General features: G+C 32.6%; 3 protein-coding genes across 3 annotated transcripts; all 3 read left to right on the forward strand.

The window, feature by feature from the left end:
- Positions 1 to 7,952: 7,952 nt before the first annotated feature.
- On the forward strand, positions 7,953 to 10,631 carry LOC102621494 (pentatricopeptide repeat-containing protein At2g37230). The gene has a single exon (XM_006481433.4). The coding sequence runs from the start codon at positions 8,208 to 8,210 to the stop codon at positions 10,461 to 10,463; it is 2,256 nt and encodes a 751-aa protein (XP_006481496.1). The 5' UTR covers positions 7,953 to 8,207; the 3' UTR covers positions 10,464 to 10,631.
- A 2,253-nt stretch (positions 10,632 to 12,884) lies between these two features.
- LOC102621789 (RNA-binding protein CP29B, chloroplastic) lies at positions 12,885 to 15,257 on the forward strand. Its single transcript, XM_006481434.3, has 4 exons — positions 12,885 to 13,355; positions 13,516 to 13,617; positions 13,912 to 14,220; positions 14,796 to 15,257. Exons 1-4 carry the CDS (start codon positions 12,984 to 12,986, stop codon positions 14,859 to 14,861), a joined length of 849 nt encoding a protein of 282 aa, XP_006481497.1. The 5' UTR covers positions 12,885 to 12,983; the 3' UTR covers positions 14,862 to 15,257.
- A 3,839-nt stretch (positions 15,258 to 19,096) lies between these two features.
- On the forward strand, positions 19,097 to 22,788 carry LOC102622071 (protein CNGC15b-like). The gene is made up of 7 exons (XM_006481435.4): positions 19,097 to 19,240; positions 19,442 to 19,988; positions 20,362 to 20,574; positions 20,736 to 21,028; positions 21,164 to 21,275; positions 21,390 to 21,626; positions 21,733 to 22,788. Exons 1-7 carry the CDS (start codon positions 19,212 to 19,214, stop codon positions 22,432 to 22,434), a joined length of 2,133 nt encoding a protein of 710 aa, XP_006481498.1. The 5' UTR covers positions 19,097 to 19,211; the 3' UTR covers positions 22,435 to 22,788.
- Positions 22,789 to 57,814: the final 35,026 nt, after the last annotated feature.

Here is a 57,814-nt window from a genome sequence, read left to right on the forward strand (position 1 = left end):
CTCCTACTCCATTTTTATCAACTACAAATTGATTCTCAAAATTAAAATATCTACATGTTGTGAAAACCTGCTGAGCTATCATCTTTATTTCACAACAAAAGAAAAGTTGAGGCTGATGCAGGTGGAGAATTTTCTTTATAACTAGACGCGTTCGAGGCTTCCCTAGACATCGAACGTTCGAGCTTATGACCCTCATGGCTGCTGACGGAGCTGGTTACTAGCTCTCATTAATATGTCTTCCACCTTTACTACTACATCTTCTACTTTGACTTACCCTGCATCAACTAACTTTAACTAGTGTTTTGTTTGAGAGGGGCTAAAATGATTGCGAGCATTTAATTGTTTAAAAGGGCTCAACAATCTTTTCTTTTTGTTATTAGGTCTGGGCCACAAAAGTTCGCTGCTGGGCCTATGCTCCATTTCTCCGTTTTTTGAATTCTTGCTTGCAATTTCCATTTCCTTGTTTTGGGCTTCTCTGAAATTCATTAGGCCTATTATCCACTTCTTCCTCGTCTGTTTTTGCATAACCTTTGTCTGATGCTTTTGCATTGGCCTCTTCAATTTCAATTTCCCTCTAATTTTCACTTCATGCTCGTATGTTTTCGTTTCTAGAGAAGTTGTCATTGTCAGCTAGCTTATTCTGCTGCTGATTGATTTCTCTACCCATACTCTTGCCACTTTGACAACATATATCAGAGCATAAATTATGTATCATAGCTGTATATATATTGTAATTATGAGTATCAGTAATTTCCTTATTTAGATAGATCTAATTACTAGAAATTAGCCTAGATTTAATTGATGTAATAGCTGAAAATCAGCCTTGTAAATCTATACAATTTCTATATAATGAGAGGAACTCTCACAATGAGGGACATTTAATCCAATTGATATGGTATCAGAGCCATAATTCAAAATTTTAGAAAATCATCTTGTGAGTCTAAGATCTTGGTTTTGGGTAGATTTATGGTATTCTTGTTGAGTGTTATTTCTGGTATTTTTTTTATGAAATCTTAGGTTAGTTGATTTGCTTTACTTCTTGTTGCATTTGGTGAGTTGCATGTAACATGTTAACTAGCAACATGAAAAATTTTGGTGTGCGTTTCACGGGTAAGAATTATTCTACTTGGGAATTTCAGTTTCGATTATTTGTCATAGGAAAGAAACTTTGGGGTCACATCGATGGTAGTGATCCAACTCTTCCTGACCCTCCTAAATTAGCTCAGTGGCAAGTCAAAGATGCTAGAGTCATGACGTGGATTATGAGATCAGTTCATCAGTCACTCGTTCCCAATCTGAAGCCACATAAGACAATTAAAGACATGTGGGAGTATTTGAAAAAGATTTATAATCAGGACAATACAACCAAACGTTTTCAGTTAGAATACGAGATTGTTAGGTACTCTCAGGGTGATCTCTCTATTTAAGATTATTTCTCTAGATTTCAGAACTTATGGACAAAATATGTTTGACATGATTTATGTCCAAGTACCAATTGAATCTCTGGCTGATGTTCAAGAAGTGCATGAACAGAGCAAGCGAGATCAGTTTTTGATGAAACTATGTCCTGAATATGAGGCAGCCTGCTCCAATTTGATGAATCATGATCATTCTCCTTCTTTGGATGTGTGCTTTAAAGAATTACTTCGTGAAGAGCAATGTCTTGCAACACAACCTATTTTCCAGTAAAATAAAATGCATTGATAATGCAATTGCTTATGTTACAGCTCATGGGAGAAGCAATGAGAGTGACATGCGACAAGTTCAATGCTTTAACTACAAGGAATACGAACATATTGCTGTTAACTGTGCAAAAAAATTTTGCACCTATTGTAAGAAGCATGGGCATATTATCAAAGAATGTCCTACTCGTCCCCAAAATTGTCAAGCTAGTTAGGTCACTGTTGCTAATCAGGCTGTTGATGGTTTAACAACTGTTGATAAATCAGCTCTTACTCTAGAAATGGTTTAGTAGATGATTATTACAATCTTTTCAGCCTTAGGGCTTCAAGGTAAACGCACTCTACCATCTTTCTCTTGGCTTTTCAATTCTGGTGCATCCAATCATATGACCAATTCCAGCGATACTCTTAACAATGTTCAAAAATATTATGGAAACATTCAGATTGCTCATGGTAGTAAGTTACCTATTCATGCTATTGGGGACATTAATTCTTCAATTAAAGATGTTCTTGTATCTCCTCAGCTTTCTACTAATCTTATTTCAGTAGGATAATTGGTTGATAATAACTGTGATGTTCGATTTTCCCGTGATGGTTGTATTGTGCAGGATCAGGTGTCAAGGAAGATACTAGCAAAGGGGCTTAAAGTTGGACACTTGTTTCCTTTGCACTTTTTTGTTTCTAATTTCATTTCTTTGGCTAGTATTGCTGTAAACCAAAAGAGTGAAGTATGACACAAACGTATAGGCCATCCTAATTCTGTTGTCCTATCTCATTTAATAAATTCAGGTTTATTGGGAAATAAAGATAAATTTTCCTCTCAATTGTCTATTGATTGCTCTGCTTGTAAATTAGGTAAAAGCAAGTCTCTTTCTTTTCCTTCTCATGGTAGTCGTGCAGAAAATTGTTTTGATATAATTCATAGTGACGTGTGGGGCATTAGTCCTGTTATATCTCATGCCAATTATAAATACTTTGTCACATTCATTGATGGTTACAATAAGTATACTTGGATTTATTTTCTTCGTTCGAAATCTGAGGTATTTTCTATCTTTAAAACACTTGTAGCCTATATTAAGACTCAATTTTCTTCAAATATTAAAGTGCTCAGATCATATTCTGGTGGAGAATATATGTTCCATGAATTTCATGATTTTCTTCAGTAAAGGGGAATTGTTTCCTAACACTCTTGTCCTTATACGCCTCAACAAAATGGTGTTGCTGAATGTAAGAACCGTCATTTATTAGATGTTGTTCGAACTTTATTACTTGAATCTTTTGTTCCATCTAAATTCTGGGTTGAAGCCTTGAGTACAACAATTTATTTAATTAATCGCTTGCCTTCAAGCGTCTTGAACTTTGAATCTCCTTATTATCGTCTTTATCATAAGCATCCCAACTATCTTGCATGCATACTTTTGGCTGTTTGTTTTGTTTATTTGCCACCTCATGCACATCATAAGCTTTTTGCTTAATCTGTTAAATGTGTTTTTATGGGATATAGTGCTTCACACAAAGGTTATGTTTGTTGCAATTGATGTTCTAACAGATTTCGTATTTCTCGTTATGTTATTTTCTTTGAAAATTAATTCTTCTTTTCTACATAAGTTGAGTCTTCATTAGAGTTATTCGTTCTTCCTAGTTTTGATGAGGTAAATACTACTATTGAAATATTCAAGCCTGGATTTGTTTATACACGACAACCTCCAACTTTGCAGCCTCATGAGCTTGATTCGACATATGAGCCTGTTCAAACTGTTTCTTCCACGGACAATCAGCCCTCAAGCACTACTGTTCGCCGCTCTTCCAGAATCATCCAATCACCTAATCGGTATGTATTTCACATATCTCTTCATACTACTTTGACCAGTGTTTCTATTCCTTTATGTTATTCAGAAGCTGCTAAATATGATTGTTGGCGTAAAACTATGAACTTCAAGCTTTTGAGGACAATCACACATGGGATATTGTTCATTGTCCGACTAATGTTAAATCTATTGGTTGTAAATGGGTCAACTCAATCAAGCATAGTTCAGATGGTACTCTAGAGCGCTATAAGACACGACTAGTTACCCTTGGTAACAAACAAGAGTATGGAGCCAATTATAAAGAGACTTTTGCTCCGGTTGCGAAAATGACTACAGTCCGTACGGTTATTTCGATTGCTACCTCACAAGGCTGGCCACTTCATCAAATGGATGTTAAAAACTTTTTCTTCATAGTGATTTCAAAGAGGCGATTTACATGGTTTTACCATATGGCTTGTGTTCCTCCTCTTTTTTATATGTCTGTAAGTTGAAGCGATCGCTCTATAGGTTAAAGCAAGCTACCTGGGATTGGTTTGATAAATTCTTATCCACCTTGCTTCAATTCTCGTTTAAGCAAAGCCAATATGACTCATCATTGTTTCTTTGCAAGACATCTAATAATATTGTTCTTCTCTTACTTTATGTTGATGATATTGTTATTATTGGGACATATTCTGCCTTAATTGCTCAATTGCAACAACATCTTCAAGCCTCATTTCATATGAAGGATCTTGGTCCTCTTACTTATTTCTTCAGGGATTTCTTTAAATCAACATAAATACACACAAGATTTGCTTAAATTAGATGGTCTTCATGATGCCTCTCCCGTGGATACTCCACTAGAAGTCAACACAAAGTATCGTAGTGAGGAAGGTAAACTCATTTATGATCTTATTATCTATCGACAGTTGGTGGGAAGCTTGAATTATTTGACTATTACGAGGCCGGATATTCCTTTGTTGTCCAGCAAGTAAGCCAATTCATGCAACATCCCTGTCATTTACATTTAGCTGCTGTTCGTCATATCCTTCGATACCTTCGCGGGACTCCTAGCCGTGGATTGTTATTTTTTGCTGGTTTTTCTCCTCATCTTGTTGTCTATAATGACGCTGATTGGGCTAGATGTCCAGACACTCAACGATCTGTCATGGGTTGGTGCATGTTTTTTGGGAATTTCTTGATTTCTTGGACCAGTAAGAAGCAAGACCGTGTTTCTAAATCTTCAGCTGAATCTGAATACCGTGCTATGTCTGCTGCTTGTTCAAAGATTGTTTGGCTTCATGGACTTCTAGCCGATCTTGGTTTCTCTCAATCTAATCCTACTCCACTCCATGCTGATAACACTAGTGCTATTTATATTGCTTCAAACTCGGTTTTCCATGAGCGCACTAAGCATATTGAGGTGGATTATCATTATATTTGCGAAGCTTTGGACACTCGTATTATTTCTCTTCCTCATATTTCCACAGCTCTTCAGAGAGCTGATGTATTTACCAAGGCTATGACACGAAATCGTCATCAATTTCTTGTGAGCAAACTGATGCTTCTTGATTGACCAACATCAATTTGAGGGGGGATGACATCATATATCAAGGCATAAATTATGTATCATAGCTGTATATATATTGTAATTAGAAGTATTTGTAATTTCCTTGTTTAGATAGATCTAATTACTAGAAATTAGCCTAAATTTGGTTGATGTAATAGCTAAAAATCAGCCTTGTAAATCTCTATAGTTTCTATATAATGGAGGAACTCTCACAATGAGGGACATTCAATCCAATTGATACACCTGATTGTGAATTTTTCGATGTTTCAGTACATTGAATTAATGAATTATCACTAGCTACTAGCTCACGATTTGTACTCATTGATCCAACTCTGTCTCCCACCTCATTGCCCGTTTTGTTTTGGGATGACCTGTTCAGGCCTATTAGGCATTGTTGGGTCTGGTATGACTTTGGTGTATTGACTCCTTTATCTTCTGCTTTTGATTGAAAATGTTCCCAATTTCTCTTCTCCTTAGTTTGGTTCAGTTTCACCTTTTTTGCTTATGGTGGCTCTCATCTAAACTCCATATGATAGCTCCTCTTTTGGTTGTCCTTTGTATTTTAAACACTCTCTAAACTGATGACCGATATATGTGGAGCAGAAATAGAAATCAGGTAACCTTTTACATAAGACTGGCGTTGGTATTTTCCCCCCTCTTGTTGTAAGAACACTACATTTTTCAAAGATTGTGTTATATTGATGGATATTCTAACTCGGGCAAATTGACCTATGTATTCACTTGCTTCGTCTTTTTGCCAATCTTTTCTCTCAATTTTTGGATGATCTCTCGCCATACACATTATAGGTATATTGTGAATTGGTACCCAGAAAGAAGTATGCGTGAAGGACTATTTTTTAATGTCTCCTATGCCGATTAGTTCAGCCAATACCAGAAAAGCTTTGTCAAAGTTCCATGGACCCCCTATAAACACTCCTTTATTTTCCCCTTCAGTGGCGAACTTGAACAAGAACACATTATCCCCCATACTCTCAATCTTTACAATTCCTCTCCAACCCCCCCCCTGCCGTTTTCTTCATTCTTCCCATTAGTGTTACCGTATCTTCCCATTCTTCTTTTAAAACAATGGTTTGACACTTTCTAATTAATTCATTTGTATCTATATCTCCTTGAATATAGTACTTCGACAGTAAACTTCCACCAACCCGACTGAACTGTAATTCAATCAACTTTTGAAAGCCTTTATCCAAAAGCTATTATGGAAATAAAAGAAAGTTTAAGGAAAAGAATAGACAAAAGATGAAAAAACACCCAACTCGTGAGTGACTAAAAGCAAGCCATAGCGGCTTCAGTATACTTTCATTCTTGTATTTCTTTCAGAGAAAAAAGTACTGTAGAAGAAAAACAAAAAAAGACTCGAGCGTAGTTAGAACAACAATTAATAAAAATAAAGCAAATAATTAGTCACTACAATTTTCTAATAATCGAAAGAAAAACGGCTCCATAGAGTAAGGTCTAATTTATAAGTCTGGCCTAGTGAAATCATCTCAGCTTTCGTAGGTGAAGAGCTCATTTCAATTGATAAAAGTAAAGTAACATATTGTTTGGTACGATACACAACACAACAGAGTCACCGAATCTGAGTAGATAAATCTAAATCCAAATCTCAAATATTGAGATAAATGGTAATTAAGGGTAGGGATATTATTATTTTCCCACCAAAGATATTCCGACACATCATGTCAGTACCATGATTTGGTAAAACCATCAGTTTACCACTAAACGTTTAAACTATTAGCATTTTCCCACCATTCCGTTAAAACTTAGTTAATATGTAACGGAAAATTCATAAAAGGTCAATTTTACCCCTGGAGCGTAAAAGATAATTTTACTCTTTAAGAAGGAAGAACAACAAATGATGATTTAATTACAAAATTCATAAAAGATTAATTACATGGTCTTTTAAAAGGTCAATTTTATAAAATTCATAAAGGGCAAAACAAAAAGGGCAGTCAACTCCATTTGTTAGAACAGCTTCCATTGAGTCTCTGCACCTATCCCCCTTTTTCGCGATCTTCAACCAATTCTGCGCTTGAATATAATTACCAGGAGTAAGCGCAATAGCTTGTTTCCAATACTCGGCAGCTTGATTGAACCAAGCCTCCTTTAAGAAGGAAGAACAACAAATGATGATTTAATTACAAAATTCATAAAAAATTAATTACATGGTCTTTTAAAAGGTCAATTTTACAAAATTCATAAAGGGTAATTTTTGTCCTTTAAGAAGGAAGAACAACAAATGATGATTTAATTACAAAATTCATAAAAGGTTAATTACATGGTTTTTTACGCTCCAGGGGTAAAATTGACCTTTTATGAATTTTCCGTTACATATTAATTGAGTTTTAACGGAATGGTGGGAAAATGCTAACAGTTTAAACGTTTGGTGGTAAACTGATGGTTTTACCAAACCGTGGTACTGACATGATGTGTCAGAATAACTTTGGTGGGAAAATGATAATATCCCTTAAGGGTAAGGGATATTATCGTCCTGATATATGTTCTATACATATAAGATAATTGTACAAATAGCTAATTGTTCATATTTAGATTAACATTCATGTTTACAACTCTTCAATTTATTCAAAGAAACAGCATGCATCAAGATTACGTTTGCCGAAAAAGCAAATCATAAAACAGAGTGGTATATAAATTGAGTAAAAGTTCAATATATATACGCGTGTGTGTATATATATCTATATGTTTGTATGTATATATGTATATATGTATGTATATGCATATATGATGTCCTATTGAGACTTGATATTCTAATTTCTCAAATCCACATCTAATTTGTTTTAAATAATTCGAGGTATATTTATTATTTCCGTATAAAATTCATGATTCATTCAAATTTTATGATTTTATACCATAATTTTCACTTGTTATTAACATAAATTGGATTTTTGAAATTAAAGAGCCTAGTGTATACTACGTACTTGTACCCTATGGTACAACGCAATTGAAGCACGAATGGGGTTTTTCCTTTTCCCATGACTAAACCCTAGCTCTGCAATTGTTTACTCTCTCTCCCTTCCTCTCGTGTGGGTCTCTGTTAGTCTTTGTTTGCATGTAACTTCTTATAAACAAAAAATAAAAAACCCTCAAATTTCAGAATCACAAATACCCACTTTGCGAATTCAAGGAATGGCCTTGATCTCCCTCTCTAAACCCCACCAATTAAAGCCTAGGGTTCATCCAATCATATCCAGAATCGAAGCTCCGTATTCTCTCATTCTCCCCCATTTCTTCTGCTCAATCAATGACCAGCAGCAGACCCAAGACAGCCCCGCTCCGAACCCGGATCCGTTTCAAGCAGATGAAGAACCGAGCCAGAGGCAGAGGATCCCAAGAGGTAACCACCGATCCCCAGTAAAGTTAGAGGATACAATATGTAAACTGATGGCTGAGCGGGCATGGACGACCCGGTTACAGAACAAGATTCGGGCTTTAGTGCCCCAATTTGATCACAACCTTGTTTACAATGTACTTCACGGAGCAAAGAATTCGGAGCATGCGCTCCAGTTCTTCCGGTGGGTTGAGCGTGCCGGGTTGTTTAACCATGACCGAGAAACCCATTTGAAAATGATTGAAATCTTAGGCCGTGTTGGCAAGTTAAATCATGCTAGGTGTATTTTGTTGGATATGCCGAAAAAGGGTGTTCAATGGGATGAAGATATGTTTGAAGTCTTGATTGAAAGTTACGGTAAAAAGGGAATTGTTCAAGAGTCTGTCAAAATTTTTGATATAATGAAGCAATTGGGTGTTGAGAGGAGTGTTAAATCTTATGATGCTTTGTTTAAGTTGATCCTTAGGCGTGGTCGCTATATGATGGCCAAGAGGTACTTTAACAAGATGCTGAGTGAAGGGATTGAGCCTACTCGGCATACTTATAATGTTATGCTTTGGGGGTTCTTTTTGAGTTTGAAGCTTGAGACTGCCATAAGGTTTTTTGAGGATATGAAGAGTAGGGGGATCTCCCCGGATGTTGTTACATATAATACCATGATTAATGGATATAATCGGTTTAAGAAAATGGATGAGGCAGAGAAGTTGTTTGCGGAGATGAAGGAGAAGAATATTGAGCCTACCGTTATTAGTTATACTACTATGATAAAAGGGTATGTTGCTGTTGAGCGAGCTGATGATGCACTTAGGATATTTGATGAAATGAAGTCGTTTGATGTTAAGCCAAATGCAGTTACTTATACTGCTCTGTTGCCGGGGTTGTGTGATGCAGGAAAGATGGTTGAAGTGCAGAAGGTTTTGAGGGAGATGGTAGAGAGGTATATTCCTCCCAAGGATAATTCAGTATTTATGAAGCTCTTGGGTGTTCAGTGTAAGTCTGGGCACTTAAATGCTGCTGCGGATGTGCTTAAGGCAATGATTCGATTGAGCATTCCAACAGAGGCTGGACATTATGGTATCTTAATTGAGAACTTCTGCAAGGCTGAGATGTATGATCGGGCAATTAAGTTGTTGGATAAGCTTGTTGAGAAGGAGATTATTTTGAGGCCACAGAGTACTTTGGATATGGAGGCTAGTTCTTATAACCCGATGATACAGCATCTGTGCCACAATGGTCAGACAGGAAAAGCTGAAATCTTTTTTAGGCAATTAATGAAAAAGGGTGTTTTAGATCCTGTTGCCTTCAATAATTTGATCCGTGGCCATTCAAAAGAAGGGAATCCAGACTCTGCTTTTGAAATTGTTAAGATTATGGGTCGGAGAGGAGTGCCTAGAGATGCTGATGCTTACATATGTCTGATTGAGAGCTATTTGAGGAAAGGTGAGCCAGCCGATGCTAAAACTGCTTTAGATAGTATGATTGAAGATGGACATTCTCCAGCGTCCTCACTATTTAGGTCAGTGATGGAGAGCCTGTTTGAAGATGGGAGGGTTCAGACTGCAAGCAGAGTTATGAAGAGCATGGTGGAGAAGGGCGTGAAGGAGAACTTGGATTTGGTTGCCAAGATTTTGGAAGCTCTTCTCATGAGAGGCCATGTTGAGGAAGCCCTTGGACGTATTGATCTAATGATGCAAAGTGGGTCCGTACCCAATTTCGATAGTCTTCTATCTGTTCTCTCTGAGAAAGGGAAGACTATTGCTGCTGTTAAGTTGTTGGATTTCTGTTTGGGAAGAGACTGCATCATAGACTTGGCGAGTTATGAGAAGGTGTTGGATGCTCTCTTGGCAGCTGGGAAGACCCTCAATGCCTATTCAATATTATTTAAAATAATGGAGAAAGGAGGGGTCACTGATTGGAAGAGCAGTGACAAGTTGATTGCTGGCCTTAATCAAGAAGGGAACACGAAGCAAGCAGATATACTCTCCAGAATGATTAGAGGGGAGATGTCCCGCGGGAGCCAAAAAGAGAAGAAACAAAGTGCTGTTGCCAGCTAATGTTTCTTTTTCTTTTTTTTGTTTATTTTCCCCAAATGTAGTTTCAAGTTGAGACTTGATGCTTTATTTGTTTTTAGTTTCAGACCCATTTTGAAGAATACTACTACCTTTTGCAGAATAATTTGCAAATTCATTTTAGTGGAATGTCACAAGTTCTAAAGTTCATTGCATGATCAGCTGATGGGGATGGATTCAATCAAATCAAAATGTACCAGCAAAATCTTAATTTTCAATATAAACTCTCATTTTTTTTTTTCAAATTATTTACCTCATTATAGTCATTGCTTGCTGTTGACAAGTTCATTTCAGCTGCATTATTTATAGGCTTGAGAATTATAGATAAACATTGTCTTTTCCTGAGTAGCTGCCATCATTTTTGCTGGATTGGAGTTCATCTTTTACTTGCACTAGAGCTTGTAACTTGTCTCTTCCCTGGTTCCGCATTTTTATTTTTATTTTTTTCCTCATTCTCTCATTGCTGAATTTTGTAATATACTATATGCATTTCATGGTTGATTGGCCTAGTAAGCCACCGATCGGTATGTCAATTTGGTTTTCTTTATGTTAGTTTATCTAATACGTGTGTTTTTTGGACAGGGCATTGCAGGCATTCTATGATCTTGAATTACATCTAATCTACACAACACATATGAAGGAAGTTATGGTATTAACACTTTGGTAACTGGAAAAAACTCAAAACTCCTAAGGTCGTGGAAGATGAAAGCAGTTGTGTATAGAGAACATGACAAATGAAGACAAAAAAGGGGACTCATCTCCCTTATCGGCCTTTCATCCCTGTGAATCCCTTAAGCGGCTTCACCCCTTTCAAATTACGTGTTTGGTATTACACAGCTACCCAGATTAATCCGGCTGTAGGTGCATCATTTTTTTTGTTGTTGATTGCATTATTTTTGTTGTTCTATCAATGTGTCTGGAGTTAAAAGTTGGATCGTTTTGGAGGTGTTAATAATGTTCTTCACTATGGGCAAGCACTCAAAGTAGGGTATTTGTTCGTAAATATTTTGTTTTGCCTTTTAAATTTTAGAAGTACGGGTTTTTAACCTGGCAGTTAATATATATCAATCATTATACTTATAATAAGTGAATTTACAGCAACTATGTCTCTTTTGGAGCATTCCACTACAAAATTTCTATCATAATCACAAGATTCAATTTGGATAGTGAGTGAAGTTGCAGGGTAGAAGTATTTTTTTTAGGTATAATTACAACAAATGGATTACAATAAGATTTTCACTAATATTTATAATTAAATAATTATTCGACGTTTACTCAATTTATATTTAAAAAAGAAAAGACTGTCTTACATTAAGTGTTTAAATTATAATATGGAGACTTGAAGCATGGGCTACTACTACTCGTCCAAAGATCAATTGGTACTATGCAGAGTAGAAGTTAAAGAATGCAGAGTAAAGTGAAGAAGGGCACGATGATGTTTGTGACAAAGCTAGCATATAGCACATATGAAGCTCACATTCTCTACCGCAAAGATATTTTTTTATTTTCGCCGTTACCCATTTGCCAGCGAAAATATCTTCCAGTTCCACCATTTTTGGTCATTATATCTCCTTTGCCAGTCCGCATCTCATCGCTCATTTTTGTTTTGTGGCCTCGCTTTGCCTCAACGTGCCTACTTGAATGTCCTCTCAAATTGGACGGCCCTGATCTCCCCCAATCTTTTGGTCCACCGCTCCAAGCCTCCGAGTTGGTTTTACATTTTGTGCAACTTGCTTCCGCTGCAGATCGACTTCCGTGAGCAGCACCACAGCAGATATTTTAACCAATTATTTGTACCCTTAAATTCCCCTTTTATCCTCTAAATATTTTAATATAATTGTTTACATATTCACAATATCCACACTAATTGACAGACTCAGATTTTTAACAGCATTTATTTAGAGAGAAAAAAAAGAAAAGAAAACAAACAATAATCGAACATTAAAGTCGGCATCTTGTCATCCCTCATTTGGCTTTGTTATTGTAAAATGTTTTTTTCTTTTTGGATAGATACAATACTATTGATATATACAAGCAAACCCAAACTAACTCTTATAAATTATCATATAGCTTATAATACAATTTAAAATTAATTTTTATAAATTATTCATAAATTTCTTAAATTTTTTTAAAAAATATTAATTTCATTCACAAATTAATAAAAAAAAATTAACTCTACACACAAATTAATGCAAGAAAAAATAACTCATTTTAATACATTTAGGAGGAGAATAGAGTGGGCCGAAAGCTTGGGGATCAGCCCACTGGCTAATGAATTAAATTAAATAAAAAAATGTAAAAAGAATTCAAGTAAATGAGATTATACTTTGTTTTATTCGTGGAGGATATTTTAGACTTTTGGATAAACCTAAAAAATATCTCATCACTTGACAAGTTCCATATCTATCCATCTCTACTGAGCCTCTTCTGGGAGCGCACACAAAACTTTATCTTCTTCATTTTCGAAGCTTTCAAAGAAACTCAAAAACCCTTGAGCCAGTAGCCATGTCTACGACGTCAGCTTCTTCGCTGGTGCTCCCATCTCTCAGTCCCAAAACCCTAGCCTTCTACAACTCAAAACCCACTTCATTTTCTCTCTTATCTTCCTCCTCTTCTCACAAACTTCTAGCGAAGCCCATCTCGATATCCTCTTCTTTCATCCATTCTTTTCAACCCTTGCCCTCTTCCCCCTCTCGTTTCGTCAGAAACGTAGCCGTTTCGTCCGAGTTTGACCAGGAAGAGGACCTTTTGAGCGATGAAGACGGTTCGAATTTCTCCCCCGACTTGAAACTTTTTGTGGGTAACCTTCCTTTTAGCGTTGACAGTGCTCAGCTTGCTGGCTTGTTTGAAACCGCTGGAAATGTTGAGATGGTTGAGGTACATTTTTCGTGAGCCTGTTGATAGCCTTGTAGAAAGATTTAGCTTTTTCTGTTTGTTTGCTTGTTTGTTTATTGAGAAAATGTTTTCAAATTAAGTATTTGTTAGTGATTAGAATTTTGAAAGAATTTGATGCGACGAGGTTTATTATTTGTGGCAGGTAATATATGACAAGGTCACTGGGAGAAGCAGAGGATTTGGTTTTGTGACCATGTCAAGTGTTGAGGAAGTTGAAGCAGCTGCTCAGCAGTTCAATGGCTATGTAAGCAATAAACTCTCGCCTAAAAAAAAAAATCAGTTTTTTAATGTGTGAATGGCTTACTGCTTTTCAGAGATGAAAGAAATGATTGAATGGATTATTGACATTTGAAAGTGGATTGGTTTAGAATTTATCAAAATCCACTTTCGAACTTACCTTGTGCCGTGCTTTTTCCTATTTAAATTTTCACTCTTATTGATGCTTGATTTCACGAGAACTTTACGTCTGACAGGGCGATTTCATATCTATTAGCAATGTGATTGTTATGCCTAAGCAAGAGTCTTGTTCAAATTTCAGGAACTCGAGGGCCGACCCCTGAGGGTGAACTCTGGACCTCCTCCTCCTAGGAGGGAAGAATTCTCTCCCAGAGGGCCCAGAGGAGGTGGTGCTGGTGCGCCTTCTAGTGGTGGCAACCGTGTTTATGTTGGTAACCTTTCATGGGGTGTTGATGATTTAGCTCTTGAGACTTTGTTTCGTGAGCAAGGGAAGGTTTTGGAAGCCAAAGTGGTATATGACAGGGAGAGTGGTAGATCGCGGGGTTTCGGGTTTGTGACTTACAGTTCTGCTGAAGAGGTTGACAATGCAATTGATTCCTTGAATGGTGTAGTAAGTTCATTATTTTCCTTTTCGTCCTCAATGTTATATGCATTTTTATTTTCAAATGTGTCACTTTTGTTTGCGTCATTATTAACTGGACCTTCAGCTTTATCTTTGTGACTGGAGTTTCTACATTTATTTTGGAGATAATCATGCTTTTGAAATTGATGCTTTGTAATTTGGTGTGTATAATGGTTTTAGATAATCTTCAGCACATAAAGCATTGACATTCGCTTCATACAAAAAGAATCATGTGGCTATATCATCTTTCTAAGATCTTCTATGTTATAGTTGACTGACTTGTTGAATCATATTTTCAATTAGTTATATGATTGGATATTGTTAAAATTGAGAAAAATGTTGATTTCACAATCTGCTTCTGCTAGGCATGTTATACGTTCGTTGCTCATGTCATTTCTTCAATCAACTCTATCTTATGCATGCTGAATCGAGATCCAATACTAGAGGATTTTGTTTTTATGCCTTCATTTATGTAGTTTTACAAATATTCTGTTAAATTCTCTTCTCTTTTGAGGACCTAAAAGTCTACTAGAGATGTTTATGCTAAAATTTGTTTTGTGCAGGATTTGGCCGGTAGAGCAATTCGAGTCTCGGTGGCTGAAGCAAGGCCACAAAGGCGTCAATTTTGAGCTGTGGCAGAAACTAGTTTTCAGTTGTTTTGATTTTATCGTTAGTTATTTGTGTTGTTATAAGGCTGCTTATCAGTGCTATCAAATCATCGGCTTCAAAGACAGATTCATGATTATTTGTTTTTGCATATGCGAAATGCATGTTGCCTTGTTATAATTTCTAACTATCATCATGAGCCACAGAAATTTTGGAGCTGCATTATTCAGAACAGGATCCTTGCATCTGGCATTTTGATAATTCCATCTCTGTGACGCTTGCCAGATGAAGGGTAGCTTGAGTTGTCTGTCACTAAGTTTTCATCCATGTTCTGAAAACTATAATTGAGACAAGAAATGAATATGTAGCCTGAAATTTGACTTGATTTTACATATGAAATGTGCCTTATTTGGCTTGTCCACATGTTTTGCTAGGATCTTAAAAATGCCAGCTAGAAGACTTCAAAATCTCAATTGCACGTCATTCGTTGACAGCCCAGAAATATACAAGAAATTTCATCTTGTAATTAGGGATGCGACCTGGTACTTAAAAAAGAGTATTGGGTATGATCGGATGGTTAGATTTTGTTGATTGTCGACTTTTTGATTAGGTTGAGGCTGCGGGGTACAAAGTGCCTTAGTTGGGACTCTCTTATTAGTCGTGCTTAAAAAAGGAGTGAAAGCTGCGTCTGGTGTCTTTAGTTTTACGGACTGAAGTATCCTAGGCTTAAAGATTATCATCAGTAATCAACTTTTTGAGTCTTTAAAATCCATTTAAATGAAGGAGGGAATACGATCTCAATAAGTTTATAGGAGAATTTTTTTTTTTTTAGTGTACATTCTCGATCATTCTTGATGGGGTCTGTTAGTAGAATTAGAATTCTCTATTGATCTAATTATGTCCTAAGTAAATAATTTAATTACTGATTAGTTGTAAATAAATATAAAAATAAATAAAAAAATTAATTAAATTTTACTCATACACTATTAATAAAAGATACATGGTAGAAGATTTTTAAGAATTTAGTAAAGCTCAGATCAAGAGAGGATTTTATTTCATGTTAACAAGTTTCTAATACTAGCATCGCGGCAAACCTAAAAGTGAAGTGTACTCAAAATAGTCTCTCTCTCTCTATGTATGTATGTGTATCATTCACAAGCTGTGTATTGAGGGCTTTAGTTCTCATAAACTCTATTTTCTTCTAAAAACTACAAATTATGGATGGATTTATCTATAGTTGTTAATGAGAGTAGATTTTTTTGAGTTATAGTAAGATGTATAGTAAATATGTGGTATATTGTAAGATGTATTGGAAATGTATGCATACTTACATATATTTTTAATTTCCTTATAGATCTGCTTATACACTAACATTTTTACGACTACAATTTAGTATAAGAAAAAAAATTATTGATATAAGATTTATTCGTTCGTGATACAGAATTGTCCCTTTTTTGTTTTCTATTTATTGTTGGTGAATATGTTTATATTTTTTAAGAAGATTAAATAATTTAGAGAGGGATAAGGAGGGGATAATAAAAATTGGCAAATAGAATCGAAAGAGTTATTAATATGCATTTGGTCGTGCTCAGTTTTTAATTGTTTTTCTTTAGAAAAGAAATTCATATCAACAGTAATCTTAATTAAGGGAATGATTATGAAATTTTATATAAAAATTCTTGTTAAAAGAGAGGGGCTTTCAATTCTAGCCCTAAACAAACACACACACACATGTCAATCTTCCTAACTCTATTGAAAAATGAACATCTTTTGAAATTTTACTCTCAACTCTCAATTTATGATATGTAAAGTAGAATTTTTAATAAGGAATAATTATCTCTACATTATCTTTATTTTTGTTATATGTATATTTAACCACCACAAAATTTGCACCATTTTTTATTTCTAAACTTATATCAATTAGCCACTTTGACACTAAAAATAATCATTTTAGTCCTAAATGAATTAAAAAATTATTTTATTCTATGAAATTTTGAAAAAAAAAATTAATTACAATAATGCCTCTAAATTTAATAAAACAAATAAATCTCAAAATTTAAGATGACACTTTTTAAATAAATTATAATTATAAAAATTTACATCTTGTAATTATAATCTCATTTAATTTTTGTAATTGAATTAAGTATAGAAAAATTTACACAAATTAACATGAAGAGCAAAGCTACCTATAATTGTTGTAAACTTCCCAATATCAATATAAAGAAACTTCCCTATATAAATCAAATGAAATTATAATTACAAAAAATTAACATGATAATTTTTAAATGAAATTATAATTACAAGAAATTAACATATTGGGTTTGAGATTTATTTATTTTATTCAATTTAAGATATTCTTATAATTATAATTTTTTATTTTTCAAAATTTTGTAGAGGAAAATGATTTTTTAATTTATTGAGGGATAAAATAGTTATTTTTATTATTAAAGTGATTTATTGATACAAACTTAAAAATAAAAATAGTACAAAAAGCATGTTAAAATATATATATATAAAAAATAAAAATGATGCAGAAATAACTTTCCTTTAAACAAAGTAAAATGGAAAAAAGTCAAAAGACCATTACTTTCGGTAAGATATTCAAAATGCAAATAAGCGTTTCATGTTAAGACTTCAATTGCAACCAAGACATGCTGTAGATAGACAATTTTCTGTCGCCTAAATTTGATTTCTTGATTAGGCAATAAATGCTCATAAAGCAGCTAAACTGGAAGCCACAAAAGCAAACCCCCTCCCCCGTGTTAATATGTTATTAGGCTTCGGTGTTGAGGAGATACTCAGTTTGTCCTAAACTATTTTGGGGGTGATTATTCAGTTAGCTTATGTATTCTTTAAATTTGTTTTTTAAGGTAAAATAGTAATGTTATTTGATATAACTTAAAATTTAAACAAATCTAACATGTAATTGGTAAAAAAAAGATGATAATTAAATATACTATAACGGAAATCCAACAAAGGTTTTTAAGTTTTTTTTTTTAATAATACAAGAACTAACGGGTTAATAGGCTTAAATTATATCAACTAAATAGTAAGTAACATTTAACATTGGTAGAATTTTCTGAATTCCGATTGAGATTTGGGAATCAGTCCGTTTGGAGTGGGATTCGGTGCAAGATTTGGGTTGGGATTTAAAATTAAAATTTGTCCTAATTCATTGTTCGAACGATGTTCGAGACATTTGAAAATACCAATTGGGATCCATAATGCAACAAAATCTGGATTTTTAGAAATATATGACATGTTATATCGGTAATGTGAATGACATGTTGTTTTAATAATAAAATATATATGGCATGTCACTTATAATAGTATGAAATGTTGATCATAAGAGTCTGACATGTTGGTTATATGATTATGACATATCGATTATAATAGAATGACATGTTGTTTATGATAGAATCTGCAGTGTATGATAAAAAACAAATGTCACCCGAGACAGTTTGGAATCCTCAATTGGGTTGGGATCAAGACACATTTTTATCCCAATTTACTATTGGTAACGAGATTCATAATATGATCAAATTCAACAAATCCCAACCAGTCCCGTGCAGCCCTACATTTACCTACTTGATGTCTCAATACTCAAGCTGGGCTGACCCCTATCTTTGTCCTCATCTTAGAAAATTAAGAAGGTTCTTTCATCAAATTTCCCATAGATTTCTGGGAATTTATAGATATTACCAATTACCTAAACATTCGGACTTTTGTCTTACAATTTTCGCTTTAATTTTTGACTTGGACATTAACGTATTTACTTCAATTCTGACATTGTGATGATTGGTTGATCATTGATGACTCAAAATGGAATACTTTAGATAAAATGAAACAAAATTAAGAGGGTTCTTTCATGAAATTTTGTCTTTGTTTGAATGTTTGATCCCATATTCCTTGTTCTGTTTAGTTTTTGAAGTATTTCCTCAAGACAGTTTTATAAGTTTCATGAGGTCAGTACCTGTCATAAAGTACAAGCAGAGTAGCAAAAATAAAGGGAAAGATTTTAGCAAGCGGTGATTGTAAGTTCTCTTTATATCATAAATTTTCTGTCACGAGTTTCTTTGAATTTTCTGACAAATTTATCTAAGAAATAGACTATTTGCAGAACTCATTAGCTGTTGCAAAGTTCACAGTTTTAACTAGAACTTACTACCTAGAAAATGTGGCTGTGCTTTAAGCTTCTTCAAAAGTTGTTATTTCTTCATTTACCCGTGATTTTCAACAAATTGTGTACGAAAAAGTTATTTAATTATGTGGTTTGAATCCACTGTTTCATTGAATAAATGCCCTGTAAATTTTTTAATGCCAAGATCATATCCATTGATTGAAGTTGAAATAATTTTTTATCGTCTCGCGCCATGGCTGATGCTAGACACAAATTCATAAGGTCTGTCTAAGTATCCCTTTATGCTTTAACTTGTTTCATGAATCTGCAATTAGAAAACTGTCTATGCGATTTTGCTACTTGTTACTCTTTTGTTCTTGCTAAAAAAGGTGGTCTAATGAGAAAAAGGCACGCGGCCAAATGTTGTTTGATTCTTAATTCTTGGCTGAATGCTGCACTGAATTGATGTTACATGAATTTCAGATTTCAAGAGGATCCTGAGATGACCAAATACACATCGCCCAAAAGGGGTTATATTTCAAAGTTTACCAATAAATTTGTTGCAGTATCAGGGCGTGAGCTCTGCTCAAATAAGTTTGGGAATGATGCAAAGGGCAAGACCTTCCATAAAAGGGGACTTTCAAGAGTCTTCTCTGAGGATTATGAGCTTGTGGAGAAGGTGATATTGGATCCTAGAGGACCTATCATTAACAGATGGAACAAAATTTTCTTAGTAGCGTGCTTGGTTTCTCTTTTTGTTGACCCTCTATTCTTTTACTTGCCGGAGGCTAAGAAAAATGCCTGCATTAATGTTTCTGTACCCCTTGAAATCATTCTCACTGTCATTCGATCATTAGCCGATGCATTTTACTTTGTTAGAATTTTTATCAGATTTCGGACAGCTTATGTTGCTCCATCCTCTCGGGTATTGGGGAGAGGCGATCTGGTTATAGACCCATCGAAAATTTCCTCGAGGTACCTTCGGAAAGATTTTTGGCTCGATATAATGGCTGCCCAACCCATTCCACAGGTATGCAACTCACTGTTACGACTGCTTTTGTGCAGCGCTGTCCGTATAATATCTGTCTTTAGGTTTGAGTGTGGACTAGAAGTTCCGTAACTAGTACATTAGTTCCAAATGCTTATTCTGTGTCTAGGTCATTAATTTTTATGTTTCTTTGCAACCAAATGGAGCATTAGGCCTCACTGATGAAAGGGAAATGAAATGCTTCATGAGGACTTGATGTTGTCCGTAGACAATGCCATTTTTTGTTTACTTTTGTTTTGGTTTGCTCACACGATACTGTATTTGCAGTCGATTTTTCGTTCAGTTATAATACAGCATTTAGAGGCATCTTTAAGATTTTCTTTGAACTAACTGAATTTGTTTTGACATATTTCAGCTGTTGCTTTGGGCTGTAATCCCTTATTTAAAGGGTTCATCGATGGTCAGCACAAAAAATGTTATCCGCTTGATCATCATATTTCAGTATCTCCTGAGGCTATACCTTACATTTCCTCTTTCTTATCAAATTATCAAGGCCTCTGGGGTTCTGTTGGAAACGTCATGGGCCGGGGCGGCTTACAATCTGATGCTCTACATGTTGGCTAGCCATGTAATTTATGAGTCTTATGATTGTAAATCATTTATGTGAAAGAAACTGTACTTCTAAATATCTGTTACTTGGGTTTCCTTCAACATAAATACAATGATTAGCAACTTATTAAGTTACTCTGTTTGTTGGTTCTAGTCGTTTAATTGCCACTCTTTTGATAGGTTTTAGGAGCCTGTTGGTACCTCTTATCAGTAGAGCGGCAAGAAGAGTGTTGGAGGAAAGTTTGTAGATCCCATCATCTTGAGTGCAACATTGGATTTTTTGACTGCCATCTTGTGAAAGATTCATCTAGAGTCAATTTGTTTCAAATGAGCAATATTTCAAGCCTATGTGATCCAAAAAGCAACTATTATCAGTTTGGCATTTTTGCTGATGCTGTGATTTTGGGAGTGACCGCTTCTAGGTTCTTGGACAAGTACTTTTACTGTCTTTGGTGGGGCTTGAGAAATCTAAGGTGAAGTCTGTTTTTAGTCTTGTTACTTGAAGGCCCGTTAATTCTCTTGATTCCTTTGCCGCTCTCATTAAATTTAAGTTATCATGTAGTCACATATATGGTTGCATATTAACCAATTTCTGTAACATTTTGCAGCTCTCTCGGACAGAATCTCTTCACAAGCACTTTTGTATGGGAGATAAATTTTGCCATCGCCATCGCCATTCTTGGACTAACACTTTTTGGACTGCTCATTGGGAACATGCAGGTAAGTTTAGCCATTAAATAACACTCCCTCAAAGAGTGAAATTCTATATATAATAACACATATGCAGTTTCTGTTTAGTAAATCTGTCTTTTGCACCTTTTCTGCAATCAACAGACATATCTGCAATCTACTACTGTACGACTTGAAGAGTGGAGGATTAGGAGGACAGATACAGAAAAATGGATGCATCACAGGCAGCTCCCGCATGGATTAAAGCAGAGTGTGCGAAAGTATGATCAGTATAGATGGGTTGCAACTCGAGGAGTTGATGAGGAATCGATACTAGATGGCCTCCCCACGGATCTTCGAAGAGACATCAAACGCCACCTCTGCCTTGATCTAGTTCGACAAGTAAGAATGATTATTGTTATATTATAAATTAAGGAACACAGACTCCAGAAACTAATTAATTCATCATTATCTAATCAGCAACTTATTGTCATAAATGTGGAAACAGGTACCACTCTTTGATTTGATGGATGATAGGATGCTAGTAGCAGTATGTGAAAGACTGAAGCCTCGTTTGTGTACACCAGGCACCTGCCCAGTTCGGGAGGAAGATCCTGTCAATGAGATGCTTTTTATTGTCAGAGGCCACTTAGATTCTTACACAACGGGTGGTGGCCGCACAGGATTCTTCAATTCATGCCGCATTGGTCCAGGTGACTTCTGCGGTGAAGAGCTCCTGACCTGGGCTCTTGATCCTCGCCCAAGCGTCATCCTCCCCTCATCCACACGCACAGTTAAGGCCATCACCGAAGTTGAAGCATTTGCTTTCGTAGATGAGGACTTGAAGTTTGTTGCATCACAATACCGAAAGCTGCACTGCAAACAACTCAGGCATGTTTTTAGATGTCACTCACCTCAGTGGAGAACGTGGGCCGCATGCTTTATACAAGCAGCTTGGTTTCGTTATAAAAGAAGGAAGGAAGCAGCTGAGCTGAAGAAAAGAGAGGGCATGATCTCAATGTCTGACCAAGCAACCGACCAAAAAGAAGCATCTTCTCCATCAACGGGCTCAGGCCAGTTTACTTCATATGCTGCAAAACTTGCGGCAAGCACTAGAAGAGGAGGAAGCAAGCGGTGTGGAACTGAATTCGACATACTTTCATCGTTGCAAAAGCCAAATGAACCAGATTTTACAGTTGTAGACAGATGAAGACATTGTTTGCAAGGTGCTTAACATCATCACTACACTACAGTATGCTTATGCTTATGGTATATGAATTCAATTAATTGTTCTTTAAGTTTAGATATCAAAGTGTAGGAAACATGCCCAGTTAGGCAAATTAGATTATTACGTATTTTTGCGGTTTTCTGTGGTTAGTCTATACGCATATTTTCATTTTACTTAGAGTAGCTAGTTTGGTGATAACTTTGAGAAATGTCATGTATATATAAGTAATGGAATGAATAATTTCCTCGATTCCTAAATTTTACAGCTACTACAAGAAGATTACAAGTATAAACTGTAGGTTCCACTTAAACACTCAAATGAAATGGACTGCATCAGTTTGGGCTAATTGTCTTTACCTTTCTCTATATACAGAACACCCATCTCTAAGTTACCGCCATCAGAAAGGGATGGCTTACTGACAACGCTCAAAATTTCGTATAGAACTCTTTTGTAATTGAAATTTCTTAAATAACCAAAGATAAATAATTTATTTTTTAATTTCGAATAGAATTCAATTAAACAATTAAATAGATTCTTCTTTTAAAATTTTTTTACATCCACCATATTTCATAATTTATGTTTTTATATTTTAAATGTTAGTCAATATTTTTCTAAGAAAAATAAAAGAGTTTGAAGTTATGGAGATAGAAATTATATGATAAGAATAAAATAATTTAAGATTTTAGGATCTGTATGTACTTTTTCAATAAAAACTTAAAAAGAAATATTTTTTGGGTTTGCATTTTATAAACTAAAATAGGGATATTTTAGGAAATAATAATTTAAAGGTGTTAATAAGGATTTTAATGGGTATTAAAAGCTCTACTCCAACGGAAAATGTCCATATTTTGAGGAATGTGCATGTGGGTGTGGGTGTGCGTGCTCTTTATCTTCCATGAGTTTCTATTGATGTCAAAACATATGGAATAAGCCCAGCCTGAGCAAGACAAACCCACGTGGGCCTCGACTTAGTGGGAAATTCTATCATCTCTAGTTCAAAAATAATACTAAGAATCCTACCATTTGAGTCTAACTTAAGTGCCAATTGATATAGCATTTTATTACTGGATGATAGAATATTAATTTTACCAATTATGAAATTCATTATCTAATATATGAATGACACATAACAGTTGAGATTTAAATTGAGACTTAACTATTGAGATTCTTCATATTATTACAAGTTAAAATTATAATGTGCTTTGTGCAATCTCATAAGTATATATATATATATAGTAACCAATGCAACCTTGCACAATTTGGGCGGGTAGGGTTAGGTTAAAAAAAAAAAAATACTTAACCTAACAAGTTATATGAAGTTCAACTAACAATATTAGTAGGTTGGTATTTTCTAATCCAGCCCAATCTAATCCACAGACCAACAATCATTTTAATAAATATTGTTTGGGAATAAATTTCGAGTGATATTCTTGAACTAAAAAATGAATGACACGTGAACAATTACACGGGTAAAATTGGCAAAGTACTTAGAGCAATAAGCAATATAAAGATGCCATTTGAAAGAATTTATTACAAGAATATTAATGGCCAAAGTTTAACGTTTTAAGATATAAAAGAATAAATATAGTACAAAAGGAATATTCTTATTTTTTCCCCTAAATATGAGACATAGCCTTAAAAACATCCTCTCCTTTTAACTTAAGGATGACAACTAGCTCTATTTTTTATGCACTCTCCTTACAAATAGTCTCCACTATGTAAATGTCTTATTCACCCACATTGGGGGTGCTCCTCTTCTCTTCTTTTTTTTCCTCCCAATTTTAGATCATCAACCACCTCTCAATTTCTAGGAGACTATTTCTATTCTTTACTTTCATCATTTTCTCTACCATATTATCACTCTCCATATCTTAATTCACCATCTTCATCTCCACCAACACCAAATATGTAACACCCTGGACGAATCCCACATTGGCAAAGCACGAGAGAGATGCTGGGTTTATAAGGGGTGATCCACACCTTAATTGGTAAGATGCGTTTTGGGGTGTGTGGGAGCCCTAGGAACAAAACCGTGTGGGCTTTATTAAGGCCCAAAACGGACAATATCTTGCCAGGTCTGGGTTGGGTCATGACATTATGTTATCAGAGCTCCACGTGTCCTCTTGAGCGATGGTGGGGCAAACCTCAGCGAGGATATTGAGTCCCCAGGGGGGGTGTATGTAACACCCTAGGCGAATCCCACATCGACAAAGTATAGGAGAGATGCTGTATTTATAAGGTGTGATCCACACCTTAATTGGCAAGACACGTTTTAGGGTGTATGGGCTCCTCAGGAATAAAACCGTGCGGGCCTTGTTAAGGTCTAAAGTGGACAATATCTTGCCAGGTCTAGCTTGGGTCATGACAAAATATCTCTATATAGCTATCTACCTTGTGTTATTCATCTTAGATAATGTAAAATCATATATAGCCTCTCGTTTATATAGTGGATTGATGATGGCTTATTCCTGTGGACATACCCGTGGACATAGCCCAAAGGTCGAACCAAATAAACGTTATGTGTTCTTTATATTTATGTTTATCTTGTTATATTTTCAATTTAATGTTGTATATTTTCAATTTACTGTCGAGATTGTGTTTCACGTACGAGCTTTTATGAGCTACTCCTATTATACAAAGTATTCTATGAAACCACTTGAGTTATCCCTCGAGTACATCGAAGCTACACCTGAACACATATTAGCCACCTATATCAACTCTCTAAATTAACTTTTATGGGCCTATAGATGCCATATTTCAAAAGCACCATGTTACGCCAAGTGTCCACTCTTCTGCATAAAAGAATCATTTTGGGGGGAAGAGGGGGGGGGGGGGATAAAACTGACATGTCCACTCCTCTAGATAAAAGAATCATTCCAGGGGAAATAACACTCAAGATAAAATTCTCTCGAATCTCATAAAATGGCAAGAAAAGGAATTAGTTCCACAATCTGTTAGTTTAGAGAAATCACACCCAAAAGTCACAATGACAGAGAAATACACACATGCGAAATCATTCCCTACGATCAAAATAACCTTCACGTGTATAGAAATTACAAGTGACATATGTCTTTAAGAAGAAGACTCACACCAAATCCCTAAATTCATATCACCCATCATTTATGAAAAGTGTCATCTCTGTGAAAATGGGAACTTTGGCATCCAAAAATCACTTTTTATACTTAAAGAGAGAAACTCATTTTCTCAATCTTTCTTCTTTCTTTGATTTTCATCAAATACGAACTTGGTGATGGAATGTTAGTTTCAATTACTCACCTTATTGGATTTGAGGCCAGCGATTGTGATAAGTTCTCCATAAACTACAAATACATGTGAAAGTAAAAATCTAGCACCTTTATTGGTGTCGTCTGTGGGGAACTTGCTATAAATTTTTTCTGTGACGAAAACCTATACAACCATTACTTTATCATCATTTTTTAAATTAGATTTGGCTCTGTATTGATTAACACTAGAAAGTGTACATTTAATAAAGAATTTAAATTATCATTTTTTCACTTACAGTGTTCATTAATGCACTTATAACTTATAAATTATCTTAATGCTCCCCTAATATAATTTTATGTTAAATTAATGTTAATTTTATCTTAAAATTATATATATATATATATATATATATATATATATATATATATATATTATAAGTTATATTGTAGATATATTTAAAAATAAAGAGAAAATCAAAACTGAAAGCGAAAGACAAAGAAGATGGATTACATTGAAATAAACAAATAAAATAGGTGAGGCCACTTTGTCAATTGATAGTCAAGTGGCAGGCGGTTGGCACTTGGCTAATAAATAATAATAGGAAAAAAAGAGGAAGTGATTGCTAGTTGCCTATATAAGGAGTAGATAAAGAGTGCAAAGGGGGAGAAGAAAAAGGATAGCAAAGAGAGAACTTGAGGAGGAGTGAAGAAAGAGCAGAATCAGAGAGGAGGGGAAGAAATGCAAAAGAGGGGTGAGAAATGGAAGACTTAGTCTCCAAAATTTCTTCTCTTTTCTTTTGTATTTAATTTCTTGTAATTTATTTCAAAACTTTGAAATTTAATTCAAAATTAAATTTAGTTTTATTTTCAATCTTAGCTATTTTAATTTTAATTATATGTAATTTAATTTTAACAATTATTTTTATTTCAATTATACTTAGCTAAATAATAATAGTTACAGTAAGGTGAAATTCTTAATAAAAAAAATGATTTAATCAACTTTTATTTTTAATTATACAAATTATATTATTTTCTATTTGATTTTATCCATATTTTATATTTTAAAATTTTAATTTATTGTAAACAAACAAGGGAGTTTAGTATAATAAATTCTTAATATCTTAGTATAGATTACAGTAAAATGGTATTTTGACATTTTGTTGACAAATTAAATTTTGGCACATTAAGTACTTAATCTATAATAAAATTAATGGGAAAATATTATTAATTTATTTAATTAATATTTTGCACAATAAATGTTTATAAAAAGAATCTATTAAATCATATCTACTGCCAAGAGTAGATCCATAACCCTAACTAATTTATTTCGATAGTTTCACTTAAATTAAATAGCATGTATTTAAATTATACTTTTAGTTTCTTAGATAGTTTAAAGGAAATTAACAAATTAAATCTTTCCATGTGAATCAACCTCAGATTCACTGGGTTATATTATAATTAGACATTCTTATACTTGAGAGTAATTAATAATTTCGAGTTATGTCAAGTTTTTCACGCTGTTGTTGGAAAAAAAGATATTTTATTTATTATTTTTTCTTTTTATTTCTCCCTTCATCATTCACTCGTTTAGATTTCATAATTTTATTTTATTTTATTTCATAAAATTTCAGTTAAAGGCCCTTTTTCTTGAAATTTTAGTATTACTTATAAAACTTGTGAAAATTTTCATTTTGACCTAAAAGCTCTTATAAATTAGTCCCTAAACTGAACTCAAACTTGGATATTTGGATTATGACTTATCCTTTGGAGTTTTGGACTTGAGGACTAAATGAATTTTGACTTTTGGACTTTGTAGACATAATGAACATTGACTTGAGCTTTAAAAATTACAATAAGGCCGGCTAATTTGAATTAATCACTTAATTGGTTGGTCATTTTTGAAATTAAAAAAAAAGAAATGAGTCCACATCTTGAGGAAAATATTTCTTTTCTTTCTATCTTCTTTAAATTTCTATAATTTAATTTTCATTTTTTATTTTTCTTTGCAATTTTTCTTTTTTTGGCATTTTAGTTTGTTAATTTATATGGCCACTTCAACTGCCTATATTGTTATTTAATTTTTCAATATTTCACTATTAGGTTAATATGTTTAGTTTAATTAATTGTTTATATGGCTAGTTCTATAATACTGTTTAAATTGTTAATATTTTATTTATTAGTTATTTTTTTATGTTTAACTACTTTGTTTATCTGGGTGATTTAACCACTTTTTTAGTTATTTTAATTTTAGCCAATTAACTTTTAGTTTGTTTATTTTTATTTCCTTTTTAATTTTTGTACATTTGTATTACTCATTTATTTACTTTCAGTTTGTTTTTATTTTTTAATTTGTGTAATTTTCATTCTAAATTCACACGTACACATCATCAACATTGCGTGAGACGTTGGTTTTGAACTTCAAGTGATAGGTTAATTCGTAGATCTAAATCACCACCACCAATCATCGGAGAGATCCAAAAAGAAAATCTTTTGGACCAATTTAATCCTTAGATAAATCAAGGAAACAATTTCTTTTTGGACCAATTTAATCCTCAAATTGATCATGAGACAACCATTCTCAACAAAATGTATATGATAAGAATCAACCAAGAACTTTAAGAGACTACATGAATTCAACTAGAACTAGAGCACTTTTGTGTATAATATTTCTTTTAAAAGCATCTCGATTCAAGTTCAAACCAAAATATTATCCAACTTTTACCAACATTTCATGATTTAAAGTTTGAGAATTCATACTTGCATTTAAGAGATTTTGAGGAAGTTTCTAATACATACATAAACTAAAATTGTAGTATGAATATAATTTGATTAAAGGTTTTTCCTTTTTCTTTAAAAGATAAAGTTAAAACTTAGCTACAAAACCTTATATCTGCATCAATAAGAATTTGAAATAACATATAAGCACAATCTTTGAAAAAACTTTCTTCCCTATAGAACAAATTCTTTCAAAAGACAAATCATCACTTTCATCTAAAAGTCGGAATAGACTCTTTACCTGTGTTGGGATAGGTATAAGGAATTACTTAATATTGGCCTACATCAGAATTTTGAAGCATGGAGATCAATGTCATATTTCCACAAGGCACTAATAGCCTAAAGCAGACATGTTGTTGAAATGATGTATAATGGTGAGTTTAGAGACAAAAGTCGTAAAACATCAATTTTTAAGTTTAAGACGGTTATTTTCTTATTACATTATCTTGACTAATTAGTTGAAACTGCACAACAGTAGGATACTATTGGTTTTTATAGGTCATCGAGTAAACCTTAGCCATCTCCATCTAGTGGAGGCATGTATAACCTTAAGAAAGATCATGACCTTCAAGCCATATTTGCATCCTTAACTAAAAAACTCGAAGCATTAGAGTCGAAAATGAGTGATCATGTTAAATTTGTTCAAGATATTTCATGTCATATTTGTAGTTCCACTAATCATGTTACGCAGGACTGTCCGACCTTGCTAGCTCTAAAAGAACATTTGCATGAATAGGCAAATATTGTAGACAATTTCAAAAAGCTAAATCCCAATCTATACTCACAAACCTACAACTTCAGTTGGAGAAACCACTCAAAGTTTAGTTAGAGAAATCCTTGAAGATACATTACATTCATTCATTGAAGAATAAGAGTCAATCAATAACTAAACCATGGAAACATTGACCAATTTGACAGATACCATCTCCAAACTTACATCAGCCCTTGCCATTCATGGAAAAAATTAGTTTCCTTCTCAACCTAAACCAAATCCCAAGAGTCAACAACACTCTTTAAATGAATAGTATAGGAAACTAAAACACGAGTTAAGTTAAATCGGTTATGACCCTTCATGCTGATAAAGTTATTGAAAAATACATTCTTGATCTTCGTGAAATTAGTAAGAGTCAATTTCAGATAGTAAGAAAAAGTCCAATGAACCTTTAACTTGTGATGAAATAACCAACTCTCCTCCTATGCCTCCATTCCCTCAAGCACTTATCAATTCAAAGAAATCAAATCACAGTCCAGAAATTTATGAAGTCTTCAAATAGGTGAAGGTCAACATTTCTTCACTAGACCTCATTAAATAGATATGATCTTGTGCTAAATTTCAAAAAGACATGTGCACTGTAAAAAAGGAAACATAAGGTGCAAAAAAATACTTTTGTAACAAAACAAATAAGTTTCATTCTCTCAATCAATAATGCCTTAAAATACAAAGATCCTAGTTGTCCAACTATTTTCTGTATTATTGGGAACAATAAGATTGAACATGCTTGATCTAAGCATTAGTGTCAATTTGCTTCCATGCTTAGTATATCGCCAACTCAATCTTGATGAGTTAAAGCCAACCTCTACTACTCTTTTATTGTCGATAGGTCGATTATGGTGTCGAAAAATATAATTAGAGATGCATTAGTCCATGTCGATAAATTCATATCTCCTATGAATTTTATTGTTTTTAAAACTGAACCAATTGCTGATGAATTTAAGCAAATTCCTATCATATTAGGTCGTCCATTTCTAGTACCTCTAACACTTTATTAATTGCAGGAATATAATGATGAAGTTATCTTTCGACAATATGATATTAGAACTCAATGGTTTAAAATGTGTAAACAACCTTGCGATAAAGAAAATGATGATAGTAAAAATGAGGAAATTGAACCAATCATTGAGGAGTATATTCAAGAACTCTACAAACTATTTGCAACTTTATTTTGCCGGTTCTTTTAAATTAAGTAAAATATTAAAATGTGATAGTGCTAACATATGCTCTATATTTGATTCTACATAGGTATCTAAAGATGACAATGACTAATTGAAATTCGAAGACGTGATACAACTCGAAGACAAAGGAAGAATAAGCACTAAAGCTTAAATTGAAGGCCTTACCAAAAGAATTAAAGTATGCATATCTAGAAGATCAACAAACCTATCCAGCGGTAATTTCTTCCCAACTCACAAGCGACCAAAAAGGTAACTTATTGGCTGTTATAAAAAGGCATAAGACTAGAATTGGTTGGACCTTAAAAGACATTAAGGACATTAATCTTTTAATTTGCATACATAAAATCACCTAAAGGAAAATGCCTAAATAACCCGTCAACTACAAAGAAGACTAAGCCCTTCTATGATAGAAGTGATAAAAAATGAAGTCTTTAAACTATTAAATGTAAGAATTATTTATCCTATTTCTAATAGTAACAGAATAAGTCTAACACAAATAGTACTAAAGAAATCTGGAATAATTATTGTGAAAAATGAAAAAGGTGAACCAATCCTAACATGAATCCTATCTAGTTGATGCATGCGCATTGATTATAGAAAATTAAATGATGCCACCAGAAAAGATCATTTTCCTTCTTATTTTTAGACAAAATTCTTGAAAGAGTAGCATGTACCCTACCATTGCTTCCTTGATGGCTACTGAGGCTATTATCTAATTTCTATAATTATAGAAGACCAAGAAAAAACTAAATTTACATGCCCATTTGGAACATTTGCATTTAAAAGAATGCCTTGTAATGCTTTTACAACATTTTAAACATACATGCTAAGTATTTTTACGACATGGTTGAAAATTGTTTGGATGTTTTTATGGATGATTTTTGGAAAGGTGTAAAGAAAAATGACTTGTTTTAAATTGGGATAAATGTTAGTTCATGACGATTTATGAAATTATCTTGGGCCATGTAATGTCTTCTAATTGAATTAAAATTAATAAAGCCAAATTTGAAGTCATCTCAAATTTATCCTCACTAAAGATAGTTAGGGATATCTATTTCTTTTTATGAGGTTTATAAAAGACTTAGTGTCATACTTAGACTACTTTATAACCTCCTGATAAAAGATGAGTAGACCGAAGATTGTCAAAAAGCCTTTGAAAAGATAATTAATATTTTAACTTCAGCCCTTATAATGCAACCCCTTGATTGGTCTTTATCTTTTAAGTTAATGTGTAATGCTAGTGATTATGTAGTTGGGGTTGCTCTAGGACAAAGAAAAGAAAGTAAGCCCTTTGTCATTTATTACTCAATTAGAATTTTGAATAGTGCCCAAATGAATTACACTACCATAGAAAAATAAGTACATGTCATAATATTTGCATTAGATAAATTTCGTTCGTATTTCATTAGCTCATTCACTATTGTTTATTCTGATTATGTTATTGCTAGATATTTAATCTCTAAATAGGATGCCAAGCCAAGATTAATACGATGGATTTCGCTACTCCAAGAAATCAACCTGACAATCAAGGACAAAAAATGGTGCCAAAAATATTGTTGTAAACCATGTTTCAAAACTATGAATGAGTCTTCAATTTATTCAACAACCATAAATGATTTTTTCCCTAATGAATTTTTGTTTTCCATAACCAATATGCCTTGGTATCCTAACATTTTAAATTATCTTACTTAAGGTGGAATGCCATTTGATTGGAACTCGCAGGATAAGAAGATATTCTTAATAAAGGTGAAAAGTATTTACTGGGGTGATCCATATATGTTTAAGTATTGTTCATATTAAAATTTTCGGAGATGTGTATTGAATGATGAAGTAAGTAGTGTTGTTCAATATTCTGAAGCATGTTGTGGCCATTTTTCTTAAAAGAAAAAGACTGTAAAATTTTGTAGTGTGGATTATATTACTCTACACTATTTTAAGATTCACATGCATTTTGTAAAATATTTGGTGTGTTTTAATTCATTTTGGTGTGTTTTAATTCATTTTCTCATATAAATGGTGGCTAAAGGTACTTTTTGACTTTCTGAGTCAATATCTTCATTCTTCAGTTTTACACAATAACTGAAACCCTAAAATTAAGCGTGGAGGAAATTCAATGTAAATTGCCTAATTATTTTCTTTCTTACCCTCAAAATGCCCTTAATAAGATTATAAAGTTCGTTGTGAACAATTGCATTTGTTAATGATCATTCTTCTAACATTCATTGGTTAATTGAAGTAAATGTCTAATTGGCAGATGTGTTTTTTGATCCATTTGTTTTTTACATGCCTAGTTTTGGTAAAAGCACATTTGTTAAAAGAATGAGTTAATTGACTCGGCTTTAAATGTCCTCATTGTTTAGGACTTGATTGCAATCGACCACATTATAAAACTTTAGGAATGGTTTTTGAAAATCATAAAGATACAATTAAATTTGTTAAAGATGCCCTGATTGAAGAATCATTAGATGATATCTTTTGATCTCTTGAGATGCATCCAAATGGATATGAGCAATGTGAGATTCATAATTTATGAAAGCTATTCCCAAAAAATAAATGCACAATTTAGTCTTGGAAATCTGACTTTAAAATACCTTATTTACTAGTTTATAAGAAAACTGGTTCGAAAGCCTATCTTCGACCCATAAAGAGCATTCAAACTGTTATTAGACGTAAAATTAGAGATAGATATAAGCCGCAATCACAACTAATAGATATCTTTTTATTTTAATATTCTTTTATCTTTTGTATTATTTCTTTTAAAGATGTGATTTTATATCTAATTACTGTTTGCGTTTTATTTTTACTATTTACTTTTTCTGTTTGCTTTTAAATTATAAGCCCAAGCTTCACGCATCATTTGATAAAAACACCACTCCACATGCATATGTGTATGATTGCGCTTGTCATGAAGATCTTTAAATACAAGTTTCTTTTTCAAATACTCATAAATTATTTTTAAAGATTGTTCCAATGGCAACAACTTTAGATAAATAATCCAAGAATGTTTGTGTCCTTTCTGGATTTGCTATGGGAAATACAAGGGGTTCGTTCAGGCAGCCATAGATGTTAGTCATGTCGTAGCAGAGAGAAAGCTATACCTCGTACATGGAGGAGGTGATCGATGGTTATCAAGCCTATTTTAGAAGCTGTTTTTATTATAGGAAGCCAAGTGCTAGGCATCATTCCAAAAGCCTTAAAATCTTTGAGATTCCTACTCGACCTACTAATTGAAGAAGAGTTAGTTCTCTTAAGTATGTAAAAAAGAATATATGAGATGTTAAACCATGCTTATGCTTTCATTTTCTTGCTAGGAGATCTTACAACTTTAGAAATGCTAATTACATTTACATCTTAGGTCTATTTGCACATTCATAAAAAACTCATGGGTTTTTTAAATGTTAATAACTTTTATGATGGCTTGATAACATTTTTCTAACCATGCAATTAAGAATAATTTCATTCCATTCTCGTTAAAAAACTGTTAATATGTATATGTCTATAAAATTGATTTTGATGATAACAATCTTTATATGATTTTGATTAAAAATGTTGGATTCGTTAATAGATAAATTCTTAAAAGCCATATAATATTTCTAGACATGTTTAATGAAAAAATCACTCTTTGTGAAAAATGTTGATTCTAGAAAATAACGGTGAACCGTTTACTAAACATGGTTAACCGATAATATTCAGAGAGGTGTTGATTTTAACCTTGAACCGTTTAGCAAAACAGATAAGCACAAATTGTTTTGCAGGTTTTTTGAAATAAACAGCAAACTAATAACAGCAAACGACTAACTGATAATTTTCAGAAATGAATTACATCCTAACCATGGACCATTTAGCAAGAACGGTCAAGCCAAATTTGTTTTGCAGGTTTCTTGAAATTAACGGCTAACCGATAATTTAAAACGGTTAACCGATTATTTGAAATTCAGCCCAAAGGTCATTTGGACTAGTCAAAACAGTTAACCGATTGCAGTTAATAGCAATTCGATTTCTCTAAAAAAGTCAATAACAACTAGTTTTCATCTCCAACTATAAAATGACTTAATCAAATTCAAATATCAAGTGATCCAAGAGTGATTATTGAGCGTGCTATTAAGAATACAACCTTCATTGAGCCTTAACTTGTTCTTGTTTCATTTATTCACACTTTGAGTATTCATTTGTAATCATATACATTGTGTGAGAGAAAATTCATTTGTAATATTTATTTTTGAGTGATTGTAAGTGTTGTGATACAGTTGGGTTAAGAGATTGAGGATAATCTCTTGTTGTAAAGGTCTATTGACACTTTGAAAGTCAATTGTAAGAGTTGTTCAAGTCTTGGAGGCTCACTTAGTGAAATTCTTAAGTCCAGTGAGCTTGGAGGCGTGAATGTAGGCAGAGATTGCCGAACCATATAAAAATCTTTGCGTTTGCTCTTTTTTTCCTTACTCTTTCACTATTGTGCTTATTAAATTTATTGTTTCGATTTCACTAAGACAATAGGTTGAATTGTTGTGTGGTTTGCTTAGCTTAAGTTTTAAAATCTCAATTCACCCCACCTCTTAGGTTGCATAGCTAGTATTTCAAAAACCTTTTTATTTATGTCATTATTGCTAATGAGTTACTTGATCTTTTAGAAGTTTACAAAACAGAGACAGATTCCATGGCATTGGCATTATATTAGTTGACTAATGATGGTATAAGTAGCCCTTGTAAATATTTTCGAGTAGTGGTCAGGTAATGTCTTCTAAACTTTACTTTTTTTTTAAGACATTGAGGACAATGTCTCGCTTAGGTTAAGGGAGTGAATAGTTGATAGTTGTGGAATGTTTTAGTCTTGTGGATGTTTTCACTAATTCTTATTGTAAACACTAATTTTGGATAAATTTGGGTGAAGATTGCTGAATATGGAGTATAATGATCCTAAAAACGCATCTTCTTAGTCTTAGAGTTTAGTTATTAAAAACAATTGTTTTCTAACATTTTCTTCTTCTTTATCATATTTTTTAAAGCTTTTGCAACTAGTTCAAGAGCTTTAATTTTTTCTTTTATTATGTTTTTTTTCCTTTTTGCATGCATATCTTTAAATTATAAAACATTAGGGACAATGTCTACAATAGGTTTGGAGGTGAAGTGTCCTAAAACTCTTTTCTTTAGTAACTTATCATCATATCCCTCTCTAATCCTGAGTATCGCCTTATGTTTTATGTTTTCCATCATCCAATTACATTTGAAAAGGTGAGAATGATTATATATTTCATGAAAAATAGTGCAATACCAATGAAAAAAATAATAAAATAATATAAAAATAAAAAAGATTAAAAAAAAAGCACCTTACAATCTCCAAAAGATCTCCATTTTTCAAATATATATTTTGTTTTTCCTATTTTTCCTTTTTTATTAGCTATGTTTTTAGCTTATGTTATGTCTTAGTAAAAGTCATTATTGATTTTAGAAAATTATAGTCTGACGTAGAAGCTAGTAATATGGACTAAAAGATAAGGTGATGCATAAAAATGAATACAAATAATATTATTGGTTTGAATAGTAATTCATTTGACTTGAGATTATATTATTTCTAAGTTGTGGACATTATTCTTTTATGTTGGTGTGATAGTGCAATATTATTTTTCTATTAATTTTTTCTCAATTTACCATTCCTTGGAGCGATTGTTTTAATTGGGATTCTTTTCTTTTTAAAGTGTCACTCTTACTCGTGAGATTTTAGGGTTTGATATGTCATTCTAAAAGTAGCTAGAATAATATGGCTTTAATATGTCATTTTGCATGAGTTTTCTTGACTAATTTGCATGAATGGTTGATGTGGGACTAATTTTTTTTAGGGTTGGAGATAATGTTTATACTTTTATTTGATTGTTATCATTAATTTAATTAAAGAAGTAAACACAATTGCCCTAGAAAAAAAAAAGATTTCAATTTGAGTTTGAAATTTACTAAATATTATCGCTTAAATGCTAGGGACTGGTAATAAACAATTAGGGGGTGTTAATCACGCTAGAAAGCGTACATTTAATAAAAGTTAAAATTATTATTTTTCACTTACATTGTTGATTAATGCACTTAAAACTGATAAATTATCTTAGTATTCCCTTAATATAATTTTATGTTTAATTAAACTGTAATGTGTTAATTTTATCTTAATTTTATATTGTAGATATAGCACCAGAATAAAGAGGAAATTAGAGCCAAAAGCAGAAGACAAAGAAAATGGATTGCATTGAAATAAAAAATAAAAAAAGTAGAGCGACTTTGTCAATTGATAGTCTAGTGGCAGACGATTGCCATTTGACTATCAATTATTGTTATAAAATAATGAAAAAATAATTGCCATTTGACTTTATCAATTATTGTTATAAAAGAGGAGGAAGTAGGGATGATAAAATTCTGGTTCGGGTGTAGGTTTAGCCTTCCTGGTTCCAGACACTAGTGATAATTTTTAATATCAGGCCCGAATGTAAACCCGACTATTTTTCTTTTGGGTCTTGCCTGGGTTAAACCCGAAAAAATTTGGGTTTCCGAATTCCGGGTTTATAACCTAGATGATTGCTAAAGAGATGCAATTTTCCATCTCTTTCTTCAGTGAATTCCTTGATAATCTCTAATCTATTAACACCAATAATGGAAAATAATTCAAAATAAAATAACTAGAAATAAAATGCAAGATAACAAAGCACACAAATTCAATTATCAAATATAATCATGATGTCTTGACGATGACAATGACAAATTTGGTGATGAATGATGATGAAAATTTGGGTTTGTGGCGTTAGGTCAAGAAAATGGGAGAGGATAAACGATTGCTGAATTTTTTTTTTCTAAATAGCATATGAACATCTGAAAGCAAATCACAATAAAATTTGGGTTTGTAGATGTAAAACAATTGGGGTTAGAAGTATAGGTAGCTAAAACCGAGATCCCAATTCACGAAGGTGGACAAATGACGGCCAAAACCCGTGACACAGCTGGACGAACAATGGCTAATGATGACGATGAACATTAACACAGTGAAAGTGGCGAAATGATGACGAGTGAAGACGATGATTTGATGAAAAGAAGGGCTGAAGAGAGAGAGGAAATGTTTGGCTTTGGTTTGGTGACCGTGGTTGTGAATAAGGGCATTAGAGCTGATTTTTTTGAATTTTTCTATTTATATTAAAATGATTTAAAAATTAATATTACAATAAAGTTATCCAGGTTCACCCAAACCCGGATTCGAACCTAAAAACACTTGAGTTGATAATATTGAATCTGGATACCAGATTTAATTGAATCTGATATGGGTTGAACCCAGCCCGAATTTTTTAGATTCGTTTGGGTCCGGGCTGGGTTAGGGTTAAATTGCCATCCCTGGGAGGAAGTGATTGCTAGTTGCCAATAAAAGGAGCAGAGATGGAGTTCAAAAAAAGAGAAAAAAAAAAAGGATAGCAAGGAGAAGGCTTGAAGAGGAGAACAGAAAGAGTAGAATCAGAGAGAAAGTGAAGAAGTGCAGAAGATGATTTTAATTATGTGTAATTTAGTTTTAACAATTATTTTTGCTTCAATTATACTTAGCCAAATAATAATAGTTAGGGTAAGATGAAACTCTTAGTAGAAAAAATATGATTTAATCAAATTCTATTTTTAATTCTATAAATTATATTATATTCTATTTGATTTTATCTATATTTTATATTTTGAAAATTTAATTTATTGTAGACAAACAAAGGAGTTTGCCATAATAAATTCTTAATATTTTAGTATAAGTATGGTACAATCGTATTTTGACTTTTTCCAGAAAAATTAAATTTTGTCACATTAACTACTTAATCCATAATAAAATTAATGAGAAAAAATGTTAATTTATTTAGTTAATCTTTTGGGCAATAAATTTTAATAAAAAGAATTTGTTAAATTATATCTACTACTAAAAGTGGATATATAGCCCTAACTAATTTATTTCCATAGTTTCACTTAAATTAAATAGTGTGTATTTAAATTATATTTTTAATTCTTAATTGGTTTAAAAGAAATTAACAAATTAAATCTTTTCTCTGCATATTGACCCCATACCACTGGATTATATTATAACTAGTCATTTTTACATTTGGAAATAATTAACACTTTTGAGTCATGTTATGTATAGGTGTAAAAATAGGTAAGTACTCACATATGCTTATTAAAAGTAGGTTTATATGTGAGATCCAAATCTCGAACATGATTAAAAAGGCAATAAACCCAAAAATCCAAGTTAAAAAATGGAGGTAGCACCTCCATTTTTACATTTGGTAGAAATAACGAGCAAAGAAAATAAAAATCTTATTTGGTCAACATAAGACTTTGACCAAAAAGTAGGCAATTAAGATGGTCAACAAGGGTCAAAATATTTTCTCAAGCCAAACCCAAGACCAATTTATCTTGTATTTTATTTTATCCTCATTTTCTTTTTAATTATACTAATTCCCTAAAGGCTATGTTGACTTACTTACATTTCTGCCATGTTGTTGAGTTCTTGGTACTTTTTATTTTCCCATGAGGGAGGCAAAAGAAAACCTATATTTACCTTATGAGAGGAAATATATGAAGGGCATTAAGACGGCATGGATTAATATAACTCTATGTTATAATGTAACAACCATGATCCTATATCTAACAATCATGTGAACATATTTTATTTTCAATTTTGTTATGTCATTTCTGACTCTACTTAACTTAACACAAGTGAGGGTATGAAAAACCTAAACATTCACCTCCTGATAAGGAATAAACAAATAGGAATTACACCAATATAGACTAATCTAACTTTCCTTACATATTATGCAACTAACGATTATCTTTACGCATCTATTTCTTTTTAAGAACCAAAAATATTTGTTTCCTCTTCCTCATATCAATAAAATAAATAAAGAAAAAAAAAGCTTTTTAAGCTTGAATCATTTTCATATACAATAAATCTTAAAGAGCTCATTAGTGTGTTGGCACAACTCTTCCCCAACAATAAAAAATAGGAGGCAAAAAAAGTTCAACTACACAACATTTTCCACACTAAAGTTCCCTCTCTAAAATTCCACCATGTATGAATTTTGTTCAGAGTAATCAAGGCAAGAGAATAATAAAGAGAAAATTGACTTAATTCCCCACAACTTTCTCAAGCACATGATAACTTAAAGACACTTATTAAGGAAAGAAATGTGCAAACCGAAAATGACTTAGTACAAGTCTTCTAAATAAATGGAGGAGAGAAAAATTAAAAATTAAGGGTTTAATTGTCTACCCTTGAACAATAGTAAAAAAAGTAGCCTTGGAAAAACTAAAAATAGGCAGAAAGGCAAATTAGCACACCAAACGAACTGTCGAAACATACACAAAACAAACTAAAAAAGGTACATAGGGAATTGATAGTGATGAGCAAAGGAGGTTCTAAGAACGCCTATAGAAGGGAATTCAAAAGATCTTCTAGAATCTCCAGAAAGAATTTCCAGATGGCTTTTACAGCAGATGATGCCCTGATATTGGCCCTTAGAGAAAAAGCTAAAGTCAATTTCAATCACATTTCCAAACTAATCTAAATGTTTATTTGGATTGATATTTTGTAGATGAGGAACATTTTATTTTAGCTACTACGATTATATGAATTATTTCAACTTTTGAAAATATTGATCCATTTGATAATGTGTAACTCATGTACTCGAATTATTGGTCACAAAGTGTAAAAATTATTCTATAGTTTCAAAAACACATAAATTAATGACCATTTGCATGCATACACATTCATATATATTAATCTCACAAGAATTCATACTTATCATAATTTCATGAACGCTCATGATCATATCATGCGTCGTTATATATGCTTTTAAAAAATCTCAAAATCCATTTTAAAACTGATCAGATTGCCTAAGGAAAACTCTCATTTCATGCTAGAACTTTGGTATGCGGAAAAGTTCAAAAGACAAGAAATGTTACTTCTTATGTCGAGAATAAATAAGTAGATTTCTCTTTAGAACATTAGTTTAAAGGAAATGTTCTAAGAACAATTAACATCCATTTTTATGTCGAGGGTAAATTAGATTTTTCCTTATAAACTCAATTTGAGGGAAAAGTTCAAAGAACAAGAAATATTCCCTCTTATGTCGAGGATAAAGTAGATTTCCTCTTAAAACTTCAGTTCAAGGGAAAAGTCTGAGAACAATTAGCATCCATTTTTATATCAAAGGTTAAGCAAATTTCCCACTAAGTTCTACGAAAAGCTTGAAGAACAATTAATAGTCCTTCTTATATCAAGGATAAATAGATTTCCCCTAAAACTTCAGTTTAAAGGAAAGTTCTAAGAATAATAACATCCCTTCTTATACCGAGGGTAAATTAGATTTTTCCTTAGAACCTCAATTCGAGGGAAAAGTTTAAAGAACAAGTAATATCCCCTCTTATGTTGAGGGTAAATTAAATTTCCCCCTAAAACCTCAATTCCAGGGAAACGTTCAATGAACAAGAAATATTCTCTCTTATATTGAGGATAAAGTATATTTCAGGCTAGAATTTCAATTCAAGAGAAATGTTTAAGAATAATTGAGATCCACTTTTACATCAAGGGTTAAGCAGATTTCCTACTAGAACTTCAATTCAAGGAAAAAGTTCTAAGAACAAGTAATATTCCTTCTTATGTCAATGGTAAAGTAGATTTTCGCTTATAACTTCAGTTTAAGGGAAAATTTCTAAGAACAATTAATATTTCATCTTATGTTAGGGGAAAAATATATTTCTGCCATGTATTCCAGCTCAGAGTAATAGTTTAGTGAAATTGATTTGTCAACTCAAAGACAACAAGAATTCTCTTGAAACTTTAATTCAGAGAATAGTTGAGGAAAAATTCCCTAATAACATTCTTTTGAAATAGTTCACTTTTTCTTTAAATTGATAAGGAGGAAAAGTTCCATAATAATATTTTTCCAGAATAGTTTACTTTTTCCTTAAACTGGTAAAGAGAAAATTTTTTATAACAATATTCATTTAGAGAATAGTTCACTTTTCTCAACTTAATGAGGAGGGAAAAAAAACTTCCTTAGGCTACCAAGAAAGAGAAAAATTTCCTTAATAATATTCATCTTGAATAGTTCAATTTTTCCTATGCCAACAAGGAAGATAAACTTGTTAGTCTAATAAAAAAGAAAAATTCTTTCATATAGTTCACTTTTCCCTAGGCCAATAAAGAGAAAAAACGTTTCCTAAGCCAACAAAGAGGAAAAACCTAGGCCAATAAAGAAGAAAAGTTTCCTAACAATATTGACCTTTTCCTTACACTAATAAGGAGGAAAAGGTTCCATAACAATATTCATTCAGAGAATCGTTCACTTTTCTTAAGCTAATTATAAGGAAACACTTCTGTAGGCTTGTAAGAAAGAAAAACTTTTCCCTAATAATACTTATACTAAACAGTTCAATTTTCTTTATACCAAGAAGGAAGATAAACATTCCTAGGCTAATAAGAAGGAAGAATTCCTTCAAAATAGTTCACTTATTTTTATGTCAATATGGAAGAAACACTTACCTAGTCATCAACAAAGAGGAAAAGCTCCTAATAACATTCCTTCTGAGTGGCTCACTTTTCCCTAAACCTACAAAGAGAAAAAATTTCCCTAGGCCACAAGGATGAAAAGTTCCACAATAACAATCCTTTAAAATAAATCATTTTCCCTAGATTAATAAAAAGAAAAATTCCCTAATAACATTCCTTTGAAATTGTTTACTTTTCCTTTACCAACAAGAAGGAAACAATTCATGACAATATCCCTTCGTAGAATTGTTCGTCTTTCCTACACTGATAGCGAGGAGAAGTTCATGATTGCTACCTTTAAACATTAGTAACAACAACTTAATTGTTACTAGTTTGAGGAGGGAATAATATCTCCTTGAATATTTAGTATATCAAAAGCTTTAGGCTACCCATATTTCATAAGGAAAGCTTTCATAAGTAATATTACCAGATGATAATATCTAAGGTTGTGACAAGCCGTATTTTATAGGGAAAAATTTCACAAGTGAAGTTTCCAGATGATTATAATCAAAATAATGCAACTATAAAAGCAAACCTGCACAGGTTTCAAATATGCACAACTTCTAAATTTAAGAATGGATTTTCCCAGAATTGAAAAACACATGAGGAAGCAAAACTTACCTTCGAAACTAAAACAAAATTGAGAATAAAAGACATTTAGAATCAGAAGCTGCATCAATTGGCTGACCCGTGATCTTCAAGGCAATAACCATCTAGAACTTTAAAGGTGTTCAAAAAAAGCTAAAAAAAGGCCAATGCCTAATAAGGTAAACAAATGCTAAAGAGAAATAAAGGCTAAGGGAAAGCTGAGGCAAACCAAAGCAAAGAAAGGCCACAAGAACAAGCCATGCCAAGAAAAGGCTAGTGCTTAACAAGTCGAACAAAGACTATAGAAAAAACAAGGTGAATAAGCCAAGCCAAGAAAAAGCCAATGCTCAATAAGGCAAACAAAGGCTAAAGGAAAATTAAGGTAAACAAAAGCCAAGGCCACAAGAGCAAACCAGCCAAGAAAAAAGCCAATACCCAATAAAGCAAAAAAAGGCTAAAGTAAAACAACGGCTAAAAGACGATCAAGGCAAACAAAAGCCAATGCCACAACAACAGACTAAGCCAGGAAAAGGCCAATGCCTAATAAGGCAAACGAAGGTTAAGGAAAAATTGAGGCAAACAAAAGTCGAGGCTACAAGAGCAAGCCAAGTTGAGAAAAGGTCACTTTCCTCCAAGAAAGTATAAAAACTCCTTAATAATATTTTTATGAAATTACTCACTTTTCCTGAAGTTAAAAAAGAAGAAAAACTTTCCTATGTTAACAAGGAGGAAATGTTTCCTTAGGCCAGTAAGGAGGAAAAGTTTCATAATAACATTAATTCAGAATCACTCATTTTTCTCTAGACTAACAAATAGAAAAAACTTCCTTAGACCAACAAAAAGGAAAAGTTCTGTAATAGTAATCCTCCAGAATACATCATTCTTCCCTAGGCAAAAGGTGACTAAATTTAAAAAAAAAAAAATAAACAAGGCAAGAAATGCAAGCCAAGCTAAGAAAAGGCCAATGCCCAACAAGGCAAACAAAATCTAAGACCACAAGAGCAAGCCTAGCCAAGAAAAGGCCAATGCCCAGGAAGGCAAATAAAGGCCAAGGAAAAATGGAGACAAAAGCTAACTACGGAAAACAAAAGCAAAAGCTAACAAAAGAAAGCCAAACTAAAGAATGGCCAATCCTATACAAGGCCAGACAAAGATGAATCAAACTAAACTAAGGCATAAAATATCTGCTTGCCAAAATTTTAGAATATAAGCTAAAATTTTCATAAGCTATACCTGAACTAGCATAAATGCCTAGAGTGAAGGACAACATTTTGTCCATAATGTTCTTGAAAACACAACTTTTGTGTAGTAAAATTAAAATGGATGGCAGAAGCTCTAGAAACCTCGGATCGACTTCATTCAAAAATAAAAATCAGAAGAAATATTAAAGTTTAATTACCTCACTTGTAGTTTCAAAAATGACTTCGTGAGGTAGAAGAAAGTGACTGAAAACAGCAAGGTACGAACATTGTCTAGGAAATAGACTACTGCACGAACAACTTCTGTTTTTGTACAATTTGAGATCCTTAAAGCACCCCAATTGTGATGCCTCTAATTAATCCACACTTAGAAATGTTCTAAGAGTTCATAGGATTTAGAATCACCAAAATTTATTTTGAAATGAGAGAGATAATGAAGAAACATGAATGCTAGTTCATGATCATTCATTCTACCAAATAAAGTCACCATTATCTTTTCAATAATTGCACCAAACATTATCATGAGCTAGACACTAAGGCATTCTTTATTGGATGTGATCTTATCACTCCAATAATTTATTTAATCAAATTAATTTTGAATAAATAAATAGTCTAATTAGTTAATTAATTTTGTCTTTAATTAATTAAGCCTGTTTTGATAAAATCAAATGGTTAATTGTGGGCTTCTTTGTGACATGTTCTTATGTTTTTTCCTAATTCGTATTAGGTCCAATAAAAGTCCAAAATTCTAAACCCAAAATTGGTCTAGAAGTCCATAATTATTTATGAACCGCAACATGTCCAATATGGTCATTTTACATGTTTGATCTTATACCTAATGTTTGATTGAGGATTTATGAAATTTATTTTGTTCCTTAACCTATTTATGGAACATCAAAATTTCTATCTTAATTCATATTTAAGATATATATATATAAGTATTCTTTTGAATTCTCCTAGTATGTTTATTACAAATCAATTTGTAATAACTTTAAATCATGCATTTTGAAACTATTCATCTATTTTCATAACACTCTTTAAAGAAATTAAAAGACAAGAACATTATAAAAAGCATGATTTTGCAAATCAAGACCCATAATTATCACATGATTGAGGGATCTGTTCCAGTTGCATTAATCTATAAAATCTCTTACAAAGCCATGATTTCTGCGTTTAGCACACAACATAAATTTCAGTCAAATAGAGATGAGACTCTTCTCTTACAGACTGACCTGTCTAAAGCCAACACCGTTATCCCAAAACCAATCCAATGGAAAGATGTCAATCTTCCAGACGAATGGATTCTTGATGGAGCCACTGCTCCAGTAATTCCAAAATAACTTGAGGCTAATACAGAGTTACAAAATGTAACTCAGTATTCTGATGGAAAAGTCAAATTATCCTTTAGGAGATCTACATCATCCAGATTCTCCGACAAAGACTCAAGTACGAGTATTCCTACTTTAGAAAGGAGATTTTCAAAAATTCCTTCTGTCATAAATCTCCCTTTTCAACCAGTACAAAGTCAACCTAGGTTTTTCGCCTTGGATATACCTAGTTCTTCCATACATTTTGTCGACTATACAACTAGTGTTCCTCATCCTATTTACACTAGCCGACAACATGAAAAACAACAGGAAGAGAAAGAACCTTCTCCTCCAACTTCTCCTACATTTTCTGTCGTCACAGAAAATGTAATTAATGTCATAGAAAAAGATTTTGAATTAGATAAAACTTTTCTTCACAATGATTTTTATTCTGATTCCAACAAAGAAAAAAGACTTTGGTTTTTCAAACATTTCTTAAACTAAAGAAAAGAAATCCAACAAGTTTATTATGAGTTTGTAAATTTGCGTAAAGTTCATATATTATTTTTTAATTGGTTTGAGATGTATGCTTTGGATAATAACATTTCATATCCTTTTAAAGAATCAAACCCCATTATTGTTCGAAAGAAAACCACTGAATGGAACCTTTCTGGATCTGGAAGAATCATAGAATCTGAGCATCCACCTCTTAGGAGTCTGACCATTGAACATGGTGAACCTCCTGTTGAGATTAAACCCTCACCTTATAAAATCCATAAAGACCTAGAAACAGATTTAGATAGCATTATTCAATAGAATAATTTTTGTAATGCAAATCAAAATACGATAGGAAAACAGTTAACTAGGATAGAAAGCCAATTCCAAAAAACGACCATAGCAGTTTCTCCTGCTACATCAAAATCGGATTCTGACAAAAAACTTAAGCAACCTATTTTCAAACCTTTTCAGGTTTCGAAAACTAGTCAAAAGCTTGTACAAAAGTCAAAATCAGATTTTGCTAAAGCCATTAAAGAACAACTAGATAGAATAGAAGCTTCTTCTTCTTCTTCTAGTAAGATCCAAATAGCCCTAGATAGTGCCTAATCTAGCAAGATTGGTGTACTAGAACAAGACAATGTTTCTATAGCCTCTTTTAATATAGAAGCATTTAAAGAAGAACCTGTTTCTAAAGCCAACAAAATTCATTGGGATTTAACCCTACCTACTGTCAAGTCTCCACCTAACCTAGCCATAGACAACAGACCTGCTGCATTAAACCAATCTCGATTTAATGCATCCTCTGTCTATGAATAGAATATTGATGGTATGTCTGAATACAACATCCTAGGATTGTTGCAACAGATGACCATGGCAGGCAATGCTTATAAAACCCAGTCAGGAACGTCTAACAAAGCCATTGCAGAAATTCTCATAGCTGGTTTTACGGGTCAACTTAAAGGTTAATGGGATCATCTTCTCACCAAACAGCAACAATTAGATATCCTTGATTCTATTCAAACAGATGAGAACGGAGCCCCCATTCTCGATGAGTTCAATAGTCCAATTTAGGATGTTGTTGCTACCCTAATTCTGACTATATCCCTTCATTTCATAGGTGATCCTTCACACCTAAGAGATAAAAATGCTGAGTTACTACATAACTTGAGATGTAGGAAACTTAGTGAATTCCAAAGTTATAAAACCACTTTCTTTACCAAACTCTTCCTTAGGGTTGATGCAAATCATATAACCTGGAAAGAAAAATTCCTTGCAGGTTTACCTACCCTATTAGGAGAAAAGGTTAGGAATTCCATAAAAGCCCTCTATGACAACCGTATTCCTTATGACGAACTCACCTACGATGAATTAGTCAGCTTTGTTAATAAGGAAGGTTTAAAGATTTGCTAGGATTTGAAACTTCAGAAACGTCTAAAATAGGAGCTTAGAAAATCTAAGCAAGAATTAGGCAGTTTCTGTAAGCAATTCAATTATGACCCCTTTAAAACTTTCACCTCTAAAGATTGTAATGGTAAGTGTTCTTCAAGACCTTACAAAAAACATTACAAGTTCAAAAGTCATAGGAAATCCTTCCAAGAGTTTAGAGAACCTTCGTATAAGAAACCTTCAAGGCCTTATACGAAGCCTAACTTCTCTAAAAAGAAGGATTTTAGAGCCAAACAGAAAGCCCTTTTTAACTACAAAGAAGCCACATGTTACGAGTGTGGAAAGAAAGGCCATACTGTAAAATTTTGTAGAATGAATAGAAAGCTTCATGAGCTTGGCCTTGATGAAGAAACTCTTTATAAAGTTGCCTCTCTGCTTGTAGAGTCTTCCATGACGGGAGATAGTGAGCCCTTACAGATTGATGAGTTAATTGACTCAGATACATCTGTATCCAGTGATTGTGATTCTGACACAGAGTTAGAGTCCTATTTAAATAAGATTAATGTTTTGACTAAAGATCAAGAAACTTTTCTTGAATTGGTTAAATATATTTCTGATCCAAATCTTCAAAAAGAATACCTTGATAAACTTTTAAAAACCCTAGAACTCAATAAAACAGAAACTTCCAAAACTCCAATAATTAAAAAGAATACTTATGATCTTACTGAGATTTTGGATAAAAAGAAAACAAAGAAAATTATAACTCCTAGTATCCAAGACCTTCAAAAAGAGATAAAAGAAATTAAACTTGAAATAAAAGAATTAAAAGAAAAAAAATGATTCTGAAACTATTCAACTCCTCTTATAAAAACAATTAGAGGATAATTCTGATAAAGAAATTGAATCTGATGGTGATAATGAACAAAACCTTGAAAACATTGAATCTATACCTAATGATTTTTTGTTTGTTTTAAAGCAAATCACCACGAGAAAATACTTGATTAAAATTACTTTAATTCTCTCTAAAGACTTCGTAATTGACACCATTGCCCTTTTCGATACCGGTACTGATTTAAATTGCATTAAAGAATATATTGTCCCTAAAAGATTTGATGAAAACACAAATGAAAGACTCTCAGCCGCCAATAATTCAAAATTGAAAGTAAAATCTAAAGTTGATGCCTCAGTGCATAATAATGGTTTTGAATTTAGGACTTCCTTTCTTTTAACAAATGATATCCATCATACAGTTATATTAGGAACTCTCTTTATCAATCTCATTACTCCCTATACTGTCAACTATGATAGTATATCATTTAAAGCAAAAACCAAAAAACTTGTTTTCCCCTTTATTGAGAAACCTAAAACAAGAAATTTAAATATAGTTAAAGCCTGTTCTGTTTATCACAACCAAATCAATGCACTCCTCAAATCAAAACAAAATGACCTCATTTGTTTGAAAAAAGATTTGAGTTTACAAAGAATTGAAAATCAATTACAAAATGATTTTATACAAAGAAAAATCTCTAGTTTAAAAGACCTCATTGAAAAAGAAATTTGTGCGGATCTACCATCTGCTTTTTGGAATATAAAATAACATTTGGTGGATGTACCTTACGAAAATTCTTTTGATGAAAAACAAATACATACCAAAGCTCGTCCAATCCAAATGAATATGGAATTGGAACAACATTGTAAAGAAGAAATAAAAGACTTAAAATCAAAATGACTCATTGTAAAATCTAGGTCTCCATAGTCTTGTGCCGCTTTCTATGTTAATAAAAACTCTGAAATAGAAAGAGGAACACCTGGACTTGTTATAAATTATAAACCTCTGAATAAAGCATTAAAATGGATTAGGTATCTCATACCTAATAAAAAAGATTTGCTTCAAAAACTACATTCTGCATTCATTTTTTCCAAATTTGATATGAAGTCAGAATTTTGGCAAATTCAAATTCATCCAAAAGATCGCTATAAAACTGCATTCACTGTTCCCTTTGGACAATATGAATGGACTGTTATGCCATTCGTATTGAAGAATGCGCCTTCAGAATTCCAAAGAATTATGAATGATATTTATAATCCTTTCTCTGATTTCTGCATAGTTTATATAGATAATGTGTTGATCTTCTCACAAATAATTGATCAACATTTCAAACATTTAAAGACTTTCTACCTTGCCACTAGAAAGGCTGGTCTGGCAATTTCTAGTTCTAAAGTTTATTTGTTTCAAACAAAGATTAGGTTCCTAGGTCATTACATTCCCAAGGGAACTATTACGCCTATTCAAAGATCTCTTGTATTTGCTGATAAATTTCCTGATAAAATCCTTGACAAAACCCAATTGCAGAGATTTTTAGGTAGTTTAAATTATGTTCTTGATTTTTGTCCTAATATCAACAGAATGTCAAAACCTTTGCATGATAGATTAAAAAAGAACCATGTTGCATGGACTGGTGAGCATACTAAAGCTGTTAAGCTAATAAAGAATTCTGTTAGAAATATTCCATGTTTATTCCTTGCAAATCCTGCACTACCTAAAATTGTTGAAACAGATGCATCAGATTTAGGATATGGAGGGATATTAAAGCAAAAAGAGAATAATAAAGAACAAATAGTACAGTATGTTTCTACTCATTGGAACGAATGTCAAAGAAATTACTCTACTATAAAAAAAAGAAATTCTTTCTATTGTTTTATGTATATCTAAATTTCAAAGTGATTTATTAAATCAAAAATTTTTACTCAGAATTGATTGCAAAACTGCAAAACATGTTTTGGAAAAAGATGTTCAAAATATTGCTTCAAAACAGATTTTTGCAAGATGGCAAGCCATTTTGAGTGTTTTTTATTTTGATATTGAGTTTATTAAAGGTGATACAAATTCTATCCCTGATTTTCTAACCAGGGAATTTCTCCAAAACAGATAATGCCGCCCAAAAGACGAGACAAGGGGAAGAGGATTCTTAAAGAACCTGAACCTAAAACCACCTCAAAGACCTCAACTGCAAACCCTCCTAAAGAAAAATTGCTTTCATCAGCCATGCCAATCAAATCTTGGATTGACATAGTTGAAGAACAAGAAAATCAAGAAGCCCAGTCTAAAGTTATTACCTCTCAAGAACAGGTAAATGAATGGATGAAATCCATTTCTAAATCTCCTGAGCTTATGCTCGCCTTAAAAATTTTTTCCCAAAATAAAAATCTTTCTAAAGCTCCTAAAAAGGAGAAATTTATTTCTAAAGAAATTTCAAAATCTTCTTCTTCTAAAATTATTTCTGGAGAAAGCTCATCTTCTCAAATAGTTGTTTCTCAATCAAAGCTTTCTCAAAGATCTTCGGATTGGATTAATAAAACCCATTTTCAAAATGTTTTAACTATGGAAGATGGTTTTTATCACTCCGATCCATTTCAGGCAATTTCAAAGATTTTCCCGAAAGGCTGGTTTTTCAAACCATAAGATTTGTCCAAACCCCAGTCTTTCTATCAAAGCATTCTTGAATTTACTGAGTCTGTTAAATTTAAACATTTCTTCCTCAGTGAATCTCATTCTGAGCCTACCTATTCCACGGCAACTATTCTTAAAGTTCTAAGCCCAAAGCAGTGGAATGACCAACTCCACAAACTCCAAACCTTTCCCGCCAGTTTTCAAAGAACCTTAAACCATTGCTTATTCTTTTCCTATTGGGATTATCAACAAGCTTGGTTTAATACCTTTTCATACAAAACCCAAAAAAGACCCATTCTTGGTTATTTTTCTTCAATTCAAAAATAACCGTCCAAAGCCTCCCAAACTGGTTTCAACAATGATGGAACTATTTTGGGCCTAACCCAGATATTCTTACCCCTAACGCCATTCACCGTCTAAATCTTTTCAAAGCCCATTATACTCCTTCAGAGTCTGAGAAAAGATTCCCTCATTTTCTCTGTTTCTGTACAAATTTTTTCCTTCCTTGGGTTTGGATGTGGAACTTCAACTACCACACCCAAGACGCCCAATTCATTTTACAAAGAAAATTAAAGTTAAATGGTGATCTAAATTTAATGAGCAGTCCAAGTTATCAGAAGCCACGGTTCAAGCTTGGCTTTCTTCAAGAGGACTCCTTACTCCAAGCATCCAAAGACCGAAGAACTAAGGCCTTCGTCTCTCTTGGCCAGTGCAAAGACCGAAGAAGAATATTTCAAAGTCATGCAGCAGCTTCTTGCCTCGATATCAGAACCTTCTATTGCCAATTCTAGTTCAAGCTCTTTCGAAGAAGCTGAGCCGTTCATCTCCCTTGGAGATGAAAATGAAGACGACTGCTTCGGAATATTCTCTCCAATAAAGCATTCTTAAAGCTATTTGTATTAAAAAAAAAAGTAATTTTCTGCACTAAGTAATTTTACAATTTTATTGTAATTATTTTCAGTTGTACTTATTTTCCTTTGTAATTATCTTTTCTATATTTACTTTATTGGGTGGTCCCCTGGACACAAGTTAGAGCGCACATGTCTCTTCACCCAACTTTTATTTTTTCTCTTAAAGACAAAAGCATCGTAAAGACATTTTACCAAGGCTAAAGGTCCCAACCACGTGAAGTTTCTCGAAAGTCTCCAAAGCAGTTGATACCTTTCATGATGTTGTCCTCCAGCTGCACATGAAGTTAAAAATCATAAAGAAAATGTTGTCCCTGACATGAGAGAAAGGACCCGCTCCACCAACCGCACATGTGAATCAACAGTATCATTTCTCTTTTGTAAAAAGCATTTGTTATATAAGGAAGGGCATGAAGACTAAGACTCATGACTTCTTCTAGAGCCAAAAATTTGTAAAAACTCTCTCTCTCTCTCTCTCAAAAAATCTGAAACAAGATATCAAGGAAACATTTTCATATCTTGTAATTTTCCCTTTCTTCAAAAGCTGTAACACATTTCTGGATTCAAGCAATTTAACCTGTAAGTTTTAAATCCAATTTGTAATTTAAAGTTCAGATGTATGTTTAAATTTCCGCAGTTTATTTAAAGTTTCAATTTTATAAAACCTGCTACGTTCCTCTAAGGCAAAGAGACCGGATCTCTGTCCTTAGTTGTATCTTCTCTTCTCCCTCCATCCAATCAGAATATTATTTCTGGGATCCAGATCTAGTATTGTATATGAGCCTTTAGATTTTATTGCTAGGCTTGATTAAAGAACATTAAATTATTTTTAGTATATCGGCTGGAAAACAGAACGTACGTGATATTGATCTGTTCTAAGTCAGATCTGGTCACAAAGGCAAATTAAGTTCTGCATCGATCTGGAAACAACGCCACGTACTAAATAAATTCTTATTTATTAATTGCAATTTGAAGTTACAAATTTTGAATTCTGCTTAAATCACATCCACACTTCGATCCTATATATATATATAATCATTTTTAATGAATTATAATATAAGTACCGATTTTCCTAAAATTAGGAAATTTAACTTCTCATTTTTCAGTAACTCCTTTTTCATTTTTATTAGGTGTGTGACTTCTTTGTTATAAGATAGTAGAACTATTTTAATGATAAATATTTATTCATTAAATGATGCTAAACTCTTTAGTCATCAATTAGAACTTTTCTAATGACCTTAAGATGCATTGCTAATATGTTTTACCCATAATGATCTTAATGTTTCTACAAGTCATGAGTGACACCTAGCAGTATTTCACAACTACCCAAATAACAAGAATTGTTGGATCTATAGAACCTATTCCATTATTTCTTTATGTCCTGGTCTCTTCATCATCCATGTCAAAAAAAAAAAAAAAAAAGCATGGCTTATGGTTTAATGTGTTAAGCATTTATGCTTTATCTTAAAAATAAATCTAAATGAACTTGGCATGAAAAATATAATTTGAACTCCTTCAAATATATTTTACCTTGGCCAAGGATTTCTCATACCAATTTATATTATCTTACAGAGACATCCTTTTTGTTTATTACAAAGTGATGAATTTCATATTGGCCATACACTTGTCTCCATACAAAGCTAACCATGACAGTTTTTGCTAGATCTCTTCCTTGATTAGGAATCAATCCTTATACTTTCACATATCAGAGATATCTATGTACAAGACATCTGTGAGGCCTCATGTCTAAAGACTATTACTAAGTATAATGTCTATCACAATATATAATAAACCATCAACACTCAAAACCCTATGGTTTATTATTATTTGGTCAAGTTCAGTAAACTTGTTCTCGCAACAAGTACGTATGTGTTTGACTTGACATCTCATATCAATGATATGAAACTCACCATCCATTTTAGGATCACCTACTATAAGGAGTCATAACACATACTAGTGTTTATAAGAATTTTTTATGTTCAATCATAAATCCACCATTATGAACTATTTTAAAAGTATAGTACAAAGGATACACGTTTCATATTCTCGACAAACTCGAAAATGTGTTCCTTTACTATTTTACTTCTTGGACTATATTCATTAAGTTAATATATGAATATTGATAACTTTTCTATTTTTTAAATATCAAAATGATAATCAAATACAATAATTCCCTAAAAGTAAACACCTTTGAATTGGCCTTTAAGGCATATCACTAACATAGGAAAAATTCGTATTTTCTCTTAGAACTTCAGTAAAAAGGAAAAGAAAAGTTTAGAAAACTGATATTTCCTTTGGGTCTTCAGTTTAGAGGAAAAGTTCATTGGGATGGGTTACATCGATTTAAAGAACAATGAGTAATTTCTCTTGGAACTTTCATTTAAGAGAAATTAATGCCATCAATTCAAAGAACAAATTCATATTCCCTCTTGGAACTTCAGTTCGGGGGAAAAGTTTCAAAAAATTATTACCATTTCCTCTTAAAACTTCAGTTTTGAAGAAAAAATCAAAGAGCTAACATTTCATCCTAGAACTTTAGTTCAAAGGAAATAATTCACTTTTTGTTAAGTCAACTAAAAAAAAGTTCACTAATAATGTTCCGCCAGAAATATATTCAAAGAGCTAATATTTCATCTTAAAACTTCAATTCAGAGGAAATAATTCACTTTTTATTTAGTCAACTAAGAGAAACGTTCACTGATAAGCTTCCTTCAAAAGTATATTTATAGACCTAACATTTTATCATGGAGCTTCAATTCAAAGGAAATAATTCACTTTTTTCAAGTCACCTAAGAGAAAACGTTCACTGATAATGTTCCTCCATAAATATATTCAAACGCCTAAGGTATAGTTACTTCCTTTAAAAAGGTCATGTGACCAATCAAACAATAGGCAAAACTTTCTATTCAACTCAAAGTATTTTTTTAGGAAAATACACTTGTGGAGGGAGTAGTGTAGGTGTCATATTTCAAAAGTACCACATGAAATTCTAGTTATGCAACCCAAGCGGGGGGTTGAATTGGGATTCTAAAAATTATTCAGTTCTAGATCAAAACTCAATGCAAATCCAAAACTATTTTAAAGCAATAACCAATAAATCAATCACAATATAAAAGGATAAGGGAAGAGAGATTCAAACACGATGATTTTTATGTGGTTCGGCTAACCTCGCCTACATCCACACCTCCAAGCTTTCCGGGCTTGAGGATTCCACTAAGCAAGCCTCCAATGCTTCAAATGCTTACAATTGACCTCCAAGGTGTCAATAAACCTTTACAACAAGAGATTATACCCAATCTCTTAACCCAAGTATATCCCAACACTTACAATCACTCAAAACAAAAGATTATAAATTGTTTTTCTCTCACACAATATTTAAGATTACAAATCAATACCCAATGTGTGAATAGATGAAGAATGAATGCGTTTAAAGCTCTTTGAAGATTGTATTCTCGAATATAAGCTCAATGATAATGTTGTGATCTACCCTTGTTTGAATTTGAATGAGCTTATTTATAGTTGGAGCTAAAAATAGCTGTTACAGACTGTCTGCCCAAAAACGGATCGTCGTTGACCTTTAACAGTTAACCGTTTATTCTAGTCAAAGTTACTGTTGAGCCAAAATTCAAATAAACGGTTTGCCGTTTAGGCTTACCCTTTCACCATTAAATTCTAAAGACCTGCAAAATAAACTTCAGCTATCCGTTTTCACTAAAGGATTAAAGATTAGCACGAAATGACATTCTGGAATTTATCAGTTAGCCGTTTGTAATTAACGGTTCGTCGTTTATTTCCAGTAACCTGCAAAACAAATTAGCCTTATCCATTTCTGTTAAACAATGCCAGATGAGTACAATCTTCCATTCTGAAATTTATCGGTTAACCATTTTCGATAAACGGTTTGCCTATTAATTCCAGTAGCATTCCTAGTATTTTTTGTTTTTTGTTTTTCTTAATTGGTTAGAGGTTAAGCAATTTGTTACTCTTTGGATTTAACCAGTTAACCGTTTCAAGTAAACGGTTTACCGTTTACTTCCAGAATCACAATTTTAACCAAAAATTGCAGGAAGTCATATTCCAATTGAAGTTTGACAGATATCCATCTTTCATTAACATAATTAGAAAGATTATAAGGCTTTCTTTTATTAATGAATAGCTCCAACATTTTAATCAAAAGTATTTAAAGTTTGTTATTAGCAAAATCAATATTGTGAACTTATACATGTTAACATTCTCCCCTTTTTTTATGATGACAAACTTCTTTCAATATTTTGCCAGCCTTAATATATGCTCCCCCTAAATGTATGGCCAATTTTTTAAAAAAATTGTCCAATAAACAGATTTTTTTACTCAATTGATAAAAACAAAATTCATTTCAAAAGTAAAATTTATTATTATTAATCGCTATCTCCCCCATTATATTTCCCCCATTAATCTCTCCCTCTTCATTATCAAACAGAAAAAAGAGAAAAGGAAAAACGTAAAGCATAGAATTGAAAAAGAAATTACCCAGATTAGGCGAGCAAAAATTTTGGCAAAGGTTCCCCGTAAGAATAAACTAATCCTCAATTACAAAATAAGATCAAAACACTTCCAAACATGCTAAACAAGTCTCCATATACCAACAACTCCATCAAGCATCAATTCACACACAAATAATCATCCAACAGCAAAAGCATCACATAGAAAAATCCATCATCAAAATCATATAGAAGTAGCAATGTATACCAAACAAAATATAAATAGCAACACACAAAGAAACAGAATATGAAATGTATGTGCGAATATGAGAGTCAGAAACTAAGAAGGTGGTGAAGATGTGAAATTATGGCTCAATTTGGTTGAAGAAAGGCAAAATTTCGGTTAAAATTGAGGAAATCCGTTCGACTGCCCTTAGGGTTTGGATTTTTAAAGATGAAGAGAAATGATTTTATCGGTGTGATTTGGCAACAAAATGAAGAAAAATGAAGGATTGAAGAAGGAGAAAGCTTTGACTGCGCAACAATGGCTAAAATGGTAAGAGGGCAAATGAAGAAGAAGAAGAAACCGTTGGAACAATTTTATATTTCAAGAAAAAGGCGAGCCTTTTTCTGTAAACTATGAGGGAGTAACTTCCAGAGAGCATTTAATGGAAAAACGGTGAAAGGTTAGTCCTTAACGGTAAAGGGGTAAATTCCAATGAGCTTTCTATTTTTAAACGGTTTACCGTTTGCCGAAAACGGTAAGGAAGTAAGGTTTAAATCATCAGAGCCTAATTTCTGGAATTAAACGGTACGCCGTTTATTGAGAAACAGTTATCCGTTTACTTCATCTATAATTCGCACATTTGATTTAATTTTTGGCCAGCAAATAATACATTCCAAAATCATTTAATTGATCCAAAAATGTTTTATAAACCATTTTAATGCATGATTCATGAACTTACATGTATTCAAACAATCAATTCATATAAACATTTAAGAATCAATAAAGCAAACATATCACTTGTTTATCATGCTTAAGCATTTCATAGTCATTAAAATCAAACAAATCCATCATGATAAAGTACTTAATGTTATAATGAAATATGAAATACTTACTAAGATTAAAAGACTATCACTTATAATCAATAAGGCAATAATTATTATCAAAACAATTAAATCATATTGTCTCATCATTTTCGCTTAGACAATGATCAAGTGATTATCCTTAAGGAACTCTCCGCCATTCCTTGATTGTGGTACCTACAAAGAAAACATTCACGTTGTGCCCTTTGGTATTCAAATACTCTTGGGTCCTTGCGTGTTAGATTTGGTTTCTTTTGGAACCCAAATACATTTGACTCCATAATATATATTTATCTTAACTGGACATCTAAAACTCATATGACCATTTCCATTACAATAATGACATACAATTTTATCATTAGTGGGGGTAGCTTTAACAAAGTAATTTTTATAATACTTTAGCTTCAAGTTAGGCTTATACCCAAGTCCTTCTTTATCAAATACACATTTTTTAGAGTTAAGAAAGTTATCTAAGTTCTTTTGACCATTTGTGAATTTTAACACAACATCACTAAGTTTTCTTGAGCGTTTTATTTTTCTTTTTCAAATCATCTACATGTGGCTCTAGATGTTCATGTGAAGTGTTTGGTTTCTCATTTGATTTCTCATTTGATAATGCAACTCTATTATACAAAGTTTTATTTCTCTAACTCTAGTCCTTTAATCTTTTCATTTAATGAATAATTGCATTTTTGTAAAGTATCCTTTTTATTTTTCAAGTCATCTACATGTGACTTTAGATGCTCGTGTGAAGTGCTACATTTTTCATTTGATAATGCAACTTTATCATGCAATGTTTTATTCTCTAATTCTAAGTATATAATCTTTGCACTTAGAAATTCATTTTCATTTGTGAGCTCTACCATTTTCTTTTTAAGAGATACATTCTTTTTAGCAATTTTCATCCACTTATCATGCAATTCTTTAAAAGTATCATGTAATTCATCACAAGTAAGAAGATCATTTACCTCATCAAGTTCATCAT

The sequence above is a fragment of the Citrus sinensis genome, chromosome 6 (genome assembly GCF_022201045.2).
Source record: "Citrus sinensis cultivar Valencia sweet orange chromosome 6, DVS_A1.0, whole genome shotgun sequence".
NCBI classification, from domain to species: domain Eukaryota; kingdom Viridiplantae; phylum Streptophyta; class Magnoliopsida; order Sapindales; family Rutaceae; genus Citrus; species Citrus sinensis.

Bases quoted from the DNA above. Each gene is read 5' to 3' on its own strand.
- LOC102621494 (XM_006481433.4), top strand. From the start codon at position 8,208: ATGGCCTTGATCTCCCTCTCTAAACCCCACCAATTAAAGCCTAGGGTT.
- LOC102622071 (XM_006481435.4), top strand. From the start codon at position 19,212: ATGGCTGATGCTAGACACAAATTCATAAG. The intron at 19,989-20,361 runs GTATGCAACTCA...GACATATTTCAG, and splicing joins CTGCCCAACCCATTCCACAG to CTGTTGCTTTGGGCTGTAAT. The intron at 21,276-21,389 runs GTAAGTTTAGCC...TGCAATCAACAG, and splicing joins TGCTCATTGGGAACATGCAG to ACATATCTGCAATCTACTAC.
- LOC102621789 (XM_006481434.3), top strand. From the start codon at position 12,984: ATGTCTACGACGTCAGCTTCTTCGCTGGTGCTCCCATCTCTCAGTCCC. The intron at 13,356-13,515 runs GTACATTTTTCG...TATTTGTGGCAG, and splicing joins GAAATGTTGAGATGGTTGAG to GTAATATATGACAAGGTCAC. The intron at 14,221-14,795 runs GTAAGTTCATTA...TGTTTTGTGCAG, and splicing joins TTGATTCCTTGAATGGTGTA to GATTTGGCCGGTAGAGCAAT.